General features: G+C 39.0%; 2 protein-coding genes across 5 annotated transcripts in view; both read left to right on the top strand.

Moving 5' to 3' along the window:
- Positions 1-976: 976 nt before the first annotated feature.
- rxfp2a (relaxin family peptide receptor 2a) lies at positions 977-39,466 on the top strand. Of its 3 annotated transcripts, XM_061055054.1 has the most exons (20): positions 980-1,345; positions 9,323-9,466; positions 12,975-13,058; positions 13,637-13,742; positions 16,847-16,918; positions 18,487-18,558; positions 19,026-19,097; positions 21,772-21,843; positions 24,248-24,322; positions 24,906-24,977; positions 27,895-27,966; positions 28,701-28,775; positions 31,403-31,474; positions 31,551-31,622; positions 31,725-31,954; positions 33,686-33,831; positions 34,652-34,747; positions 35,736-35,904; positions 36,368-36,586; positions 37,908-39,466. In XM_061055054.1, the coding sequence occupies exons 1-20, from the start codon at positions 1,291-1,293 to the stop codon at positions 38,171-38,173; spliced, it is 2,241 nt and encodes a 746-aa protein (XP_060911037.1). In that variant the 5' UTR covers positions 980-1,290; the 3' UTR covers positions 38,174-39,466. The 3 variants fall into 3 exon arrangements, 2 of the variants coding, with proteins under 2 accessions (XP_060911037.1, XP_060911036.1); XR_009675771.1 differs by having other exon boundaries at positions 977-1,345; positions 31,551-31,954; positions 36,414-36,586; positions 37,908-38,048; XM_061055053.1 differs by having other exon boundaries at positions 31,551-31,954.
- A 9,532-nt stretch (positions 39,467-48,998) lies between these two features.
- The window catches only part of fryb (furry homolog b (Drosophila)), a 47,120-nt gene continuing 35,170 nt past the window's right edge, over positions 48,999-60,948 (top strand). For both annotated transcript variants that reach the window (XM_061055051.1, XM_061055050.1), the window contains exon 1: positions 48,999-49,845. In XM_061055051.1, coding sequence (XP_060911034.1) covers positions 49,599-49,845 — 247 coding nt within the window. In that variant the 5' untranslated portion in view covers positions 48,999-49,598. The remainder of the gene's footprint in view (positions 49,846-60,948) is intronic.

Genomic DNA, 60,948 nt, shown 5'->3' with positions numbered 1-60,948 from the left:
AGTCTTGCCTCCTGAGACCCCTCCTCACAGTCTCTTGGACAGGAAAATTCTTCTGCTGTGAGGGACCTGTGTGAAAGAGCAACTAAGGAGGATTTCAGGGACAGATTGTCCTGCGTTTTTGGAAGTGTATATGGGGAAAAGGACGTTTTTTTCTTGCTTTCCTTTGGACCAGAGGAGTGGACCTATTTTTCAATTAGCCTCATCCCATCTTGTTTCTCATTCCATCAATTGCAATAACAATTTAACCGTATTATATGAACCTCCTGTTTTATTCGTGCCTTTCTTGTGTTGTTACACCCTAGCCCTCTGTTTTATTTGTATCTTGCCTGTTCTCTATTGTTGTCTATTGGCACCATTGCAAATGAGGGTTCTCCCTCACTGTGTTTTTCCAGGATTTAAATGAATGAATAATTCATAAACTACACTAAATATCCACCAAACACAAACAGCTCAACGTTTTGAAAGGTGAGGTCCAAAAGTGAGTCCAACGCTATGATCCAACTTCTACAAATTGAAATGTTTAAGTTATTAACATCAGAAATAATTGATTGTATTCATTTCAATCTCGAATAGGCAAAGCGAACTAACAGTTTCCCATAATTTATAACACAAATAAATAAAGAAAAATCAGCCTAAAAGAACAAAAGAACATCATCGTAAATAACTTTTTATTTTTACTATTTTTATATCCTGCTTTGGTGTACAGGTGAGAGGGTGGAGGATTTTCTATTATCAGTATGTCACGCTTTGCTCTACAATGTCTGGGACAAATCTGCAATCTGTGTCACAGCGGAAATCATGTGCGAAAACTACGAAAGGAGGCATCAGGATTGAAGAGACTTTCCAGAGAGCGGAGGGATGAACGCGTTTACGCACCCTGAGACAGTGCGCGTGGTAGCCTACGTCTGTGTGTGTGTGTGTGTGCGTGTGCGTGTGCACGCGCGCGCGCGTGAGATGGGGTGTTTAGGGTTGGGGAGAGTTGGGGAGTGAGGAAGAGGAAAGAGAGGATGCAGATGCATTCTTTCTGCCGACTCTTCAGATAGAGCTCCGATGAGGACAGAGGGGAAGAGCATGTCTCTATTTTTACGCACCGGCTTTGGTTCCACTTCCCACGCGCCTATTCCGCTGATTAAACCAAATCGGTTAGTTTACAGCTAGTAGTAAGCTACGGAACTTCTTCTGAGTTGTCTTTCGACTAACCTGTTCTTCACGAGAAAAAAAAACCTAGGGATTACTCCGAGGCATTACACGCGAATTGATTTGAGCCCAGGAAACTGTCCGAGCCTGAGGATGGATTTACCTGTCATCATTCTGCTCCTCCACCTGGCACTGACCGAGATCAAAGGTAAAGAAAAATGCAGAGATGAGAGGGCTGCACATTTATAAACTACAGAAAAAATATACAACGGTTATTCCTTCAGGAAATTTAATATTTTAGAGTCCTTCCGTCATATTTGACAGTAGTATAATATTCCCAGCTGGTTTTTCTTTTTATTCTCACTTTCTTTGCTTGGCTGTGGCTCAGTGGTATAGTGGGTCATCTCTCAATTGCAAGGTTCATTCTCCTACTTCTGCGATCTTCATGTCATGTCAAATGTCCTTGAGCAATCACTGGGGGAATGTGCGTGTGTGTGTGAAAGAAGTGTAAAAGTGACATGTAGATTAAAAGTGCTTAAAGGGGTCAAATCAGTAGAAACGCTTTATATAAGTTTTATTTCTATTGGGAATTGTCTGCACTGCACTGCTCTCAGATGGAGGTGAAAATGCATGATATAGGCTGCAAAATTGTTAAACTCTGTATAACCACAGCCGTCACACAAGAATAAAAAAACATCCTTCAATAATTCAGAGATGATTTTTAAGATCCCAAATTAGGTGTTGTGTAAGGATTTTAAGGAGGTTGGTCCATTTGATCAATTCATGAAGGTTTACATGACATAATACTGAGTTTTCTTTATTCACTGGTGAACTTTAAAATCTTTACCCACAAACTGCTCATGTGTTAAGGGGGAGTAAGGGACTTTAGACACAGTGGGGGGGGGGGGGGGGGGGGGGGGGGGGTGAGCTTGTAAATATCACAACATTCGATATCCAGTTATTTTCTTATGCCCACTCACACTTCCTCAAATGCCCACTCACACTTCCTCTAACTCCTAGTCGGTGACTCATCCTCACATGTCCTTTTGTGCCAAACGTTTTGGTGAGTGTATGAGGTGAACAATAAGATACTCACAAAGTGGTGAGGCTAACAGGAGAGATGTGCTTATTCATTAAGAGATGACTCGTGATCTAAAACAGATTAGGATTCTTCGAAAATTAACACTCCTCCTGTAACAAACACAGGAATCCAGGATTTTTTTTTTGTTGCTTCGTTTGGAGATGACACAATTTCTGTGTGTCTCTGTTTATAACTTTAATGTATTGCGTACTATTTAACAGTTGTTATGATCCTCTAGCAAAAATAATAAAACAACATTTTAAAGATTCTAACTGAAAAAGAAAAACTTCAAATGACAACTCTTAAGAAACATGAAGACCCGAAGCAAAATAATCAAATGTTAAAAGGCAAACATTGAAGAAAAACAAAACACAAAACTACACGTCAACATTTTGAAGAGCTCTAACAATGAATAAGATCTTTTACCTCAAGGTTGACCGAGGGCGTCTGAGATACTGCAGAGTTCATATTAGTCTGAATAAGAGACAAAGCTATCAGTCACTAATGCTGCGACATTTGCTGAGACAGAAGAATGACAATGAGGTACAGGGGCCTGAGTTGAATCCTTCCCACAGATATGGATCATGTATTCTGGCAGATTAATCCTTGTCAGATTATACGAGACAGCACAAGGCGAGCAAATGATCCCTGAAGTCTCTCAGATAAAGTCCTTTACATGATACAAAGAGGGAGTAAACTTTCAGTGTTGAGAGGTTCCAGTGCAGCAGAGACCAGTGCAGCACAGATCAGGATCCACTCAACCATCGAACATTCATAGGTTTTTATATTTTTGGTTGAACTGGAGACTGCTTGTGTGCAAAAAGATTTTTTTTGGCGGCATAAATATTAATGCATGCTAAAAGACACTCACGTTGATATCACAACTGTCCGTTTAGTACATTTTTGGGGTTTCAAGAGTCCTTATGAGAAGGTTCTCTGCCTCAGAGAGAAGTATTTTGTCACACTGAATCTGCTCCTTATGGGTGGGAAGACTCTATAAAGGCTGGCTCACTGAAATTCTGTTTTTTCTTTATTATTGACCCACAGTGTAGGTGGAAGTTTAATAAGCAGATAGTCTTACTTAGTTTACTTTCGCAAGTGAAAAAGTCCTTTAAAGATGCACCACTTAACTTTCGGGGACATGTAATAATTGATTGAAGGGGACCAGTCAGTTTCTACTTGGTATTATGTATCACCGCATAAAGCACAACTGCATTATGCAACTTTCACCCGATTACACAGGAAGATTCTGATTTTAGAGCTGCCATGCAAGGTGGCCACTAAAATACACATTCACAGACTCATTTCAAAACATGCTGAATGGAGGAGCCGGTAATCAAGCTGTGATTTTCTGATTAGTGTGGGACCTGCTCTTACTAAGTTACCGCTGCCTCATGGTCAAACAATATGTCGTCAATGAGTAGGTTCAGGTTTTATTCTGTTCATTGGCTGATTAAGAGTTAGTGAGGAAAGTCTGATGTCAGGTAATCACAACATAAATTCACAGACAATCATGAAATAATCACGGCCGTTCTCCATTTAGAAGTTCTCAAAAGACACATTTATCGATTAGGAATGATTAGCTTCTTATTTATTTTCTAAACTTGGACTAATAAAACTTTATAGAGAAGCTAATTATTAGATGTAATTCAAGTGATAGTTCACTTGCAGTAAGACATCTTATTCTCATTTGTTCCCTTGTAGTTATACTAAAAAATGTGTGTCCCTGAAAAAAAGACCACTTTGTATTACTTAGTGTGAAGGAAATTAATATAGTAATTTTGCTTGTATCTCTCAAATCCTTGTGTTTATTTTACTTGTGTGCATTTATTTTTGATCAGGCTGCAGAGCTTCAGCTGTCCTTCCAGTGTTAAACTAGATTGTATAAAGAAGTTGACATACCCATCACACTTTTTCCTGATCAAGTGGTGACTATAATTTGACAAGAAAGTTGTTACACATTCCTGCACCTTGCCTACCTGTCTACCTGTTTAAGAGGTTGTGTTAGTGGGACTTATAAAATACAAAAAAATATCCTGCCTTAAACATGCAACAGACAAGCGATGCGATTCAGAGTCAGCAATAAAATGCACTTAGGAAAATAAAACAATCATAGTAATTGTAGAAACACTACAATAAAATAGAGCTCTATAGTAGAGAACTGGAGAACTCCAGCAGATAAAGGTCTGCAGTACCTGGAGCATTACCTGAACACCTTGAAATACATGACTGGAACATCAGGGGAAACCTTCAAAGTGACATGCAATACAAGGAAGAAGGGATATTATAGAGGTGCCTCTATCATCTGTAAGTGGTGAAAGGACATGAAAGAACATCACAGTGGTGTTAACATGCTTAGACTTGCTGTGTTATTTTTTCTACTGCAGGCCTTTACCTGCTTTTTGGAGAACTATGGAGCTCTACTTTATTGATGTGTTTGTAGAATTACTATGATTGTTTTATATTTCTATTGTATATTATTTCCGACTCCTGGCATGACCTGTCAGGTGACCCCAGGGGTTGTAGGAGGTGTGTCCACTCACTGCTTCATGTTTGATTAAGGGCTTTCATTAAATGCAACTTATCAGCTTCTGGTGGGCAGACTCAGTCTTTTAATTTTCAAGCCCAAAGATCACATCTGCTGCTTTTATATGGCCTATATGTCACAGAGACTCTGAGCATCACTTCTAATAGAAAAGAAAGTCAAAGCAGCAATAGTGTAGACCACTGACCCACTAACTTAAAGATGAACGTTAGTCTACATGTCCTCCTCCCACTGAACAACTCCCCAACGGGCACAGAAACATTGTGCTGGTGACGTCATTTGGAGCAAGAGACGGTGCAGAAGAGATTGACTGGTGGAGCCACAGTATTAACATCATGCCCTATACTGCGAATCATTACTGATAAGACATCAAAGATGTGTCAGGTCGGCACAGTCAACGGCAGAACTCTCTCCTGTGTTAGTTTGAAGTGGACAGACACGGTTCTATGATTCTTGTGCGTGCTTTGATACGCTTCCTTTCAGTCCCATGAGCTCTAACCACTAGAGATCCTTAGTCAGATTCAGAGTCAAAAGATTTAGATGTTCAGACATGCCGCCTGCTTGGCTATTGATAAAAAAAATAGGGCACGTTTGAAGGGAGATTTAAAAAAAAAAAAAAAAAAAGAGAGGTGAATGTGCACTGCTTGAAACAGGAGGTTGCCATGTATGTGCAACATAACAAAAGAGAGCATTGTTGCAAAACAGAGTGTGGCACAATAACAGGTTTATCTTAATTATCTTATTTCCAGAAGCCAAAGTGGTCATGAAAATTTTCATTAATCCCACCGCCCCTTTGGCCTCTGTCAGATCACTTGATAGCCCCACAAGACAACGAGGACAAAATACATGGCCTTCTAATAATCCAGATATCTGTGGTTAAAAAATAAATAAATCATGACATGATGCGGACCTGTTCTTACTTTGCTTCAGTCAATTATTTCTTGCGTCAACAGTGAGTCACTTTTGTTCCTTTTGTTTATGTTTGCTCTTTACCTCCAGCCTTGAGTAATTGGCAATTTGTCTTCAGATCAAGTTTTTATTAAAGGCATGCTTTTCTTTGTGTGGTTCGTTTGTTGACTCTTGCAGACAACTGTCATTATAAGTCATTACAACAGAAGTCTAACAAATGTTGTCATCAGCTAGCCCTGTCGTTCAGCATATTGGATGGATGAAATTAATGACTAAAGGCATAAAGCTCTAATAACTTTGGAGTGTTTTAATATCCATATTGGGGGGACGGTGTTAAAATTTCAAGTACCTCATGATGAAAGAAAGCTCTCATTGTCAGTTGTAGTTTCAAAGCCCGTGTTATTGCGGAAAATAAAAAATGAATAACTGTCCAAACACTCCAGATCACATTTTACTTTCAGTAACACCTACACTGCAAGAAAGATGGAGAAAAGCAAACTATTTTAAAGTTACATTAAACTGCAAATTAATTCAAAATGCCTTGATGTCATGTGGTATTTTGTGGTGCAGCAAAGCATTTATTTTTCAGTGTGCTTGTTTCCTAAACAGTTCAATGTAATTTCAACTGGACTCCCTTTTATCTAGCCACTTTGGTTTGGTAATTTGTTGTCACTGCAATGCAATAACATTTCCAGTGTTTGGGAAGTTTTGCAAGATTGAAAATAAAAAACAGGATGAAGCTGGTGTAAGAACATGTATTATACTGCAGCCAGAATTGAGAAAGGAATACGGACACCTTATGGGATGAGTTTGTTACTGAACACAAAAAGTAATTTAAAACTTAAGGCATTTTCATTTTGAAGCCGACACCTGTGTAATTGGAGGAACAGGATATGTTTCAGGTGCTTGCTCCAAAATTTTATGTCTCCATGAATACTAAATTAGCTCATAAACTATCAAGCACTGCTAACAATCGTTAAAAAAAAAGGATGCATGACAACTGAAAAACAGAAGAAAGAAACATTTTGTATTCACCTAACATGACATCATGTGGTGCCTTTGTTTTGTAGTGCATCAGTGCTTGCTTGGTGTACTTTTCGTTCTTTCCTGCAGCCTCATCACAGGTTAGTTGTTCTGTGGTCACATGGATTTAAAGTTCACACTGTGCTTGCAATATGACTGTGATCACTGGGCAATGAAAAATATAGCGACACTAATTTCTGTTAACCTGTTGCTTTGCTTTAGCTTCGGATAAGGAGGAAATGTTCCTGACCTGTTTGCATAATGCAGCTCTATTTCTTATCCGTCTTTTTCCTCTCCCTCACAACACAATATAAAAAGCCAGTTGAGTTCCATTCATTTGCTGCATGAACTATAGGCCTATTTTCTGATAAAATCTCTCTTATCTAGCGTGTATCTATTGGACTGTATTGATATCAAATGTGTTTTCCCCTCTAAATTAATCTAGTTTTTGCAACAAACAACTTTAATCTGCTCAGTTTATGCTCGTGCACAGACATAAACAACAGCAGGAGTACGCCTCGCGTTCTGAAAAGTTCCACTCGATATTTTGTTATAGTTCAGTACTGAAACAACAGCAGTACAGGCCTATATTAACAGATATTCTGTTAATGTAAAATTAAATGAGAACAGGTCGGAAATATACTTGGGCCCAGGTATCGTGTTTGTGTGGGAAACACTGGAGACTAAATATTTCCAAACAGGTTGTTGGTAAAAAGTTGTCATTTTTATTGTTCTGCATGTTTGTGTGGGAAAGTTCTAGCGCTAGCCCTTAGTAGTCCTACAGTGTGGCTGTCAGCAGTCAATAATAAATAATATTCTTTTTATGAAGTAATTTGCCTCTTGCATGAAATGTGTGTTGAAATAGGCCTCCAGTGTATTTTAACGTCTACCATAATGGTGATACTTGGAGAGCCAAATATGTTCGGCGGTGGTACACAGTCTAAGAAGTTTGAGTATATAGTCTTAGAGTATAATGTTGAAATCAGTGAAACAGCTTTTTCCTCCTGACCCAGTAAGCCAAGGCTGTTTGACAATGAGTCAGCATGCACAATACAATGACCCTGAAACTGAAGCAGCTAAATGGAGTTCATCTCTCTAACTATCATTAACTTGATAGTCTACACCTGGACTTTTCTACTGCTGTGACACATCAAGAGTTATCCTGTAAAAAGGCAAATTTTTAGGTTAGATATTTCATAAAACAACCATCTCTCACATTGTAATTCTTTAAATCATGGAGCTGTTGGTATTTAGTTCACAGAAGACTGAATTTGATGTAAATATAGAACAACTCACTTCACACCATTTTTATTTCTTGTTGTATTAAAACACTTTGTAAGTTAATGTTATTGCTAACTTTGACCGATAGATGGCGCCTAATGCTATGCAAGGGCTTTTGGTATGAAGAATACAATTTAATGGTCATTATTATACTGTAGACTTGAAATGAAAATATTGATAGAAACATATGTTGTAAATTAGCTAGCTAGCTAATTTAACTAGCTAATTTAACTGAGTAGCTTACTTAGCTAGCTAGCTATTGAACTTAGGGTGTTATGCTAAACAGATAATATTCTTAATGTTATTTACCTATAGAGTACCTTTGCATTGGAAAAAGAGGAATATAAATGTGATGTTGTATTCTTGAATTTTGCTTTAACTGTGGGGTTAAATACAACCGCTAAATCCACTTTAGTGCAATATCACAGGGATCAAAAGAAAACCTTGTGAGGCTTTAATTGATTTGATGTATGTTCTTTTTAAATGTGCAAAGTCTGGATTAATATTAGACAATATCACCTCACTGTCAATGATATTACAGGTTATGAATTAAACACCTGACAAAATGTAGTCTAGATACAAATGTCAATACAATTTGGACTTCTCTGGAAGTATTGAATATTGTTGAACATTGTGTTGCTCGCAGCATGTTCATATATATATATATATATATATATATATATATATATAATGTTCAAAAATAAAAAACAGTAATATCTGTTGAAATTAGCATTTTAAAAAGAGAAATCTGACATTCTCAAGAAAGAGAGAAAAACATTCTCACTCCACCTGGTAGTTAAAGGCTGATAACCCTGTCATTTTGACTGTCTGTGAGTTTTCCCCCCGATAAAGGCAATTCAAATTGATCAATAGGATTTACATAACACATAGCCTACTTTTGTTTTTACTTAGACAAACCTTCACCTGTATTTCAAAAGGATTGAGCATTTAAAGTAAACTAGAGAAACAATGGCCAACAGCAGCACAACTATGACTTTATATAAATTCACCTCTAACTCAATAACTCCAGGTTTTCAGCTCAGCTATACTAAATTATAGTCGAAAGCTCATTAACAAAAAACACAGCACTGTGTTCTCCACTATAGCGCAGATAACAAAGTCATTACATGTATCACCAGCTGCCCCTGTTTTTGGCTGGAATCAGCCAGGATTCATTGGTGGGCTAACCCCTCTGGCATTAACCAAAATGATCACATTACCAGTCAGGGCCTTGACCTGTTACATGATCACACGACATGTTTCCCTAATATTCTGAACTGTAGACAACTTGAATAATGAATTTGGTCAAACGTAATCTGACTCTCTTTTCTGCATTTCTTCCTCAGCGCTGCTGACCAGTAGGGTGGCATTAACATCTGGATGCCCCCTTGGCCACTTCCCATGTGGAAACATGAGTGAGTGCCTCCCTCAGGCTTTGCAGTGTAACGGACACAAAGACTGTCCCAATGGAGCTGACGAGCGACGCTGTGGTAAGTGAATTACAGATCGCAATTTTTCAGCTCAATTGCTCAACTTGTTCCTTCCCTCTGGTACACAAATAATTTAATACCAGCTCTCTACTTCCAGCTTTACAAACAACTTAATTTTCTCTTTTTTAAAACTATACGATTTGCAGCGTTGCAAATTTTCCCCTGATGTGTATTTATATAATATACAGTATTGGCAAGTGTGATTCTTTTCTATCACACAAGGAAAAGTCAGAAAGATCACCAGGCAACAGTTCTTCGCCAAAAAGTGCAAATGCTTTGTATCTCAAAAGCAGGACTGGCAACAAAGGTAGAAATCCTCATTCAACACTGCCAGACACAAGATAAAAATTATAAATAAAATTGCTACCTAAAACATTATTTCAAAGCTTTTCCTCAAAGCAGAGCCTCCATTCAACCACATTGTGGCTAATGTGCATTCCAGAGAACGTATCAGACTCTCCTTCTTTGATCAGTGGGAAGAGAAAAAGCTAAGAAAAGCTCTGAACTGGCAACAGAGTTAACTTAACCGTGTTATTGAGCTGGTGAGAGGGGGTGAAATCATCATATAATTATTTTTAAGTTCTTAATTTACGTTACATTGCCAAAATATGTTGGCGAATATGAAAAAATAAAATAATAGAAGACTTATAACTATCTGTAGTGACCTGGCATCTTTACAGATAGGTTACTTCTGCTGTTTGATCACAACTGAATAAAGTTTTGAATACAGCCAGGGATAAAGTGAATTTGTCTGTTTGTGAAGTGAAGTGAAGTGTGAGCCTCAAACTCAACATTATTTCAGCCTGAAGTCAATGAAGGAAGAATGCAGCACTGCAAAAAAAATAGAATAAATGCACTTTTGTGAAATTGTAGAATGAACATTTTTTTGCAAACAAAGTACTGGCAATTTGACATTGTTGAAAGAAGATTTCCTCGCATAAAAATTCTGCTCACGTGTCTGTATAAATCATACAGGCAAAAGCACACTTATCAAAGAAACAGAGATCTGACGGCTGCTGTGCTTCCCTCCATTCATAGAAGAACAGGCTGCTCTCAGTAGATTAGAGAGCCCTTCACTGACATCATAGCTGAGCTCTTTGCCAATAATTAAATCAACATCCTGAAAGAGCTCATAGATTTGTAACATTTCTGACTGTTTACTGTACAGACATACCACTAGAGTAAAAAGTCCTCAATGAATGCTGAAATGCATCAGTGAAGGATTGTATTTTAAGAAACGCATATTAACATGCTGCTTGCTTTTGAATCATGACAGCCCAGCAACTTAAACATTTGACAACACCAACACATGAAGATGACATGCTCCTGTATCATAGAAGCAACACCAGACCAAAGCTTCAGAATCCCCTGACTGCTTGCTCTCCTTTAACTCTCAAGATGCTTGACAGTCTGTATAATGAGGTGCTGAAAAGCCTCCTCACCACATCATTACATCCTGTCAAGTCAGTGAACTGACTGAACTGAAGAAGCGGTGTGTAAGGACAGTGTAGCACTGACAGCCTGGTAAGCTTCTCAAAAAAAGAGAGGACAAGAGGCAAGTTAGATATGTAATTTATCTTAATCACAAGTGCCAAGTTTAGGAGAACTGCTCTGATTCACATTATCACTCAAAACCAAGCTCCTAATCGTTCTAATATTAACCATTGTGTCAACGGTTCTCGTGTCAATTTAAGCATTCATTCATCGACTAATCATAGTTCATATGATAGACCTATACCTGTCTTGAAAAACTTTGTAAGTCATACAGGGCAAAGCCAATTGTTTTCATATCAGCTAGATGAAGAAAAATCACAGATTAGTTTTGGTATGGTTGAGCCTTCCTGCCTATAACCAGAAACACATTCTCTGCTGTATTAAGATTCATTTTCCCATCCTCATCATTAGACATCTCCTCCTTACAGCCATGTTATGCAACGGGACCAAAACAGACAAGAATTAAAGTGTAGCTAACAATGGCCGTCCGGCCCTTCCGCAGTGTGCAACGCATCTTCTAAACAGCCGCCCTGTTTAAATATTGGCCTACTGAACATCTTCAGAAGCATTCAGCATGAAGGTGAATACACAGCAGCACATCCTTCTGTGGGATTTTAAACATTTATTCCCTATTTCACTCTGGTGCAGTCTGAGTACGACACAGGTAATTTCATGTTTAAACATAGAGCAATTGACCCAGCGCGCTGATTTCCCCCTACTTTGTAAAACTGCAGGCCTTTTGCAAGTACACCTTGCTGTAGTATTTGCACATGATAATACAAATAATTATTATAATAAAATCGTTTTTTGTATTGCAACTTTTGAAACAGATGTTCACAAAATGCTGTGACAGACAAAGAAAAGGCAGGAACTAGAACATCAAATCACCTAACTATAACAGAGTAAGCATCAATCTCACCTGTACAGTGTGTGCCCATGAGGACAATAATTTATCAGATTAAAATCGTTTTTGGTACCACGCTGTAAACATTGAATGGGGCATGTTATGTATGTGACATATGTGTCTTTTGTAGCCAGCCTCAAGGGGACACTGCGCCCCCCACTGCTTAAGAGCCTTATGACCCTGTATCGTAAAGGCTTCGTTGTTTGTGTGCTGAAGACGTTATAAATGGCATATCCATAAATGATATTTATTATATGTGTAGCTGTAACTTAAAAATCTACACAGAAAGGACAGTAATAAAAACAATGTCAATTTCCTTTTTGTAAATATTGATGATTTATGTGTCCTATATGTGTGAAGAATAATGTCCCTTCATCACTTCAGCTCATTATCACCAGTGACTCTTAAAGCTTCTGATCTGTGTTCACTTACAGCTTCCAGTGCAGCCACGTTCTGAAATAAACACTGTAAGACTCTACTTGAGCTCAGAATTGCTTTAAAAAATACTATTCATTCATTCTAGTTAACCTTTCTACATCGATGGGAGGTGACCTGAATTTTCTGCCTGCCACAGTCAACATTGGCTCTGTATTTGGCAGGAGGAGATGTAATTTAATTCCCTGGCTTTGGCTGGTAGCTGATGGTAAGCTGTGCTTGGTGTGCCCACAGAATGGGCTTCGTTTCAGAGACAACGTGTGTGACAACATGTTTGACAGCCTGGTTTGGCTTTGCTTCATGCCACTGGTGCAAAATCTGTCTTTCACTTATAAAAACATCTACAGCCAATAAAAAACCCATTCAGATATTTCAGAGTTGTTATATCTGAGTGTGTGGCCTGGTCAATTGTTGTTAAAGGTTGCTAGGGCATAAAAAGCTGCATTTTGGATCTTTTTTTTCCTGCTTTGTTTAAGTGTTAGGAAGTTAAAACAACAGCTACTTTCAACTCCACTCCTGCAATCTCTTGTGAAGCACATTTGACTCTGTCATTAAAGTTCATGATATTCAGCAAAGAGACAGTGCATGATGTTCTGTCTACATGGACCAACAGAATGAGCTCAAAATAAAAGTACCTCTTTGTTGGTTTTAATTGTTTTTGTTTTTGCGTTACAGGGGACAACATTGGATGGGCGGACTTATTTGGTCAAACACTACAGAATGCCAATCCTACGGAGCAGTATTTCCTAAATGAGTGTTGTAAGTTTGTTTATATGTACAGTATTTGTATTTGCTTGAATGTGTTAAGGTATTAATGTTGACATGTTTGTTAGTGTTTGGGTGTTAACACATTTATTTATATAGAGAATCATTTGTATACATATGCATATGCAAAACAATTCCCTTTTTGAAGGATTAATATCCCTGAAGTTGAACTGACTTGGTGTTATAAAGTGACGATAAAGAGTTCCCTTAAGTTCTTGAGCAGTGTAAGGGATGTGTATATACAGTATAAAGTATCCTGACACCAGAAATTCCGTGAGTTGTTGGCTTGTTTGATGACATAATAAATAATACAAAAAGCAGGAACAAATTAAAATGTAACAGAATTTTATACCGACACTGACAAACAAGCTGTGTTTATTATTGATTGTTCCGGATACCTGAGGTTGGTTCAGTTCTAAAAATAATCAAAATGACTTGATGTGTGATCCCTAATTTAACTCATTCAACATTTCAAGTTGGTTCAATAATAAAAAAAAAAAAATTATTGTTCCTTTTATAACAAAAACAGATTTCCTGTGATAAACTATGTGTGAATGAATGTGTTTGTGTAGTACTTCAGGAGTATCCAGAGAGTTGTGATTGCATACACACAGACGTGGCGTGTGTGGAGGTCAACCTGCAGGATGTTCCCTCCCTCTCTCCAAATGTCACCTGGCTGTAAGTTTGCTCTGACAACAGCAATGACTGTGGATGTGTGTGTGCGTGCGTGTGTGTGTGTGTTTAGCATGAGTGTGCACTTGTCTGTGACCACCAATTTGTGTTCAAAGTAAAGAATCTTCAGTGTCCTCATTTGATCCAGATGCTTTTTGTACCTGGAGCCTGGCTTCAGCTAAAAGTTAAAATACACGTCCTGTTTTTCAGGTTTTTGTTTCCGTTCTTGGTGATGTACTTCTCAGCAAAGAAATGGATCATTAAAACATTTATTTGTTGTTAGATAAACTGATCATTTACCCACTAATCAACTCAAATTGTGACAAATAAGATCATATCTAAAATGTGCTTATTATTCATAACTCATAAATGAATCTCATGCAGTTACTTACAACAGTATTTCTGAATAATGGTTGTATTATACTTTGTATTGTTTTGCATTCTGAGCTTTTTTATAATCATCCTCCTGCTATTTTGACCTTTTGGTAACCTGCTTTAGCAGGACTATTTGCCTCTTCAGGTCTAAGCCTGACATTAAACAACCCTTAGTCTTTTTTATTATATTTGATGAAATTTGAATGTTGTTGTCACTCAGAGATTCAGAAACTCTGCTGTTGTTTGTGAGTTGTGGTTTCTCTATCTGCTGAAATAGTCTTTTGGTCTTAAATCCAGGCTTCTTCCATCCATCAAAACCTGAAAGCATAGAGTCACACTTTTTAGCGTCTCCATGGAAACCTATTCATACTGCTAAAAAATGAAGTTTTAACTTTGTAGGAACTTTATTTGTCTCCCCAAAGTCTGTGTACATAAAAAGATTGACACTTTTCAAACGTGTCTTTCTTCTGGCTGTCTCATCTTTCTGTCATAGGACTATAGGGACAACTTGTTTTCCTACTTCCAGTCTTCATGCTTTGCCATTTTTATGCTAACCTATTTAATGCTGAAAATTCCAAACTATTGATGATGCTCTTCATGCCACTTTTTCAGCATTACTTTTTTAATTGTTTTTTTTTTATAATAATCTGTAATATACCTTATTTGTTTCACCATCACTTCAGTTCATTTAATCCTTTCGTTCTGTATTTGATTTATTTGATTTAGTGGAGTAGTGGAGACGTGCTGCACTGTGGTGTTGTTTTCAGCTTCTCTCTGATTAAGTTCCTTAATAAAGTTCATTGTCGTCCCTTTTGAAAATAAATAACACAGATTACAATAGCAATTAAAAAATAATCTCTGTTTTGTTTTCCAAATTGACTATCAGTCTAAACCCATTTGTTCAGTCACACAGCAGAGGATGATCATTTGCGTCTTTTATATTCAGCCTGTCAGTGTTTCCTTTCTAAAGGAGATGTTTGTTGAGCCATTTTGTTAATTGTGGTTTTGTTAGTCTCCTCCAATTAACTGAAAATCACATAAACCCGGATCATCCTGCCTGAATGTTTCTGTTGAATGACTCTACTACACTATAGTGTGATAGAGTACAGCTATACAAAACACGACCCTCAGCTGTTTAGTCCTTATCCTCTGAATCATTGATGTTTACAAGCCAACAATAGAAGGTTTTTGGACTTCACGCGAGGCTCTTTATTTCATACCTCCTCCCAGATCTCATGTATGTGTCATCCACACTATGATTACTGTGTTTTTATTTGGCAATCAGATTAGCATATTCTCATTAATTAATAACTGAATTTGCTCGTAAAAATGTTATATATACATATATACCAATGATCAATTCTAAATAAACCACATTTTTTTAAAAGGATTGCCATTAAAGAAGAATTAAAGAATTAAGTAAACTTATAAGTTAATATATCCAAAACAATGAAGAAAAAAAGAAGAAGAAAAGAATAGAGAAATCTTTCATCTGCATTTTGCGGCTGACGTGTCATGCACTTAGATATAACAGCTGACTTGGTCCTCATGGAAAACAAAAAAAAACATGATATAAAGATACCGCATGATCGCAGACTGACTTTGGTTTTGAGTCCTTTTTGTTGGACGACCTTTTAATGGCAGGGGATTGCGTCAGATGCTTGAACTCGGTGGGTACCCTCAGTCTGTTTGAATATCTTGTTTTATGGAAACACACCAGGAGCACATTGCTCTCCCCCGAGGACTTTACACCTCATTAACTCCTCTTTGAAACTTTGTGTTTACCCGGGCTTCATTATCACTCGCGTTCAAAAAAAAAAATCCCTCCATTGTTAAACATTTTAGGTAATTATAGCTGCTGTCATATTCCAGCATCTTCAAATGAATATAATTAAGAGTGACATTTAAAATGTTGATTCTGTGGTTAAGGTGATGTAGTAACCTTTGATCTACCAGAAGCAGGGGCGTGTCCAAAGTGGTGGCATTCTTCCCCCCCTTTAAATCGGATTGGCCACCCCAGGTGTCCCCCCCCAAACACCCCAAGCTATGATTAGCTATTTGCCTTATCGGAGGCGGGACTTAAGTTACAATCAACTATTTAGGCTGTTTGCGATAGCCAATATCTTTCTTTATGTGCAAGTTTATTATATTTTCTTTTTTTGTACACTAAGTTTTAAATAAATACTTTGCATTTTTATTTCCTAAGACAGGTTCTTAGGAAAGACCATACATGTTTGCAAACTTCTGCACATTTGCCTTGGACTAACTAGCAATGTTTTGAAAACGAAACATTGCAAATAAATGTATTTTTACTTTAGATTGTGACTTTGAACATACGTCTTCTTTTTGACTCCTCAAAGAATGAGGCTATGAAGACTTATATGTTGCCATTCTCTTGTGTTACTTTAAGGTAGATGTGCTTAGTGGACTTAAGAGGTGTGTATAAGGTGTGTATAAGCGCTTGGCTATTTCTGTTCCTGTCCTTAACCTTTTTAGATAACCCTAGGCCTTTAAAGGTTGAATAGTTTAAACGTAGACTCTGACAGATGGTGCCTCTGTTTATGCGAAAATTTGATTCCATGAACGCTTTAAAATCCATTTCAGAAACAAAGGCAAGTAGTTCAGATTGGTATGTGAGTGTGCATTATGACTTAGACCTTTAGTCCTTTCTCTCTCTCAATGCAAAATGTGTGTGCTGATTGTCTAACTGTGGCATTTCATGTCCTCTGTTACAGCTCGCTGAGGAGCAATGAGATCAGAGTGTTATCAGATTCGGTTTTCTCTGAATACTCTGCCCTGGAGAGACTGTGAGTATTTTTCTCTTTGAATTGTCACTTTGGATTGGGTTGCTCCTCATCCGTGTGTTTCTGCATTCAGTCTGTAAAAATGTAGCTCGGACTTCAGGTTCTGTTTGAGAAGATTTTACTGAAGGTGATTCAACAAAAAAAGGGGTCATGTTGAAGTGAATGAATAAAAAGTGGAAAGGCAAGCACATACATTTATAATGAGGAGATCAAAATCAAAAAGCACTCAAAATTAAAACTATACTTTGCAAACAATAGTACTTAAGTCATTACTGATAATGGTCCTTACTTGTGACTCTTAATACTCCACAATAATTATCATCTGAAGTATTATGATAGTAATATATACATATTCATAGATGCTTGGTAAATTACAATTTAGAGGGCCATGAATGGGATGCACTGTTATACAGATTCTAAGGTAAAGGCTGCCTTTTTAAAAAAAGGAGATACAAAAGGGACTTTAATGTTTTAAGTCTTAAGTCTTGTTGATAAAGCCGTGCTGTTTACTGATAGTGAAACAACCTGAAGGACAGTCTACCCTGGCATCTCTTATTTTAATTATCTGTCTGTGCAATACTCACATGGTAATTTAAAGATTATATTCCATAATTGTAAGTTTTTTTCCTTGGGATGACAGCAGTATAATGTTCACAGAACTCCTCTGCTAATGCAGTTTTTATCAGGGTTTTTCAAATGACCTCCACTCAGTCATCTCTGGCGCCATTTTTCCTCTGTAAGCTGTTTTCCTTTTTAACGCACATGGAGAAAATTCTCATAAATCGGCATGACAAATACTCCCACACGACCGGGATAATCTCCCGCTGTAAGCAGGGACAGTTTCAGTTCGGTGTGCTGAATTGAAATTGTGCACACTCACAAGTTGTTCTGGCATTATTATGAGAAAAGCAGATCTAAATAAATCTGTCCACTTTATAGTTTTTATAGCGTTAGCAAAATGTGCATCATACAGTGCATATTCAATTACTCATTACATGTGATAGTTGAAGACACATGGTACACTATACTTTCACATTACTAATGAAGACTCGAACTACTGTAATTAATTAAGTATGCTCTTTGCATCAGTCAGGTTTCATAAAAACTCTTAACAAGAGTTAACCATCTCAGTTCAATGTAGAGTAATGATTATATCTTTGAAATGATAGAGACAACACAACCACTGTTTCTGTCTTTAAAGTTCATGGAACGTTACGTTTTCCAAACTTTTAGTAGGTATTGAGGTCAGAAGCTGGATTGTGATTAGTGTGTTTTGAGTTTGTGATTTTTATGTTGGGTGAATTATCCAATCAGCGTTACTGAAGTTTAGAAAAGTAGATAAATGATGAAGAAATGTGCAGGGAATGATAACTGATATTAATATCTCTTAAGGGTATTAATAACTTTATAAGTGTGTGTGTGTGTGTGTGTGTGTGTGTGTGTGTGTGTGTGTGTGTGTGTGTGTGTGTGTGTGTGTGTGTGTGTGTGTGTGTGTTTAAATGGGAAAGGTGTGAATGACAGAGATCAGCAAATTGCAGAGTTCCTTTAAAGTGTTTTGCCTCTGCACACAGGTTTCTGCAGAACAACAGTTTGCAGCATATATCCAACAATGCCTTCAGCGGTCTGCACAACTTAAAGCGGTTGTAAGTACCCTGCTCACCTTGACATTGTCAGCTCTTGCTGGAACCATCGCTTACTATGTTTAAGTTTTAACATTTTAGTTGAGTCACTGTCTGAGAAGTTCTCTCTCATTTTGTGTACGTAGGAAGGAAATTGGAGCTTTTCCAAACACTCTCCACTGTTCTTCATCACATCTGCAATTCGTCACAGAGATTATGTTAATTTGATATAAGCACATGCAAGTATCACACATCTGCCGTTTATTTCCAAAGTTGAATCGTTAAGTGGTTTGACGAAATGACAACAACAAAAAAAGGCCTAATCAAAGTAGTTCTTACTTTCATCTCACCATTTGAAACACGTGTTAAATATAACAAAAGGACTGCAGATACATGTTGTGGACTGAATGATATCTGGGAGTTAGAGAGACTACACTGGAATTTGTATTTTCAGCCACTCTTTCTCTGTTTCTCACTGTTTTTTCTCACAGGTTCCTCAGTGAGAACTTGATATCCTCACTTAGTCCCGGTGTGTTCAGGGATCTCTATCAGCTAGAATGGCTGTGAGTAACACACACACCTGCACACGAGTATGTGGGAAAAGTTATTGTGTTGTGTACTAAAGTTATAAATGGGTATAGCATGCTTTAGTCAAACAAAAGCGCAGATTCAAAAAGACACATCCAGGTTGCCATAGTCTTCTTTTAGTCCATGGGCCAGAGCCCAAAATTTCACATGTCGGTACCACTCAAGGTGGCAAAGGTTAGTGATGATTTTTGAAAATGTCCATGTCTGTAGATTATATTTTGGTATGATAGACTTTCCTGAGTGGTAGCTGAGTCACAGTAATCAGCTCATGAAGAGACCCCCCCCCCCCACAAACTGAAATGTATTTTAGATGCTGGTGGATAGTCTGGTTGAAGCTATTGTTCAACCAGGCTATGCCTAATGTATCTTTATTATACATTTCCTGAATCCTTAGAGGCTTGTGAGTATTCCAGTTTCTGTGTTTTGTGTCCCTGGTGTTCCTAGATATCACAGGGCTAAATGAGAAAGTATATTTTAGGCGGAAATTGGGGGAAATGTGTGTTTTTTACAATTTCAAGAGCTACAGTTACCTCAATGTATGACATAAAGATTCACAATTGGTCTTTAATGGAAGCCAGGAATGTCCCCTTTAAAATTATACCAAACACAATAGTATTTAACATTGACAAATGTCCTGAACAATAGCTTCAACCAGGCTATGCACCAGCGTCTAAAATACATTTCAGTTTGGGGAGGGGGGGGGGGGTCTCTTCATGAGCTGATTACTGTGACTCAGCTACCACTCAGGAAAGTCTATCATACCAAAATATAATCTACAGACATGGACATTTTCAAAAATCATCACTAACCTTTGCCACCTTGAGTGGTACCGGAATCTGGTCTGGCCCATGGACTATTTGTGTTATCTTGTGTTATCTCTAAAGTTTAATGTGTGTTTTATATTTGTATGGGTTTCCTTTTAGGCATCTGGAACTGCCATTCTCAGAACTTTATTAGTGGTTTGGGGTCCCTACTGAAAAAACAAAATTCCCTTGTGTTGGAGAAAGGACAGAGAGCCGGAAGAGTTGCATTTATTCATGACCGTAACCGATCATAAACTCCACAGGCTGGAGCTGTTTGGATTTAATTTTCTTATTTTCAGCATGAAATCAGTTTAGAGTCGAGCGTACCACTGAACAAAAGTGTATCTGTTCATCCACTGATGTTGACAGCTTTAAGGCCTGGGATAGTTTGTTATCGGTTAAGAATTTAATTTGAGCCGTTTAGCCACTATGTTCGGAATACATCGCCAATGTGAACAAAAAAAAGACATTTTGATGCTACCAACATCTAAGACGCTGCAGGGAAAATTTCAATATGTCACCCTGCTGCCAACCAGTAAAGCTAATGAAAATGTCGAAGACTCATAGTGCTGGAAGAATTACTTTTCTATCTTACTTAAAGGCAGGGTTGGTCATTTTAAACGAGCAAGATTTTGAAAGTAGCGTTCCTTCACTGCTTCATCCACACCCACGCCCTCCCCTCTGTGCTCCCTCAAAAGCCACACCCCTCATTTACATGCACTAGCGCGAGAAGCAGACCTCAGCTCATCGATTGCATTGTGTAGAAAATACGTCGTCTCATGTCTCATTCAGCAGTAAGTAAACACTAAACTTGTAAAACATGTAAAAAAACAAAAACGTGACTATTTTACTTCTCACAACGGCCAACGACAAACTCACAGTATAAACTCCGCCATCGGTGATACGCTTTGAGCGTGGGCTAGTGCACTCAAGGAGTAGAGAACGAGCAGGGAGACAAGGAGGCATAATTGGTTCATCACATTGGTATCTCTTGGCAGACATTGGTCAAAGTTTTTACAGGCTTACAACTGCTACAGATGATGGATTTTCTTTGTTCCAACATGAGTTATTAATTTCTGTCAGGACCTAAAGACAATTTCAACCAAAATCTTAAAAAGTATATCTGCAGAAAATGACCAACCCTGCCTTTAAGTAAAAGTACTTATAAATAGCTTTGACCAGTTAAAGTCATGAATTTCTATTCCTAATTAATTAAGTGTAAGAATATGCGTATGTATATGCAGGGTCCGAAAATTTACTTTTTGACTCACCGGCCAAGGTGGCAGGTAGATGAAAAAATTTGCCGGCCAAACATATTTTTTTACCGGCCAAAATAACAAATTTTGTTTTTGTGTCCTATACATATCTGTTACAGTACATTTAATTGAGAAGGCATTATGTTTTGTTTAATCAATAATACATTTAAGTCACAGATTCAATCGATTCGATGTCATCTGATCAGGAAATTGAGAAATTGAAAAAATATATATTTGCTGGCCTTTATTTTTTTCTTAATGTATTATTTGTAGGCAGTAGTTCCCCCCCCCCAAAAAAGCCCTTTCTTACTCTGTTTTATGTAAAGTTTTCAAGCTAACATTAACAACTCATTCAAACATTCTCACAACTTCCTGGTTTTCTCCTGAGAGGGGGCGGGGCAAAAGTGTGAGAGTGGCCTAAGCACCTGCTTAATACTCTTGGGTACAAGAGAGTGGTCTTGATCATCTCATCTAATTCTAGCTAGGAAAGTGAAGCCCCCCCCCCCAAGAGGTTGAATATTATGCAAAACGAAGATGAAACAAGTTTGGTCAAGGGATTGCTTAATATAAAAGTACTTGTTTTTTTCCAGGATGTTGGATCACAACCCAATGAGCATCTTGTCCCAGGATTCCTTCATTGGGCTCCAGTCTCTCATGTATCTGTGAGTTTCATCATTTTAACTCTGTTTTCAGGTTATCTGATTTCTGACATCTGAAAGTTTCACTTGTGTAAATATATCAAATTTATATAAAATATATAAAATATTAGAAATCAGCACCCACTGTTCAAGATTTTATTTAAAAAAAAAAACAAGTTACCCAATATAAATAAATAACCAGAGCGGTTAAAGAGATTCTATGAGTCATCTTATATTTGTGCACATTTAAAGTACACCCTCACAGTACAGTTTCAAGGTGTAAACCATGCTGCAGCTTTTGCATCATTTTCTTCTTTTATTTTTCCTCTAAACACTCTGAGAACATCAAGAGCTTTCATGCTTGTCAAATATCTGATTAGATTCACTCTGTGGGTTGATGTTGCTGAATTACACACCTCATTTCATGCACAGTCACGTCTTGGTGTTCTGACGGCCGTCATCAAGTTGAGTTTTGAGGGACTCGGTGGAAAAGTCTCTGAATGGATGTCAAAAGGTCTCCCCTGGCAATTTTTTGTTTTGTTCCTACACCAAAATGTAAAGTGTTTATAATCAGGCAGAGTATACGCAGGTGGAGCTTAACAGAGAAAAAGAAGAACTATTAAACTATAAAATAAAAAGTTCAAATGAGCAATAGGCAGTCTGTCTATGTCTCTACTTGTTATTCTCTCTTTATCCTTAGCTGTCATCTCTTTCCACCTCCTCATCCATTCCTTCAGTTAACTAAAGTTCTCTCTGTCTTTTCTGGAAGCTGTCCACAACAGATATCCATTTCAGTAAATTACCTTCTAATGTGCATGTAATGGGGCTATAGCCTTTTAAATCAGCTCTCGCTCTTATTGTCTCTGTTGCACCTCCCATGATTGATTTTGAGAGAGAAACGTCTCCTTTGGTTTCTCCCTTCATCCTTGGAATCTGAGGAGGGCTCCCTGTCTCCACTCTCTGCTTCTTTCCCCTCACATCTGTCCGAAGTGTGGCCACCCAGAATATCAGAGACTCTTTCGAATGCGACAAAAACTGCAGGAGATCCAAATGTGTTGACTATTCTGTAACGTCTCTGTGGCTCAGGAGATTAAACTCAATATATCAGAATGGTTTCATGTTCTACAACTAGATCATGTACTTCGTTTTAATGACCACCATTTTTTGGAAAGCAGGGCTTGCCCCAGGCTGTTATCAGCAGGGGTGGAGGGCTGCTGACGCGGACTGGGGACATCGTTGGGCGGTGGAAGGAATACTTTGAGGAACTCCTGAACCCAGACAACACGTCCTTCTGAAGAGGAGGCAGAGTCTGAAGATCTGGGGGAAGCCTTACCACTTACCTTGGCAGAGGTCACTGAGGCAGTTAGAAAGCTCCTCAGTGGCGCCAGGTGTGGATGAGATTCGCCCTGAGATGCTAAAGGCTCTGGACATTGTTGGGCTGTCTTGGCTGACACGCCTCTTCAGTGTCGCGTGGAAATCTGGGACAGTGCCTGTGGAGTGGCAGACCGGTGTGGTGGTTCCCATTTACAAAAAGGGGGACCGGAGGGTGTGCTCCAATTATCGGGGTGTCACATTTTTTTCAGCCTTCCCGGGAAAAGTTTACTCTAGGGTGCTGGAAAGGAGGCTCTGGCCGATTGTCGAACCTCGGATGCTGGAGGAACGATGTGGATTCCACACGTGGGACAGTGGACCAGCTCTTTACCCTCGCAGGGCTTCTTGGGGGGGCATGGGAATTTACCCATCCAGTCTACATGTGTTTTGTGGATTTGGAGAAGGCTTTTGACCGTGTCCCTCGGGGGATCATGTGGGGGGGGTACTGCAGAAATATGGGGTCCAGGGGCTGTTGGTACGAGCCATCCGGTCCCTGTATGACCAAAGTGGGAGCAGTGTCCGCATCCTCGGCACAAAGTCAGACACGTTCCCAGTGCGTGTTGGCCTCCGCCAGGGTTGCCCCTTGTCACCGGTCCTGTTTGTGATCTTCATCAGCTCCTACATTCTAGGGGGAGCTCGGGGTAGAGCCGCTGCTCCTTCGCATCGAAAGGAGCCAGTTGAGGTGGTTTGGGCATCTGTTAAGGATGCCTCCTGGACGTCTCCCTTTAGAGGTTTTCCAGGCATGCCCAACTGGGAGGAGACCTCGGGGGGCAGACCCAGAATACGCTGGAGGGATGATATATCCCGTCTAGCCTGGGAACGCCTCGGAATCCCACAGGAGGAGCTGGAAAACTTTGCTGGGGAGAGGGAAGTCTGGGCTGACTTATTGCGACTGCTGCCGACCTCGGCTAAGCGGAAGAAAATGGATGGATGAATGGATCAATTGTGTTTGTCTTTCCCTTAAATTGCTTCATCGCTGTATCTGTACATTTCTTTTTTTAGGTAATTGTTTATGTGTCTGTTTTTTTAATGACATTTAGTTTCTTTCTCTCATCAGGTCCATGGTCGACACCTTATTGCAACAGCTTCCTCACCCGAGCTTCTGTCAACACATGCCTGCTTTGGACTGGCTGTGAGTCTGCTCTGACAGTGTACTTGTGTGTGTGCAGGTGTGTAGTGAATAAGTGTGATTAAGCAGACAGATGTGCGTGTGATTTTGCTTGTGCGTGTGCGTGTGGGGAAAACAAGGAGGCAGGTCAACTGAGGTGACAGAGGACTTAGTAGCGGACAATATGAGATTCAGACGAGTGGTCCTCATGTTCTACTTCAACCTGATGTGAAGTGTCAGTCTCAGTTTATGTCACTGCTGGCAGTCGCGTCAATAAACTATTTTTAGCCAGCAAGTGCATACTGGAGAGGTCGTGCCGGATCATTCTAACAATGACCTCTTGCTATCTGTTATGACTTTAAGCTGCGTTCTTGTTGTGAGCACTAACATCCACTCCTTTAAATTCCAAAACAAACTTTAGCTGTCACTATATTTTTGTTATTTTCTCACAGTTTTCATTCAAGTCAAATGACATATATTTAGTTCTTTTGTATTCTCATGAAACTCGTAGATAAGTAACCACCATGTGACCACAACATTTGCTTCTATGTCTTGTTAAAGTCGTTGCACGCTCAGTTCTTTCTTTCTTTTTTTTTTTTGCTCTCAGGGATCTTGAGGGAAACCAGATTCAAAACCTCAACTTCTCCATTCTAAAGACCTGCAGCAAGCTCGAGGTTCTGTGAGTATCCCGCTCTGAAATGTAATAAAAGCCAGATGTTTCTTGAGACCCATTCCTTTTTCTTTTTTTTTAAGTTAACAAAAGTCACAATCTTTTCATTATTTCATGCATTGCTGGCAGTTGGACTCAGTTTAACTGTAAAGGACAGAAAGTTAACCTCAGACTTTGTTGAAAGTTAGTTTTCAGTTCAGATTTTCTACCCCCCCCCCTCTCTCTCTCTCTCTCTCGCTCTCTCTCTCTCTCTCTCTCTATCTCTCTTCCACTAAAGCAGACACCAGACACACTTGTCCACTTTTATTCATTTTCATCTAAAAGTAAGTATTTTAAAAGAAAATTAGGACTGAAAGAATTTCAATAAGTACAATTACTTAAAAAGTCACGATTCATTCTATATCATGAATTATTTCAAAGCAGTGACCTAACAAGTGATGAGAGACGGTCCAGTCAGCAGGGACTTGGTCAGAGCAGCTAACAGAGATGGAGCTCAGGGGAGGTAAGGCTGAGCTGTAAAAAGGAACACAATCACTTTAAAGTGCAGAGAGAGAACAATAGTACGAGTTGGTGTTAATGCAGCAGCTTCTGAACTTTTGAAGGTGGAGATGTTTTCCCCAGAGGTCCAGAGTGAGGGAAATCTTGGTCATCAAAGTGTTCATAATGAATGCATTAGTCAAGTTTTTTTTAGTTCCTCAAATGAAAAAGGAAGCTCATTTTTAATACTACTCCTCAACATGACACATTAAATATCAAAGGTGAAGTCAGATTTTTTAAATTCAACCAAAATTATAGTCTTTAAACCAAATGTGACTAGAATAGAGAAGAAGAATCAACCAGAGACTGTTAACAGTGACACAAGGAACAAGTAAGAAGTTCATTTGGAACCATGCAGCGAAGAGAAAGTACAAAGCTGATCTTCTTTATGTCTAAAAAGCAGATTTCTCAAAACTTGTGATAAAGGCTGAATCCCCAAAAATCTGACCTTTACTTCTCAGTAGAAGTGTAAGAATGCAGAAAAGTCTGCAAAGCTCGAGGACGATCCATCCACACTAACAATTCATTCAGTCCACAAAAATAATCTGCAGACTTTCTTCAGACTTCCATAGGCTGCTTGTATTGTGAGCCTTACCCGACTCCACAAGATTTAATAACCCACATATTCACTTTCAAACGTTGGATTTTCACATTTTCTCTAGAAATATAAATGAAGCGCTTTTAAAGAGTATGTAAAACATTTACTTTATAGCTTAACTTTAATCCTGTAAGCTCCATTAATCACAGTTTTTTCTGTCCAGTCTGTTACTTCTACAAGTCATAGTGAAGAATTAAACAGACATGAATACAGTCTACCAGTGATTAATGGAGCCCTGCAGTCCTGCTCAGCCTGACGTGATGAAACAGAACACATCACAGTGCTGTCTGTAAAGACTCTACAAGATCATCATTAGAAGGACCGGTGTCCACCGTCCGCCATTGTGTGTTGGAGTGTTTGATTCAGCTAAGGAGAGCCCTACTCAACTTACTTCTCAGTCAATTGAATTCTGTTTTTTTTTTTTTGGGGGGGGGGGGTTTAAGAAAAGCGTGACTGTATGGTTTTGATCCTTTTGTAAAGCTGTCTTATAGGAATAGCTTACCGGAATCGTCCCATTTTTAGGGTGCAGGGGTCAAGTTTTTTAGTTTTTTAGTTTTTTTTTTTAATCTTGAACATTTTTTGTCCGGTTGTCATTGTCTGCAAACACAAACTAGGAGGGTAGGAATTTTCTCTGTCTTCTTCTATTTTCTAATTACGGTGGATAAGCAATCCAAAAGACAATTTCCTAAGAGCAGCTTGAGTTGAGCAAACAAGGGGAGGGGTAAAAAGGCAGACAGTGAAATCTTGGCACAGGGTTTGTTGGCAAGTTTTGCCCAAATAGTCAATCAAAAGAAATGAAATGTTATTAAAGTAACGTCACTTATTAAATAAAAACACAGTTCACTTTCTAAAATAAGGCAGGGCATCAAGTGGCCATACATTTTTTTTTTACTCCTTTCTTCAACTTAACCAGTAAATTCTGTTTGTTGTCTCAAGACCTCGACCTATTTTTCTTGTTATCTCAAAATAACATAATTTTGTTTTTTCACAGGAAATCCAACGTTTTAATCTTGAGTTAACAAGATAAAGAAGTCGAGGTATCAGGAACATAAACATAAATTACTTGTTATCATGGGAAAACCAAGTAAATAAGTCGTACGATGCATGTCCACGCAGGGCTTCTGTCGGAAGAAGACCCAAATCTGGTTGTATTTTTCCTTTCATACTGCTGTTAGTTGTTTTTATAAATCTACTGTAACAGGTCTGTGGGTACTCGCCTCACTGTACCTCTTTAATTATGTTTGATTACGTTTTAAGGTAAACCTTTTGACTCTACATTTCTAATTATTTGTGTCGTGTATTTGCACTATGTTCCGTTGAACAAGAATTTGTGATCATTATTGAAATGACAGAAAAGGAAAGTAAGCAACAACAAAAAACACTCATTTCACACACCTAACTCGTTCAGAATGAGAGTAAATATGTGCAGCGTGTCAATCTAGCTTCACTTTTCTGTCAGGTGTCACGTTAAATCTTTTTGGTTTATGAGTGAAAGCGTATAGGATAGACTTTGCTTCACCAGCATCCACTCTGTGTTAATTTGTATTCCTTACCAGCATGGGTATGAATCGTATGAATTAGTAAATGTATACGAGCAAGAGAAGTTTCCAAAGATTTTTAAACCGCACAGAAACTTTGCTGCAGCATAGAAGGAGCATTGTGGGAATCTACAGGGAAATGTACAGATTCTAAAAGAGATGAGATTGAATCAGGGTCCCAGCTGGAGTCGACCACAGGAGACTGAAGACCATAAGGCACATCGGTGTCTGACAGCAGCTCTGTTGTGTTCAGGTTACTGATGGACAACAGGATCAGAAGAGTTCCTGAAAACACCTTCCAGTCTCTGTGGAAACTGGCTGAACTGTGAGTCTTGATCATTCTGTTTGCTTCAATCAGTTCTCTTTCGTGGAATAATTCTGAGAGTAGATAGGTGGAATCCATCACTGGGCTTCAGTGGAGACTTTAAAAAAAATCTGTTTTTCGGTTCTTTCCTGTTCAGGTGGTGATGGGGTTTCTTGAACTTTTCTAGAACTACAAAAGCAGATCAAAACTTACCAGAGTTCATTACAGGTTTCAAAGATACAATAAATTGTTGAGATTAAAATGAAAGCAATCAAATTACTAATTGAATTCAATATTAAATGATAAACATGATACATCAGGAAGCATGAAAGAATTCCCTCAAGTTCGTAAAAAAAATACATGTGAAAGGTTTTTCTGAAATGCATGTCATGGATGATGAGAAAAGCAACGTTTTGTTTATTAAAAAAAAGAAAACACAGGAAAGAAAATCAACAGCTTTAGAAAGATTGACAGTGGGGAAATTAGTTTCAGTTTTTATACAATAAGATCTTCTAGACACGAAGAACAAGATGAAATAGGTTGGTCATTTGAAGTTCAGTATCTGTCTGTTGATTTGATTAGTAGTTCTTCATACTTTCTGTCTTCAGGAATGAACTGAAAATACGTACATGCATGTTAGATTTCAAAAAGAATTTGCATGTTAGACAAAGGGATTTATTTTGTCTAGGATTATCACCGTCATTTCTCTCATTCTGAATTCTCTCTCTTTCGAATTCTCTCTCTTTCGTGTTTAGGAATCTGTCCAGCAACAGGATTAAGGAGCTTCCCAAAAACACCTTCAAGAGCCTCTCTAAGTCGCTCCTTAAACTGTGAGTAACTGATAGTCTGGCAGTGAGCGCTGTGCGTCCTCATGTGAGGATTAGAGCAGGAGATCATGGTGAAGTGGAGTATATTCACTTTAAAGGATGGCTGAGGGGATTGTTTTTTAGGTTGGAATCAGAGAAGACAACTTTATCTCACTAATAATGCCTCTCAGTAGAAAGACACTAAAAATGTACGGGAGTATTTTGCTGAACAATGAAGTATTTTTGTGGAGAAGTTAGTGTAGACTTCTGGCGGTGGCATATTTACAGTTTTTTAAAGCTGTCATTATACAGATGTTGCATGTAATAGGCTTATGTAGCTGGTATTGACTTTACTTTTTTCCTTCTATGCTACCAAAGGACAACTTTGCACTCTTTACTCACTAAATTTGTCCGACAGGTAGACACGTTATACCTCACAATATCGGCCAATAAAATCTGATTAGCTCCATTGCACTCAGCAAAATTCTGTGCACAAACATTTGCACGACTATTAAAATGTAAATAATATACATATTGTTTCATCAGTAAGAAAGGGGGATTTTCAGCAATGATTACAAGAGTGCTTAAACTCTAGAAAACTTTCAGCACATTTAATTTTGTGTAATCTTTAAAGCAACAGACCAAGACATGCCCAAGACATTTAGAGATCGAGACAAGACCAATACCATGAATATCAAAGAATAAACATCACAATTATTTACCTGACAAGTCCAGTTAAACTGTTGCTCTGTCCTCAAAGCATGTTAGGAACCAAATATCATATTCTTTGTTTTTACATGTTTAACCAAAGCATGTTTTTCCCAAAAACCCATTCAGAAACCAGCATCAATTCTTCCTGAAGCATTTCGTTTTGCTCTTTTCTGCAGAGACATATAATGTCCAATCACCCTGCTGTCTCCTTTAATGACTTTGCCTCTTGTGAGACCCATTTGAATACAGACCATTCGATTTTTCATCTGCAGGAGATGGCAAAGTGTAACTAACAACACAATGATAGCTCGTTTCCTTTTGCGCTCACTGATGTGCAATAATTTGGGCCAGTGCAAAAGTTAAAAATGCAGCCAAGAACACATTTCAAAGGTCCACTACCATTCCAGTGGAAACCGCTGTAGGACACTGAATAGTAGTTACAAAGCACTGCACACATTAAAACATTATATGGTTTCAGATTATGAGCTACCAGTGAGAAACAAAATTACATTTGAAATCACCATAACTATACAATTCATGTGAGCGAATGGTAATTTGTCTCAGTCAGAATAGACCTCTGATGTCACTCTCTCTTTTGCTTTTATGCTATGACTTGTTTAAATGTCTGTGTACATCCAGAGGGAACACAAAGGGGCACACATTTAGATATTTGATGCCTCCATGTTTAAGCCTTTTTTTATTTAATTGTCCCTCATTTTGACTATTCAAGTTTTCCTGCAAAGTTGACTCACACCAAGTTTTCTTTCGTGTTACTTTACAGTTTGAGAGAAACACAAAGCTGCTTGTTAAAAGCTGTTTACATGAAATGAGGGGGCGGGACTGTCACACCTCCAGTCAGAGTGCTGCTCCATAAACAATGTAAACATAAAGTTAATTAGCTCCAAACTGTCTGCTCATTAGTGGAGAGCCTCAAGCTATGGAAAACAATTATACTCAGTGAACTACATGTCAGGGATGTATTTTTTTCTCTTTTCTAGTTAAAATCGACTCAGACATCCGTTTTTCACCCCAACATTGACCAAGCTTTACAGACAAATCACTTAAACCGTTTGCCATTTTGTGTTTTTCTTTGTTTGTCCAGCTTGTATATTAGGCTTAAGAGTAATTAGTGTGTTGGTTTGTGGTTTGCGAGGTAACAACTGTGCTGCTGTCTGTTCCAGTTTGCTCTGGAATTTCAGAGGAGGAGTAAAGTACCTTATCAATCTGCCAAACTCATCAAAGGACTAAATTAAATGATTAATTTCACCATCACATTAACACCTCTGCTGACATCTCTGAGACAGAATGCATGGTACAAACTTTGTCTCAAGGTCAATAAAAACTTTGATTATTCATTATTTTTTTAAATATCTCTCTTTGTGATAAAAGAGCTGCACAGAAAACACATGCAGTCCAAGTTTTCTTTATTGATCAATAAATCCTTTTACAGTTTTAATGGCAGCAGGAGTTAAATCGTTCTAGTCTCACTTTGAGATTCTTCTGAAATAATGTTTTACCTGTTTTATAGATTTGTTGAATTCCAAAATTTGATGTGATACAGTACATTAGTTCGGTTGTAACAGAGTAACTCAGCATGCACATTTCTTCACACATGAAAAGAAACTGCAGGGATAACACTTAACAGCTAGTCAAAGTATACCTCTTAAGAAATACACAGCAATGCCAAAACATGCATAAAATACAGCATGCTATAGGTTCAGTAGGTAGTACTCTATTTAAAGTGGGACATAGAGCTATAAGATAGTTACATTTGTGAAGAATAAAATATATACAGAATTCTGATCCGCTGCAAAGTACAATTGAACAAATGTTGATAGCTGTGGGAACAAAATGAATCTGGATTCTACTCTCATTTAGCTGCATGTTCCATTTCACCAGAGCGCACCTAATTGACTTTGTCATCTGTTTCTTTTTTGTAGAAATATTTCCCACAACTCTCTTCTCCGCATTGACCCCAGCCTCTTCAGCCATCTGACACATCTTCAGTCTCTGTGAGTTCAAACACACTCAGTAAATCTGCTCTCTGCAGACTGTGCGGTTGTGAAATGAGCGCTGTGTTTTCTCCAGGGCGCTGGAGGGGATAGAGATCCCAGCTATCCAGACCAAAATGTTCCTGCCCATGAAGAACCTCTCCCACATGTACGTACAGTCCCCTTTGTGTTATTGTTTGTCAAACACTGTCGACCTTCTTCCCTCTGCTAGCACCCCTCTTTTGTATTTGTACCTTCCTGTCTCCACCAGCTACTTTGAGAAGTTCCAGTACTGCTCCTACGCTCCTCATGTCAGGTCATGTAAGCCCAACACAGATGGCATCTCATCCTTTGAAGACTTGCTGGCTAACATGGTGCTGCGGGTGTCTGTCTGGGTCATGGCATTCATTACCTGCTTCGGTAACCTCTTAGTCATCGGCATGAGGTCACTGATACGAGCCGAGAACAACCTGCATGCTGTCTGCATCAAAGTCCTCTGTTGTGAGTGCTCACACACTATACTCTGTAATGTTATATGCAATATGATCAAGGTATCATTTAAGGATAGAAAGATAAACATCAACTTAACAAAAACTATATCAAAATGTCCTTACCTTGTGATTGGACCTCTTAAGAAAACAGGAAGCTGATTTTTGTTTGGTTTTTTTCAGATTATTTTAGGAGGCTTTTTTCTATGCTTTTATTTTAGTGGATGGTAGAAAGTGTTGGAAACAAGGATAAAAAAAAAAAAAAAAAGAGGGGAATGACATGCAGTGCAGAGGGCCAGAGGCGAACCCCGGCCACTCGCTTTGAGGACGATAGCTTCTGTACATGGGGTGTGTGACCGCTGGGCTATCTGGCTTCTTATCTAATGGGTTTTAAGGGCAATCAAATGGCTGTTGTTAGAACATATTTGAATCAATTTGGAATCAGGCTCTAGCTAAAGAAAAAGCCTTTTTGGAGCTGTTAATGGTATAATCTGTTACATTATAGTCAAGCCTGGGAATAACAAATGGACATACTGTATTAGGATATCTAAGTCAAACTATTAAAACTGCTTGATTAACCAAAACTTTGTGGCGTCTGGTAAGAATGCGTGTATAATATGCAGTTGCTCATAATATGCAGTGAATAGAGGCAGTTGCTGGGATTTGCTAACACAAGATTTCAATTTTGATACTAAAAAGAAAATTGCACAAACACAGCGGGCTAAATTCAAGACGTGAGAAAAACCTCCAATACCAGAAGTCCTGTAAAATATTAATAAAAACTTGAAATGTCCTACATAACAAAAGAAAAAGGATGATCAAAGATCTGACATGTGAGCTGAAGCAGCGCCTATCACTGGAATAAATACTTCTCTTTGGTCATTTGAATGACTAGCTCATGGAGATGAAGGTTCATCTTTAGCTTCCTACTACTCATTTATATGCTTTGTGATTTTTATACAGTATGGGGACATGTGTTAGTAAAGTAAATCACCTTGTTTTAATAGAGTAGTTTGAAATCATTGGTCATGTGGACAATGTGGATAATATAAACACTGAACAGCAGGTCAACAGCTGTGTTCTGGAGAGAGCTTTAGTGGCATTAGCGGTTCATATTATTTTGCATAAATTGAAAAAGCATCCAGATCAGATCAATAACATTTTGTAGCGGCGCCATTATTCTTACAATGAATGTAATTCCTACATTTTTCATCAGTCTGAACACATTGTTGTCAGCTGTGTAAACAGTTTATATATTTGAAAAAAGTATAAAGTGGAACACATCTGATAATAAAGATGTAACATCAAACAGAACACGCAAATGATCCAGCAGTGAAGCAAATGCATGGTAATTATATGCATGTAAAATCCCCAAAACCTGAGTGAGATGCATCGTTTCATTTTATAATATGTGTGAGATTGATCTCCATATTTAAAAATTCGGCTTCAAAGAGAAGATGTTGAACCTCAAAGCAACCACATCGATTTACATTTTGGCTTATCTAGGCCGTTGTTCACAATTTGTTTCTTTTCTACTTTTTTATCTTCTTCATTTGTATTGCCAGTCAGAACCTCTGTCTCTAGTTCTCTGGGCTCAGCTTATTGAAATGATTTAACCAGACTTCACTGCCTTTTAAATAAGGTTTACTAAAAGAGAAAAATGTTGGGGTACCAGCAGGTGATGAGTGAACTCCTCACTGATCACCTCTCTCTGTTGATGTCACTGTCATCTCTTATCGTTCAGGTGCAGACTGCCTCATGGGTGTGTATCTCTTTTTCGTGGGAGTGTTTGATGTGAAGTTCCGGGGGCAGTACAATCGTAACGCTCTGCTGTGGATGGAGAGCGTGGAGTGTCGGACCATTGGATTCCTGGCCATGCTATCATCAGAGGTAATTACTATCGATTAACATCCACACATACACACCAGTATTTAGACAGACAGATAAGCTGTTGGTGTTTGGTGAAAACTGAGGACACAATGAAGTGTGCGCTTCATTTCACATCCGAGATGTCTCTTTTTGTTTTTAAGCTTCCACACTCGGATTCTGCTAAAGCTGCTTCTTCACTGATCCCCTCTCAGCTGCTGCTTTCAGCCCTTTTCCAGCCTGTTATCCACTTGCTTCGTAATCTCTAATACGAGTTTTCCCTTGGGAGAATTTAATAATCTATTTCTCTTATCGTCAACTGCTTTTGATAGCCTGCATGATATGCTCTTGTGTGCCTGCAGAAAGTGAACCTTTAGCGGTCAGTGCATTCTAAATTTAACACCGTATGCTTCACTTTTCTGTCTGAATGAATCTGTTTACTGGCGTTGTTGCTCTCTGACTGACACAAAAGACTGTAGGACTTAATACGAGTTCTATCTTTCTCCCAGATTTAAAGTGTGTGAGCTCACTGGGAATATTTTTCTGTATTGTGGCATGAGGTTCTATTAAATAAAATAGCAGACTGCAGTGTCTACATGAATGTGACTGATAGTAGACTCACAGAATCTTGTGCAACATTGATGAAGAAAACTGTTTCTAAAACTCCCACAAGTTCCTGGAACAAGTGACAAAAGTGAAACAGACTAATGTTACTGGATTCTTTTTTTCAGCCTCAAATGTCAAGCCTGCTAGTTCCAACCCTTTACCAGCTTATAGTTACAACAATGTCTGTTAATGATAGAGTAGAAAATGTTTGTTTAAATTGGTTTTTTTTTTCATTAAGGTGTCCGTCCTTCTTCTGACCTACCTGACTCTGGAGAAGTTTCTGGTCATTGTTTTTCCCTTCAGCAATCTGCGCCCAGGCAAACTTCAGACTGGGGTGAGCTACACTGTTAGGAGAGCAAAGAAAGATTCTGCTGAATCATCTATTTTTGTCATTCATTAGATTAATTTGAATTTGCTATTTTATTCAGGGAATCTCTTGAACAATCTCTGATTTTTCTTACTTCCTTTTCAGTTGTTAATAATCATAAGACGACATAGTATGAACACATTGGACATCATTGTGTTTTTTCTTTACAAAGCAGCTGCATAATGCATTTAATGTTTTGCACAACACTCAGTCATTGTATAAAGTAGGAAGACTCTTTGTCCTTTGCTTTAGCCATATTTAAAAAAAGACACAATAAATTAAATTACAGCAAGGTAGAGCCATGAATGTGTTCAATGTTTGAAGGTGAAACATTTTAGCTTTGCAAACGAAACCACAGAAACCCGCTTCCTCTCCAGTAACCTTGTGTACAAAAACATCTAATTAGGGATTCTCAATATAGATCGAGATCAAAGATCAGAAAAGACTCATCAAACAAGTGATTATATTTTGACATTTGCACCTTTTAGTAAACAACACATCTCAGAGTATTTCTTCCCTTCACTAGAGTTCAGCTCAACTTCTTAAAAGTGCTGTGTTGAAGAACTTGACTAACAGCAGCACCATACAATAATACATACAGTAATACAGTAATACATTTGGCAGAACTTCCCAATCTCTGCCCAGAAACATCCAATCAGATACATGGAGCTGTGAACTCTGCACTTCTGACCTTCTCACTATTATTCTGCTGATAAACTCTTGCCAAGGCCTCTTGCTGACACAGGACCCTCTACAACATTGACCTTTTCTTTAACGTCTAATTGTTGTGTTTTTATTTTTTTTGAAGGATTCATTAGTACTAAATAAACACTTAGTGTAAGCTGTGTTGAAGTAAATGACACTGAACGTGTGAAAATCGAATGACTTTCACTTTGGGCTAGGGAAAATGCTTTTCCAGAAATCCTAAGCTTCATGTTTGTTGTCCTGCTGTCAGGTGGTCCTGGCCTCTATCTGGCTGCTCGGGTTCATTATTGCTGCTGTGCCCCTCATGAACGAAGACTTGTTTGGAAACTACTACGGCCGAAATGGAGTGTGCTTTCCTCTGCACTCTGACAGGCAGGAAAAAGCTACCGCCAGAGGATATTCAACAGGGATTTTTCTGGGTAAATTAAATCTAAAAAAATCTTGCAAAGGCATTTTTCCGTGAAAACTGCTTTAAGCAATAAACTAAAAAATATGTCATCTAAATGCAAACTCAGATGAGCGTCTCTGATACATCAAAAGATATAACCTTGTATAAATGAACACAGATTGCAAGATAGTGCTTCTGTTCTTTTCATTTAAAAGGGTATTGAGGATGAGCTTAACTTTCCTTATTGGGGGAAATATACTCATTACAGCAGCTCAGGAGAAACGTTTGCACTTTGCAGAGTTTGCAGAGTACAGTTGTTACAAACAACAGGTACAACATAATAAACAATAAATGTGCTACTATTAATGATAATAATCAAATAGCCATATACACAATACACACCTTTTACTTAAATACACAGACATAAGTTCAAAGGACTTGTGCTTCTTCCACCACTGCCTCTAAGTGTGTGAATAGCATGTTCATTTCTTTAGGGCTAAACCTGGTGGCATTCCTGGTGATCGTCTTCTCCTACTCCAGCATGTTCTACTCCATCTATAAAACCGGCATCAACGCCACAGACCTGAGGAGCAGACTGCACAGAGACGTGGCCGTGGCCAACAGGTTTTTCTTCATCGTGTTCTCTGACGCCCTCTGCTGGATTCCCATATTTTTGGTGAAAGTCCTCTCATTATTGGAGGTGGAGATACCTGGTGAGGAGAAAATTAAGTTTTAGTATGTTCGAACCCTTACTACCGCAAAACTTGAATTAATAGTCTGGGCTTTGTGAGAGAAATGTCTTCCAAAAATAAGAGAATTGCTAGTTCTCAAAAGAAATACGAACATGATGCGATATGATTCAGGAAACCTTTAAGACGTGATCGCGGAGAGAAAACATTGGCCATGTTTTCCCTCCTGACAGTCAGCTTACACTGCTTCTTAAATACAGAAAACCCTATTAAAGTCCAAATCAAAAAATATTAACAACAATAGAACAATAGCAAAACATCATCCTAAAAGGCAATCACACCTCTCTTAAAGACGGTAATCAGCAGTTAGTAGGTGATAAAGAGGATAATTCAGGAAAGCATCATCTGCTCTTAATTACTCCTGTTCTAAAAATGTATTTGCCAAAATTCCCTTACTCTCTCTTTTGACACAAAGTGTGATCACAGTAATTTTGGAAAACTTACAGAGGTTACTTAATGAATTTCTACAAAGTTTTATAAAACTACAATCAAAACACAACACGAGTTAAGATATTACATTGGTGATATTCAAGTTGTCAGGGATGAAGGTAACACATGTTCGCCTTTTAAGTTAAATAAAATCATCAGACAACACATCAGCATTAAGTCCCCAAGGTTTTCAATCATTATGCTAACAATTGTCTTTTCTACATGGTCAGCTGCTCTATTTTAATGTCATCTTTTTCTGGGGTCTCCTGACCCTGCGGGGTTGGCATTCCAATGCGACTTCTGCCCTCTGAATCGCCTTGCGCCCTTGATGATAACAGTTTTTCACCACGATGTTATAGTGATATTCCTCCTTCACAACCCTTTGATTAAACCGTCTTCTTTCTGGTTAAAGAGGCACCAGATACGTAGACCTACAGTATCAAATGACCCTGCCTTGATTTGGGACAGGCGTCAAGACGAGGCGGGCCTTTAGTTATTTTAAAACAAAACTTGTGTGTAGCAAAGATAGGAAAGACTATAAAATTGTATATTTACAACAGAAAGAATATCTAACTGTGGAAACAATAAGGATATAGATGAACAAATTAAATTACAAATCACTTATTTGATCTTGCTTTGTAAGACAGCCCATCCATACCAACCTGCTTCACTTGTTTATGTGTTTTTAAATTGCAAACTAATCATCACTTAAAACATAGGGGCCTCTCAATGAGGCCTGCCTGTATTTGTGAAAACGTAAAGCAACACCAGTTTTAATGTATATGGAAAAGCAGAATAAAAACAACCATACATCTCTTCACATCCAAATATCGACTTTTCTCCTTCTCTCTTTCAGGCACCATCTCCAGCTGGGTTGTCATTTTCATCCTTCCCATTAACAGCGCCTTGAACCCCATCCTGTACACGTTGACGACCAGCTTCTTCAGAGAGCAGGTGGAACTCTTACTCTGTCGTTGGCAGAGGAGACACAACTTGAAAAAAGACCGTAAAAGCCTCACCTCCTCCACCATCTTCATGGAGACACCGAGGGCTCCTTCATACCAGCCGTCAGCCTACATCCAGCAGGCATCACTGACCGGGCCAGACCCTCGTTACGCCTGAGGGAGGAAGGAACTTTACCTGGCAAACAAACGGGTCAGGCACCTACAGCTGGAGGCCTTTAACATGTTCAAATGAGACAGGACTGTGTGTTAAGAAGTTTACACTTTTATCATCCCACAAATAAAAACAGTGATCACCTTGGGGGTCTTGCTCAAAGTCAAATAAACTTGTGGACACAATGAGCACTGGATCGAAGCCCCAGCCTCATGATTGGTGGAAGACTCTTTGCACTACTTACAGTCTACCCTGATGTGATGCTAAACAGACTGCACTAAGGAATGCAAAAAAAAAAAGAAATAAGACTTGCACTTCATAAAATCCAGAACTCAAACATGATAAGAAAATAATAATACTGACATGATACAAAACAAGAAGTCAATTAAAGGAAGAATGTGCGTCATGAATAAAGCAGAAATCAAGTACATACTATGTAAATATCTCTCTGAGTCATGACTGTCTGCAATGAGTGAGAAGCGTGAGTCCTGCTGACTGTGTTGTTGACAGAGTCATGTTTACATCATGTTTACATGGACGAGGTGGCCAGCTTCTCCCCCTGCGTATAAAAGCTGTTTTAGTCAAGGACTAGAGAAATAACATACTCACTGGCTGCTCAAGGGCGACATCTACTGGATCAAAAAGTCGCTCATTCTTCCTTTAACAATTGTATTTGCTTTCATTGAATGCCCACAAAAACCAAATTAATATTTCAATTTAAGTGCCAAAATCCTCAAAAAATAGGACCTAATATTGCAGATAATACACCATTAAAGTTATGCATTTATTATGCTGACCAAATAATCCATAGCATTTATTATGCATCCCTCTGTACACCTGCTCTTTGTTGACTCATTTTGTCTTTTCAGTTCTTTCTTACTCCAGCCTTCATCAGGCTTTAAAACCTGACTCTTCCCTTCTTAAATACCCCTTTTAAATGGAAATGACTTGCAAATTTAAGGGAAGCATTAACATTTTTGCACAATGCGGATGTTATTGTTATATGTTTAAGAAACATAAACCTGCTGACAATGGGTGAAAAATGTAGAGAAACAGACCTAACCATCGACAATCACTGAATGTTTTTCATGAGTTATGTGTGGAAACTGATGCCATGCCATATTTTTTAGGTTTTTCATATCATCATTAAAATTGTACTCAATTGTCTGGTAGAAGACATCAATTCTTCTGCATGTACAAGTGCTCCTACTATTTTTTATCTGAACCTGTATGATAAATCATCTTCTTACTGAAAAGGTGCTCTATATAAAGCATTGATTGTATTGTTGTCACTGACGACATATGGACTGTCCTTGCTATTTTTTATTTATACTTTTTGATACTGATGTATTATATTCTTCTTTTGCTGCCTTTGACCCAAAGTGAAAGACAATCATCAATACTTGCATAGTGATGGAAAAAGAGAAGGTTGGACAGTTAAACGTTTGTACAAAAAAGTATTCCAAGCAGTGAAGCCCCCTGGGGATGAACAAAGAACCACGAGTTCCTATTATGCCTTAAAGATGTCCTTTAGTTTTTTCAAAATAATATTTGGTACAGAGGACTGGTGTGTTTATTTGTTTCTCCCGAGATTACTGCTAAATTGAAAAAAAAAAAAAAAAAGTACCTTTAAATGTACAAAACTGGCTATTCAAAGGCAGCATTTGTCTCAGCACACACATAAACACACAGTAAACAGTTATTTTCTCCAAATAAAAACAGCACCAAAGTCCGTCCCGCCACTCCCCCCGCTCCGGTCTCCCCCTTTTTTTTCACCATTAAGAAAATAAAGAAAAAATAATCTGACTTGGTCTCTGAGTTTTCTATTTATACTCTTGTCTTAATTGACTTCTATCACTGTGCAGGGCTGCAACATCTATTTGATTCCAGATAAAGCTTAACATTTTAGCATTCAACCCTTTATTTCCAAAGAGCTATCATAACCTTATCAGTGTACTTAGTTTAGGCTACTTAACACTGCCATATGATCATTTGAACATGGTGAATACAAATATTTTCATGCAGTATACTCTCAATGGATTATAATTTACTATGCGATTTTACAAGGTTCCTGATCAGAATCGTTTTTCATTGCCAAGTACATTTACACATACAAGGAATTTGTCATGTTGTTTTGGTTAACAAGGGAAATAAAGCAAAAAAGCAAATTATAAGTAAATACAAATATATATATAATAGAGTATAAGAAATATAAAGAGTTGCCTTTCAGGGGATTTAGGGGTTTAAAAATGCAAGCAAGGTCACTGCTTGGGACAGAAACGTTGACGTTGCGGTTAAAAGGCATGCGCAATAGCATCCTCCAGCTTTTTAATGAGATATTTTTTAATAAATGAATGCTGATGACTGTTTGTGCAGCTGCTTGGGGGTAAACATGCATAATTGTAATGCTGCAACGTGTCTTTCATTTTCTTCCACAGCTCTTTCAACACTTGATTTGACCGCACCTGCGGCGCTCAGCATCCTTCCCATAGCAGGTGTCCTGCCCTTGGACCGAGGTGCGCCCCTAGCAACCACGATGATAGACACGGCCACTGACCAATAGGAAACGTGCTTTGCCTCAGTTTCCCAGAACGTCGTCATTTGATTGGTTGCTAAGGGCGGGGCGCTGTCATCCCGAGGAGTAGGGCTGTCAGCCGGGGCGGCACGACTCCTGGAGGAGAGAGACGAGACGGATTGATGAAAACAAGTCATTAAATCACATAAAACAAAGGACCCGAGCCTGGAAATGATCCTGTAGTCGCCGAGGTCGACGCGGAAAAGGTACCGTTGAGATTGTAGTCGTATCACATCTGTTTTTGGTGGGGTTTAACGGTTCTGTGTGGACTACAAAGGCAGCCGTGCAATGTCTTGATGTACCATCGATATTACTACCACAGGGGCTCGTACTAGCTGGTTGGCTACCGAGTTAGCCACAGACATAGCTGGTTATAGTGGACGATACCCGTTAAATGAAAGAAAATGTGACTAGCATGCACACGAGTCCACGTTTCCCCCCGGTTGCTCTCAGACGACGAACAATGCCGCTTCGCTTTGTGAGGCACGTCGGCAACAGCAACAGTCTTTATGTTGGATGTAAATACTCAACTCGTGATGGCGGTGAACGATAATTTGCTACACTGCTTGTTAGCCACCAGCTAGGTAGCTTTTACATTTAATGACACACCAGCTAAGTCACCAATGCTAAGCTGCTAACGATGGGAGCATAAATAAAAACATGTGATATCCTGTTTGAACCTTTGGAGCCTCACTGATATGACGTATTTCTTTAGGATGATTACACTGTTATTTTTTTTTTTTTTTTGGGGGGGGGTTGTGGGTAAAAATAAGAGCCCTCAAATTGTGAAACTTAAATTGGTTTTCGGTCCAGTGGCTGTGCACTTTATTATTCTACAGCAGAGATGAACATTTTGTGAGAGAAAGCCAGTATTGCTGCATGTATTATTTACACACTCATACACATACAGCCAGATAGCAGACACCCATTGGTGGTCCTTCATTTCTATTCATCATGCAAAGTGGATCTATATTTATTGATATATATATATGTTTTTATTGTGTTGACAAGGTTAACATACATTGTCATTTTGCTTGATAAGTAGTTTGTCTCCCTTAGACTGGTCTGGCATCTCCCTCTTTATTCCTCCTCCCCCCTCCTTCCTAATGACTCAATCACAGTCCCTCTCCATCTCTCCAGCTGTTTGGCACAGCCAGTCGGCAACGGCGACCCAGTTAACTGCATTGTTCTGTGTCTGGACTTATACGCTACAAGTAACACGCACAGTCAGCCTATCATGTGTGTCACAGCACTTTGCTTCTATGCATCCCCCCCCCACACAGTCTTTCATATTTGTACACACTTTAAAAAACATTTCTTGGGGTGATATCCCCTTATTTTCCCCTTTTTCAGTCTAAATAAAGATACTGCCAAATATACAGACAGGTTAATTCTATGACGTAGTCACAGGATAATTTGAAGAGAAGTAATCACAACAAGAATTCAACAGAGCCATGCATGGTAATTTTAAAGCACTTCAAAGGAATTAGGATTTTCTATTAAATTAAATGTAGTAATCTTTCCCAATCAGATGAATGTATGCATGTGGAGGTGGGTTGCACTGAATCGACAAATATCACACTGCAATTATTTCATTAGACATAACACTAATGATAAGATAAGTGGGACAAACATTTTTTTTTGCATCACCATTCTTATTTCACAAAAAAACCCCGACATTTTTGGGGACCTTCACTCAACATGCATTCAGACATTTGGAGACCCAGAATAGTAGGCAAGATCATCTAAGCAGCACTTTGCCTTTCATCAAACATATTTTCAGACTTTTTCAGACTATTTTTAAGGATTTCAGAAATCCCTGTTGTAACCTTGTGACCTGTTTAATCCCCCAGCGTTTATGTTTTAGAAATTGACTTGAGACATCTGATTTGAAGAGGTCTTCTGGATGGATTACGAAAAGTGTCTCCAGCTGTACAGTTACAGGTCTCAGCTGTATAGTTACAGGTTTAGTGCAATGTTCAAGACCGCTCTTGACATAATCTAATCTGTAACATAGATTAATCTACACATCATCTCCTTCTGTTGTATTCAATTATATCTTTTGATATCAAGATCATTTATTTGACTACATTTGCACAATAGATTTGCATATCTACACCTTTGATGCTACAGTGCACCATTTAAACTTTTGTGCATGAAAACAATTTCCAACCATTAATCATGGATTATTATAATACGGGAGCTTATTTATACCTTTTTTGTGGCATTTTCTACTGTGGTTAGCAGTGGTGGTTAATGACAGGAAACAGAGGGACAGAGGGAGGAAGTATAATGTGACAAACATGTTTAGGTCAAGCCAGGGGAACTGTGGTTTCATATGTGGTGTTGTTAGTGTGTGTCACAGTGCAAGTTCACGGTCTGTTATTTTTTTACCCAGTGACACAGTGCTCTATTTTTGCTCTATTTTTGCTCTCTTGCTCAGTGACATGCGCACAAGGCCACTGATTACTTAGTCCACTGTGAAGATGTTATTGAGCCTCATCCACATGTTGGAGAGCAGCAGAAACCGTGTAACCTCCCACACTCCCTATTCAACCTCAGTCAGCTGGAGAGTTATCAATCCTTCCTGTCTGTCATCATCTCCACCTGGGCTGGAACCTAAAACTTCCACTGGCTTGCATAACCTGGTGTTTCTGCCAGGCACACACAAGTCCATGCATACACAAAAACATTGGCACACACACACACACACACACACACACACACACACACACACACACATTCCTTAGCATCACACTCCCTATTTCACTTTGCCTCAGGTGCTGTTGGAGACGATTTCATGGGCGAGTTCTTCTGCATGGAGCAGAAGAATACTCTTTTATTAAACTGATAAGCCTGTTTGAGCCTTGTGTTGGCATAACTAAAGATTAATGAATTATTTTGACTTATTTGTTCAGTGTGTTTAAGTAAGGACTTGAGATAATTATCTCAGGGAATGTTGTTTTTCTGATATATTTGATGGAGCTCATTGCTGATGCATTAGTCTATGTATTAGTCTATGCATTAGTCTATGTATTAGTCTATGTATTAGTCTATGCATAAGTCTATGTATTAGTCTATGCATAAGTCTATGCATTAGTCTATGTATTAGTCTATGTATTAGTCTATGCATTAGTCTATGCATTAGTCTATGCATTAGTCTATGTATTAGTCTATGCATTAGTCTATGTATTAGTCTATGCATAAGTCTATGTATTAGTCTATGCATTAGTCTATGCATTAGTCTATGCATTAGTCTATGCATTAGTCTATGTATTAGTCTATGCATAAGTCTATGTATTAGTCTATGCATTAGAGACACCCGAGAGACAGTGTTGTATAACACCGTTCCATATATAGTTTGTATGGAAAGGCCTATGAGCATGCAGTGCTGCGTGTTTGTATGTTTGTGTACATCCATGGCTAATATCTGCAAGTATGAATATGGTTACACTTGCACATTTGCCTCCTTCTTCATTAGATAATTAATTTGAGGTTTCAAAGAGTTTTAAGTCCAGACAAACTAACAAAAATTATCAGAATTTAATCTAACATTACATGTTTTTACATGTCTATATTGTCTATCAAGTTCCAGATACATTTTCCTGTATTTCAGTGAAAATAGAGTCTGACCTGTCTCTGCTAAACTGGCGGCTTAACAATAAAATACCTTTTTCTTACAGAGGAACAGTAGAGCTCTAAAATAAAATAATCAAAAAGAAAATGCATGGGGTGCCACTACCAGGTTTTTGGGCAGTTCTTGTAGAGCAGGTGCGCCGATAAAACGATCGCCTCAAACAGTACTGTGATCTGTCTATGGTATGCAAAAATGATTATTTCTGTAATGGACTCAAGGTGGCACTATTGTAGAGCCAACTCGTAGGCCTGATGATGACAGGAGAAAATAAACAAAGGTGAAGGACATCTGAATGTTACAATTGATTCTCAACCAACACTTATCTGTCTTGTCAGCAGTGATTCTTTTAAAGTCTAAACATTTCTCATGAGATATCATGGAAATATCAAGAGTATATTCTGTTCATTTCAGCATAACAGATTTTTTTTTTGTATTAGTTGATCCCGCTGCCTTAGCCCTGTCCAGACTTCTGAATTTCAGCCCATAACCATCTCTTGATGTAAAAAGAAAATGGCTATTCAGTTGCTTAATCAGGCTGCTGCTGCTGCTTGGGCACCTGCTCACATGATTATGAGGATGATATGACTTTGAATGGCTTCTCTGTGCTCCTGATCATTTTAAGGAGATGTAAAGAAAAGGAAGTTTCATAAGAAAGAAAGGAAATCACTTAAAGGCCTAGTGCTACGTCATTCTGCATTCTTCCACAACAACTACAGTTACCATTACATCAGTTACTGTGCCTGTGAAAACCTGCAAAGTAATTACAGGATGTCAAATCAAAGTCTGCTTCGGAATTATTATTTGCTTCTGTAACCATAAAAGCCAACAATTAATCCAACCAAAAGGAAACTCCATGTTTTTATATGTGCTGTTGCTGATAAGGGTTTACAATATATTCTTGATCATCTACATAAATCTACGTATCAAAGCTGCATTGTTCGTCACAAAGAGGTTGATCTGTGTGGTGAGTCACTCCTATCATTAATTCTATCCTTCATCCCGCTGAACCCCTGAACCGCAGTCCTTGTTGACGTGCATAATCCAAAAGTAAACTTGTTTATGTCCTCATTTCTCCTGTTAGACCGGGTTGCCGAGCATCCGGGGCAATCTGGGCGACTGTTAACATGACAACATATTTGAGTGACAGGAGAAATAAAAGGGTCTGTTTCTGCTGTGGCAGAGGTCTCAGAGGGTGCAATTTAAATGATAAGTGAAGGGTTTATAATCAAAGAAGAAGTGGTTCATGGGGTGACGTTGCTTCCGAGGTGATTTTTTTTGGAATTAAAAAAAGGTGTCTAATATTAGCAACCCTGTCAGCGTGTTTAAAGGCACACTTCATCTCTCAATGTAAACCATCACCTGAAAAAATCTATCACTAGACTACTGCTATTGAAAAAGTAATTACCTGGCAAGTGAATGCAACAACTAGTGCTTCACAATAACTCTATCAATGGGATCAGATGAAAAGTTCAGACTAGGAAGTAAAGTAGTAAAAAGATTGTTGATGATAATAATACGCCTCAAAAAGTCATCATGGCACATTCCTTGTGGTTTTCTTTGGCTCACAGTCATGTGTTTGGGAGAGAAAATAGTTTTATATTTCAAACAGTATGTGAAGCTGGCTGGCATTCCTTTTGTCTGTTGTTAAGGATCATTTCTCCTTTCAGCTATATGTCCCTATTAGCACTGGCAGAGATGTACTTCATGTTTATTTCACATCAGGGAAAACAAGACATAAAAGAATAGTGACCAATGTGATAAAAGCAAATGTTTGGAGTGAGATAAAGAACTGAATCACATAGGATAGACAAACAAAGATGTGCATGACCCAAACAGCACAGACAGTCAGAAAACATAGCTTTGTGTTACTGTTTGCCCAGTTTTAAAGGCTAACAGGCCATGAACTTGTGGGTTTTATCTCTTTGGGTGCATTTGGTTGTCTAACGGTGCTTTATCATAGAAGTTTGGTGCACTTGGTGCTATACAGGGATGAAGTTGCAGCAAAACATTTTTTTTATTTGGTTCAGTTTGCTTTCACACTGCACACTAGCTCCTGTCAGTGACAACTGCCATCAGTCCTAATGATGACCCCAAAGTTAACAGCAGGATTGTGCCACAGAAGAATGGCATCCCGTAGCATGGTTCAGTTTGGCAGTATCTTTAATCGATAAAATGGAGATAAAGTTATATGTTGTCTGTGCCAGCATAAACTGGCAAATTGACCGCAAGCAGTAACCACATATAGCACAGGCAAGTGGACATTCACCTGCAAGGAGGACTGAAGGCTGGTGTTGTTAGCAATGCAACCCCTAACTGCTTTTTGGTTCTCTTCCCTTGTTTGGTTCGGGTCACGTTCTCACTTAAAGCGAACCAAACTCTGGTTCACTTGGAAGCCAACTGAGAGCCTGGTTTTCAAGCAGACCACAGTTTGGTTCTTTGATCAGCACCAGAGTTCGTTTGAGCGTACAAACCACCTTAAACCAAAAAACCTATACGACAAATTGAACCAGAGTTTGTTTCAAAGGGACCAAACAGCTCAGGTGTGAATGCACAAATGTGCAAAGTCTGCTTTCGCACCACAGAAGAAATGGAAGTTCAAATAAATAGTGAATATTTTTGTCAGTGATTTATGTGGCATGTTAATTGTTCTCCATGTTTTTTTTGTTTTTTTTTGCATATTTGAATACAACAGTGCTTCCTGCTCTATCCTGTTGGGAATACACCGTCTGCATTTTATATCAATGTAGTCAACTCTCTTTTACACCTTTACACAAAGTAAAACAATACAGGGGCTTATTTTCATCAAGGAGTTTATACGTGCATTGAAGGAAGACTAGATGGGATAATTTACTGTGTTTGAGCCACTCAGTATTAACAGAACTGACTAATCAGGTCAAGCAAACAACAGAGCGAACAAACCTGAGTAGCTTGTCAGAGAACCCCAGTGGAGCCCATTATCATCAATCAACAACTGCATCCAGGGCCAAAAATATTTTCCATCCACCTACCGTAGATAATCTTCTGTAGATCTGTATATTTCGCATTATTACAATCTAGTGTTCCTTCCTCTATCACCCAAACCCATGCACCCATATTTCCTTGTTAACACAGTTCTGAAGTTGATTGGTTAACCTAAGTGTTTCCCTTCATTGGTTGACCAGATTTGTTGATGGACAGGAAAAAAAACAATCTCCTGTGTGTGTGTGTGTGTGTGTGTGTGTGTGTGTGTGTGTGTGTGTGTGTGTGTGTGTGTGTGTGTGTGTGTGTGTGTGTGTGTGTGTGTGTGTGTGTGTGTGTGTGTGTGTGTGTGAGACGTGATATTTGGATGTTGTGCTTCCCTAAGGGATGGCACGCCTCTCTAACTGACTTTGGCACAGTGCCTCCCTGCGCTTGTTTGCCACCTTTAACTCTTTCCTCCCCAGATGGTAAATGATAAAAACACATTTTTAGAAATTGTGGCAAACTGTTAAATACCATTGAAAATAAGTCATACCGTATAAAATTGAGCTGGGTTTTTAAAAGAGGGAAATGAAAGTTGTGTTGTTTTTGCAACTTTGAGCTCTCAGGTGAAGCACTCAATGGAGCTGATGTCATGACAATAGTGACATAAACAGCAGGAAGTCACCTCAGGGTAGGAATCTCCCGAGAGACACTATACCTGTCGAAAACAGAAAATGGCTGATCAGGGTGCAAACCTAGAAGAAGTTACACCATTTGATTCTTTCGTCTGGTGTAAAAGGGCTTCGGTTCGGGCTGTGTTTTGTCCATTAAGATAGCTTTACATTGTTTAGGTAGTGGGTGGGATTGGGGTCTAATTTTAGCAGCTAGAATGAAAATGACTTTGCCAAGGAAATTACAGCACCACATGTAATTATGGTTAGACAAAACAGTAAACTGAATTTCCTGTGAGATTAGTGTTTTGTAGATAAGGGACAGGGAGGACCTTTGAGATTTTACTGAGGTCTGGGTTCATTCTTGGTCTCTTATCAGGATGCACATTAGGCCTGTACAACATGAGAAAAAATGCAATGTGCACAAAAAAAAATTAAAGTGTACATAAAAGCTTTAACTCCCAGTTTCTCAATATGCTATACTTCATGTTTACACTTAAATTTAAAAATCATTTTTTAACCACTGATGTAAAGAAAACTGCCCAATAGTAGGTTTTATAAGATTATAAATATGATTTTGGCTAGCTGCAGGGCAAATTTTTTTAAGTACATCTGCCAAAACAAGACCGTGTGTGTCTGTTCCCGTGTTCTTCCTGTTTGTGTTTGGCTTTGTTTTCCCCTTTTGTAAAGGGGTGTGTCTGCCTTCAGTAATCCTACACCGTTAACACATTCAGGTTACTGTAACTGGCTAAACAGCCTCGACCAGTGAGTGCTGGGACTCACACCCACATGCCATGTGTTGGCTGTCTGATCAGGCAGATGCATGCCATTCTGTTGTGATGTTGCTACTATTTGAGCAGGAAAACATTTTTTTTTTTAAGAAAGAAGAAAAACAGGTGTGTGCAGGACAGAGGTAATGTAATAGCAAAAAAAAAAGTCTGGAGGGGGTAGTTGAAAAAATCCAAAGAGACAAATGAAGACAGCAAGAGGGAGAGGCCACTTCCCAAACCACCCAATCAAGCTGCGTTCTTGGAATTGGATCCCTCCCTTGTTCTCCACCTGAGAGCGGAGAGACGGATCCGTGCCTCAGAGGCTCAGAGGAGCGAGAAACACACAGAGAGAGAAACACAGCAAAAGTGAGAGCAAAAACAAGGCACACAAGAAGACAGTTGAACTTTTACAGAAAACAAAAAGTGCCTCTCAAACAGAAGAAGATAGAGCGATTTTTGTTTTTTATTCTTGTGAAAGAGACTCGAGAGGAAAACCTGAATTCCCAGGAGAGCGGTGTATCTGTATCAACAAAGCAATGAGCTCACTCTCTTTGGATTGAATGAACATAAAGGAAAGAAACACTCCTGAGAAGAAATTGGATCCCAAAAATGTGGACAAAAGGGTGATGAAGAGAAACTAACATGGATTTAAGGACTGCCCGATCAGTCTTTTTGAAACTTTCTGGAACACGTTTTTTTCTTTTTCAGCAATGTTTTCTTCATTTCTTTTCCTGCTCAGTCTACAGTCAAATCAAAATGTAGTCTTTTTGCTAGTTCCCAAAAGGTCCAGGTTTGGACATTAGAATACCAGTAGCGTGTTGGACCAGATATTTGAGACATGTCTCAAGAAGATGTAAGAAGCACCAAAAGCATTGGGGCTGAAAGTGGCACTTCAGACCACTGCAATGGCCACTCTCAGAGCCAAGTACTGGACCAGGATCTGCAGGGAGAGTGCCAAAGCCAGGATGGGATAGTTCTAGAGCGTATCGCCTCTCTTTCTCTGGACATGTTTGACCCCAGTGACTTCACAGGGAGGTTTACTAAGATCCAGTCTAGGTCCAGGAAGAGGATGGGGATCATCAGAGGTAGGAACATACATGCCAAATATCTTTTGTTTTTAGTTTCATGAGGAAATGCAAGAGGTTGGATATGGGGAACAGGTTGGTTGACCAATGACCATCCAGCTGAAATGTAGCTCCTGTTCTCCCCGGCTGGAATGTAGGCTGTGTAAAAAAAAAAAAATTCAACCTGGGATAACAGGATGTAACATTGTAAATGTCTCACCTGTTCAGACCAGGTCTGCTCTCTGTTTACCAAAACAACAATGTCCTTTTATTTCTGAGACTTAAAGACAAGTGTTTTTGTTTTGGCTTTTGTAGACGGTGTGAAAGGGGAACATCCTGTGTTTTGAGTAAAATATGAGGCCCTATCTCTAATTGCGATCTACTGAATGGGAACAGTTCTGGCCTCAGATGTGGGCACATTTTTATTTGTGTGCCAATCTGGAATTTTATTGAAAACAATAGAAATCACGGGAGAACGCCAAGATATTTAGAATCAGAGTGTTATGGGACGTATTGGTAAATTGAATAGTTAGTGATATATCTGACTTTAGATTAAAATGTCTTAATCTGTGCACAACTATAGGGTCTGCCAGTACTAAACTAAGCATTAAATGGCTTTAGCAGGCTGGTTTGTTAGTGTGTTTAAGAGAGTGTAACCTCAGTTTCACTCTTCACTCTTTTTGTAGCTGAAAGCAATGTTCTATCTTGGCCCGAACTTTACGCCATTTATTGGCAGGAGGATGTGTTTATCTGTGACACTTGCCCTCTGTCCTTGTCATTTTTGTGAAGATTTACATCAGTATCAGTTGATCTCCCAATGGACAAACAGATCCTGTGTTTCTGCCTGTTGGAAACACAAGATCTTTCCTGGAAATCCTCCACCAGGAAAAAAGGCTTTCAGTACCATTAGTACCGTGGTTGACACTATTATCCATATAGCAACCTAAAGTTACAGATACAGAGTTTTACGTCAACTTTGATCTAAGTTGGAGGCAAAGTCAGGAGATATACATTTCAAGAAATCAAGCAGAAAAGTTGGCTTTTGCTGAACTTCACAAGGAGAGAGAAAAGTGGGTGTACACCCACTGAGAGTTAGTGTGAGGTAGGTGTAACAGAGTACCACCTGCACAAACACGTCTTTCAGGAGAAATTAACAGAGACGTCTCCATTGAATGAGCACATAGAGATCACAAAGGTTGAACTGTAGAGGAATGAAATGCCACGAAACTGAATATTCTGCGACTCGTGCTGTGATAATGTGCAGGACTGAAGCTTTGATGTTGAGGACACAGGTATGCATGGAATGAAAACTACTGACACACATGCACATTCTTCACTAAAGTTATCTATTTGATCAACCCAGCTGTGTCAAGGAGACAGCACTGTGTGAACCGTGAGTCTCAAACAGTACCTCTGAGCGTCTGAGTGCTGTGTGCATCTGCATTGTGATGGAACAGTTAACACCCACAACAATGAACATACAGTATGTGTGACACATGTTTAGCGGTGTTTAACAGATACACTGGGACTTATGGGACTTTTCTTTTTTTTGTTTGTCATTAATGAGTACTCTCTTCTGCCTCTGTATCGGGGGAAACGGTTTTGGCCTCTTGCTGTCTACTGTTTTAAGACCTGAAATGATTAACTGATTAATGAATCAAAGATAAATTGAATATGCAAATATATTTTGACATTAAATGATTCTTTTTGGTGGATTCTTAAGATAAGATTAGCTTGTTTCAGTTTTTTGAATGTGCAGATTTGTTTTTTCATAAACACTAAATACTAAATAATCAATTTGAAGGTGCTATTTTGGGCACATTCTGACAATTTTCTGACATAGAAGTAAGTATTATTATTTTTTTAAATAACTGGCTTATAAATGGATTTTGAAAAATATTCTGTTGCAGCCTTTTGCATTGTCATCATGTCAGGAGTAAGACTTCCAATTTCAGACTGCCAATGAAAATAGCCTGCTTTAGCGTATACGCACTACCACAGGGTCATACCTGTTAAATTCAACATACATAGTGCAAGTACAGACTTTTCATGCACTGAATGGGAATGAAAGAGGCACCAATCTCTCTGGATTACCAAATTGATTTGGTCTTTTTTTGGTTAGAGAATAAGCAAAATGGTGAATTAATAACTTCTGTATTGGTGAAATTCTTGAGTCACATGTTTCTATGATTCAGAGCTGAATTGATCAGTCAATTAATAGATAAGAAAAACGATATGTAATGCAATTAGTGACTCTTGCAATTGTGTGTGTGTGAGTGTGTGTGTGTGTGTGTGTGTGTGTTTGTGTGGGGAGGGGTCACATTCCAACAGCTGAGGCCCTGCTCAGGCTCTGAGGAATCTTACATCTCCAAATGCATGTGATGAAGTGGGTGTCCATGGATTTTGTTTGTAAGCTAAGCTATACAAATATGTGTCCCTGTATCAAAAATGTCCCTACTCTATTGAGGTAATACATTTGAATATCATTTCCATATCCTGTTTTACACCACACAGCTAACACTCGCTCTAGAAAAAAAACATCTCGTTTACATCTAAAAAAAGATGATGATCTTATGAGACAAACTGCAGCTTAATCTTTTTTTTTTTTTTTGCTATTTAATCCCTCAAGAATTGTCGGTGCCCTCCTCCCCTGCAACTTTCCCTTCCGAAATTGTCTCGTGTTTTTTTAGTTTGCCAAATGCATATACATGAAGTGCAAGACCTGATGTAGTCCCACAACTGGCACTTGTGAATCTGATGGTTAGTGTAAGAAACAGGGTCAACAAAGAGTCAACCTTAACATGTTCATACTTTATCTGTAAGAAGAGTGTTCCACTCAGAGAAGAAGTGGATGCTGGGTTAAGATAAAGAAGAACAGACCTCGGTCAAATAATACTTTTCAGCAAGTTGAGGAAATGCAAAGAAAACTTACGCTTGACGTTTTGAACAGTTGCAGGAGAACATAATAATCATTTGTCCTTATTCAGAACGCAGTTTAACGCAAAGGCAGAAAATGTCATTTGTTAGTGCTATTTGGCCGAAGACCATCTTAAAATAAAGTTGCAGACAGGAATAGGCCTGCAGAGGTTTTTGGCTATATTTCTCCTCCTTTGAGATTAGACTGTAATTGTCTGTTAATGTGAACCAGGCCATCCTGTGCTTGGCAGCTCTCCTGTGAGCTGCAACTTTTGCTTGATACTGTATCTTATGCAGTTTCTCCTCTCCCCTCCCCTCCCCAGCTTCAGCTCTCTCTCCCTCACCCGGTTGCATGTCCTGTGGCACTTCCGCGGTTCATCCAGGGAATTACAGGATGACCCTAATTATTCACTTGTACTTCCACTCTAACTCATCAAACCGTAGCATCATTGCCGTGATAGCCATCATATCTCTCAGCGTGGACAGCCAGGGGAAAAAGTGAGGGTTTAAAGTAGAGGGAGAGAAGTTGTTTTCACTCATTGGTGTATAATTTTCATGATCCCTTCTACAATTCTTTAAAGGAATGGTGTAGATTTTAACCATAGCAGCAGTGATTAAAAATAAAGTCAGTTGCCATAGCAAAATATTTTGTTACTTAAGAGTTTGGTAACACATTGTAATCCAGTTGGAGTAAATCATCTGTGGAAATTCAAATGAGGGATATTTAATTAAGCAAGCCTTCTAACCAACTTGTTTTACACACTGAAATCTCTAAAAATGGTTAATGGTAGTCCAGCATCAGCTGACTGTGATTCCCACACTTAAAGGCATTAATCACTGAATGTTTGAAAACTATAATTGCAGGACAGCCAGTATCATGCATCAATACAAATAAATATAGAACACTTCTTTTAATAGCCGGATGAGCGTGCCAAATCTACTGTATAGAAATCAATGTAATTGATCAAACAAACCGTAATGAATGTTCATCACCGCCCTGTGAATGATGTCGTTTCATCACGTGACTCAGCAGCATCAATGTAAGTATGGGCTAAAGCTGAACTGATCAATCCAAAGTTTTAGCTTATTGCAGAAAGGTATTACATGGTCATGCACATGGTCTATAAATAACATCAATTACAGACCACAAATGCTTAGGCCTAATGTATCAATGTTGCCAAATGTTGTCTACCACTATGAAAATTGATTGATCATCTGTCGAGTTTTTATATTATTCAAAATTTACTAAATGGAAAAAAATAAAACTTGCTTGAAAATATCAAGTTTCTTTGTTCTGTTCTAGTGTTAGGTCAAACATCTTTTTAAAAAGTTATATGAGAGTCTAAAACAGCAGTTCCTTAAAAAGAGTTAGAGATTTAGAAAAGTGTTACATTCCCTTTTACTGTTTAGTTTTTCCTTCTACTTATTGAACATTTTTTTTTTAAGTGTTTTTCCTTTTCCTTATGATTCTCTCTTGAGCTTTCAATATGTACGTAACTGAGATCACTCCCTCAGTCGCTTAACTGCTGCCTTTGTTATCGATGCTGCTAAGGATCAGTACATTTCTAATCAAAGTCATTTGCGTCAGAATGGACAGGTGTGGTCCATAAACCATGGCCCATTGCATCATGGGAATGTGAGCTAAAATAGCACACATCCATTTTCATATGAACCTTTGTTCAAGGAGAATGTTGTTGTTGTTGTTGTTTTTCTGAAAGTGTAATATTGACAAAGGATATAAATATTTATTTATTGAGGTACTTCTTTTTCAAAAGCAAAAATGCTCAACAACGATTTAATGCAATAAATAAAATAGTTTGTAAAGAAAAAGGCTGCGTGATTTTTCCTAATGTACCTCAGAGGGTAATATTTTATTAGTAGTTTAACCAGTATTTATTTTATGATTTATCTTTAATTTATCAGTTTTAGCAACCTTTTAAGAATATATATTTAATTTTGCATAAAACCATCTTACTTTTTATATAAATAAATGACCTCTGCAGAAGTGTTGCACGGCTTTGATTTAACCCTTAGTAATGTCTGCCGGTCGTCCTCCCAAGCAGCTTATGGCCTCAATAATCTGCATCAAGTAGGGACACTTTGTGTTTTAAAGTAGCGGCAAAATAAAGAGGGGGGAAAACAATGACTCACTATTGCTAGTAAAGCTTTATTGCTGTGATCTGTTGTGATAATAATTGAAGTCCACTTGTATATTTCTGCAGTTTAATACAGTCAGTGCTTCTTCGGTTTAGATTTTGGAAGCTGCACGCTTAGAAGAAAACTGTGAAAGTGACAATGTCAAAAATCGTATTAAAAAAAAAGTTTCCTCTATGCCCCAGTGAAAATAACACCATAGACTATACTGCTTAAACTTCAAAACCTGAATCTGAACACTTATTATCGTTCATTCTATATCAAATAATGTAATTTCGTACAGAGGTCATTGCTTATTGCCTGGTTGCACAACCATCACACACTCATCTAGAAATAGTACACATGCAGCCCACACTTTGTACTCACATCTCTGTTGGAATGCATGTGCAGTATTGACTCAGACACGCGATGCCATTGACCAGTTATTCTCGGCAATTCATTAGTGCTGACTGCCTATCAATGCATCTCTTCGCTCTCATTGGCTGAGGCGGGCTTACAACATGCTCGCTCATCACTTATTGTGAGACAGAAGGACAACATTATTCCACTTTGCCTTTGTCATCTTCATTTCACCGGTCTTCTTCCTTCCACTCTATCTTCATTGAGCAAATCTGCCCTCCCTCTATTTTCTGCAATCCACCCTGTGCGGTGCGATCTACTGTATGTTTTTCTCTCCCTCCCTCTCTCCCCTCTCTCTCCTCCCCCCTCTCTCTCTCTCTGTCTTTCCTCTAAGAGGATTGGCTGCTTGCATCTACCAACATCTGTGTATCACTGTCCTGAGAGAGCAAAACAGAGAAGGGATGGGGGGTGTTAGCCAGCAAGATAGCAACACAGAGCGCAGGCAAGGCTGACTGCCACTCTCTTTTTCCTTTCCCTCTGACACATACACATTCTTTCTTGGACATACGCACACACACAAACAAACACACACTCAGCAGCATACAGCAGCAGAGCCGCAACATCCGCATCGCTGGCTGCCCACCCGCATCCCTCTCTCCTGCTCCCGCACTCTCTCTCTCTCTCTTGGATTGCTCGCACGGCTCTCCTCTCACTTGTTCTGTCCGCAACGCCTCATCCTGCCGTCCTGTCCCCCCTCTGCTGTCTGTCACCGTGGCGACATAGCCTCCGCAGCCATGGCGACCAGCCAGCAGGATTCAGGCTTCTTTGACATCAGCATCAAGTCTCTGCTCAAGTCGTTGGGAGGGAGTGAGTACAGCTTACACATCCCAGTTGTTGTAGCTGGTATACAAACACAAATGTGTGATACTGTGTGCCTTTCATAACAGACCAAGTAGTTGTCAGTACATGTGCTGTGGTGTGCAGACGTTGCTTATTTTCTTTTCTGTGTGTGTGTGTGTGTGTGTGAGGTTGAGGGGACTGAAAACCAGGCAGCATGCAGCATGATCCACACTGTCAATATTTGGCAATCTTACATAATGGAGTAATGGAAGACCAGTGGTTGAGAAGGAGGGAGAGAAACCTGCTTCAGGGGTTAGTTCAGGGTAAATCTGGTTCCTCAGCAGATTCCTATCTGAGACAGTCTTGGATTTTGTTATTATCTTCGTGCCCAGCATTAAAGCTAAACGCGGAATGTGCCATTCATTGTAAAAGAAATCTGAAGGTTAAGATTAGTTGTCGTTCTCTCAACTCTCGCTCGTGTGCTGTTTTTTTTCACTCCGAAAGACTCGAATGTCTTCATCAGTTCCTCTGTTATTGAATCAGTGTTTACCAAACACAAGGTGACGCTACTGTAAGTCACTCGGAAGCATTGTAGGATAAACCTCAAGCAGCATTTTCCCCCCACTGTCGCCACCTGGACATACTGTACTTTTGCCCACATTCAGCAAAGGGGCTCATAAACACGAGACATCAAGTAAGAGGGCTTTATTTATTTCATCACTGGGGACTGTAATAAAGCCATCAACATGCTGCATCGTGTTTACTGTAACATCAATGTGTTCTTACTGATGCAGAGATGAGCCAGCAAAAATCTCCTGTTGTGAACCTCTGTAATCCTCAGTTATTGACTGAACAGTGCCTGTGTTAGCTCTCATTTTGCCCAGGTATACACTTCCAGTACGTGTTGGTACTTTAAGTATAAGTGTTAAACAAAAGCCTTGTTATGCACTCTAATGCTAAACAGTCTGCATGTTATGTCTGTGCTTTTTTATTCCGTATCAATTCAAGTGTTTAGTGTACGTGCAGGGCAGCAGCGAGGAGCGAGGAGCTCATACGTGTGGTATGAGCTGAAGGTTAGCAGGGGTTATGATGGTATAAGCGCTGCTTAGAGCTACACGGAAAGAGATGTGTTGATGATTGCGCCATTTGTGATCAAGTAATATAAAAGCAATCACAGGTCACATGATATAGAGTTGTTTTCACTACATGGATTAAGTTTAGCTGTGTGTGTTTTTCTGCTTCAAGGTCACGATTAATGAAGGCAGTAAGGAGGCTAGAAAGCCAACAAACGGGCCCAATAACTCCACTTAGGTTAGATAAACAGACAAATAGCTGACCTCATCAGGTTGAACTTGTTCCGCGTCATGCCAACGTGACCAAATCAGTCATGTTCAGGCTTGTGTCAACGACAACAACACGCTCCAAATGTAAATAAAGGGATTACCTTTCTATGAAAATGTTCGCACAGTAATGTAACCTGCCATTTAAAACCATGTTATTGTAATTCCACAGACACTCTTTTTTCCCCTGTCGATAATGTTTTCTAAACATGTGTAAAGGAGGCCTAGATGTAGGCTAAATCATCAGTGATAATAGTCAAGAAACAGACTTACATTTTACGTCAAGCTTTAGTATTGTCTGTGTGAATTCAAGCGTGAAGCGTTGCCTTTGTTGCACTTAAAGCTCATATAAGTAACTTACAAAAGGCCAATGAGGTAAAAACTAAACAAGCAGCTGTTACACAGAGAAAAATGCTAGAACACATTAATCACAGCTGCCTTCTCTTAAAAACATACAGGTTTAGGTTCTGCTAGGTCTTGTCCAAAGCAGTTGGTTTCGTAACTATCTGTGTTCCTTAAAGTGACTCATCCCAGTCCACTTAACTTTACTGGCAACATAAACATACAAGCAGATCTGGAGTTATCCTATTACAACCTGAGAAAACGTTGTTTTAATATGTTGGCCTTTATTTCAACATCTACTAGTACATGAAGACTTACGTTTAATATCCATGAGTTAGATGTTTCAGGATGTGTTTGTGTTTGTTAATTCACTCTGCCTCACCTCACGTAGTTCACCCCTCAAGAATGTTTATTTGTTTTAGGACACCCTGGTAATATCTAAAGTTGTATCCTTACAAGTCCTGCAAATAATGGTGACTTTCATTTTCAATCGATTGTTCTGTCTGTGAAAATATCGCCCCAATTTCCCTCAGAGTTTATTCCATTTCACCAACCATCCAATCTCAACCATAGTTTAGCATCAGGAATAAAAAATAAGCTGTCTATTAAATATTCAATTCAAGAAATTTGTCAACTTGTGGTTTCCAATCTGCAAATCTGGTGTTTCCTATGATAATACGTTTTATGTCTTTGCCTTGCTCAAATTATACCTAAAACAAACCTACATTATTAGGATAAATGTAATTAAACCAGGGTATTGACCTCTGACTAGACGTGTCAGCTTTTTGCTGACTCATCACTTATACTGCTGACTCATTCAAACGTCTATGAGGATCTCAGGAAGCACTCTGGTGCGCTATCGACATCTCTATTTCACATCGTAAAGGGTTCCTCCTCTTCTCTCCCCCACAGGCATGCATAAAACTCACACACCCACACACATCCAGACACACACACACACACACACACACACATGCACATGCTCATTCTGACACAAACACACACACAGACACTCACACACACACACACACACACACACACATGCACATGCACATGCTCATTCTGACACAAACACACACACAGACACTCACACACACAAACACACACACACATTAATCACACACAACTTTAATTTATATCACAGAGAAACTGTAGCAGATTATATCAGTTTAGATCAGTGCTGTTTGCTTTGTAGTTCACATTAGTAAACTTTCCAGATTTGTTACCCTCCTCCCCAGAAAAGACTATTTCCTATTTGTGTACATGTGTATTTCTGTGGTTGTGTTTGTGTCTTAGTTTGCATGTGTGTGCACTTGAGTGTGAGTAGGGGTCAGTGGGAGTGGTGGGTATGTAAGAGAGTGACCTCCAGTGGTCTATATATAGCGCCTCCCTCCTCCCCTCGTCTCTCTCGGGGCAGTGTTGAAATTCCAACCCAACTCTTCTGGTCAGATCTCCACAAGGAGCAGACTTTACTTAACTGCTTCTGACAACTGAAGGACAGCCGCAAAACCACCACTGAAAGAAGCACTGTGTCTCCATACAACTTTCCAATGCATGGATTCAAAGGAGCTGCTGTACACAGGCGTGATGGCAGGCCGAAGGCGGAGCAGAAGCTGAAGTAGAAAACTGATAGTTGGTCTGAGGGCTCATATAGCTCTCAAACATGGGGCCCTACGATGTGTCTGAGCCACATAAAACTCTGCTTGAGCTATACAGTGGAATATTTCTCGATCCCTGTTGGTAGACTTAACTCTTCCATGTTCTGATACTTTTAGGAGACACTTTGACAGCATCTCTCCCTCTGTGACTGCAGCACTCAACCGCTCTGAGGAGTCATGTCGACTTTACTCGAGCAGTTTTACCCCTGCTATGGCTCCTCCGGTCTGTGGATACAGCATATCTTCCTCTTTCATTTGGATTAAATGTTGGATTCAGCTGTCATGAGATCTCTTCTTCTTGCCCGAGGCAAACATCTTTCACTTTTCCTGCCTATCATTTTTTGAAAAATGGAGCTTTACACTTTCAGTTTTGGTTAAAACCTGCTATATGCCAAGAAGCAGACATTACTCACATGTCTGTTGTTACTGTCTTTGTGCGGTGGTTGGATACTAAAGACCAACTTCTATGCTGCTAATCTCTGCAAAGGATTGCATTTATTTGTCAATTATGGGAGCCATACTTCACACTTTGTAGACTTCTCAGCTTCCCCTCCTATCCTCTTCCAGTGCTCCATCCAACTGTTTCTGCCCATTTTACCCCTCTCCACCCACTGTATCTCTGTCCTGTTGTGTGACTGTCTGCACCATGGAAGTGCCAACTAAATGGAGCAGGGCTAGTGTCATCAGCTTCATCAAGGGCCTTGGTAAGCGTTTAGGGCTGTGTGTGTTTATGTGCAAGTCCATGTTTGCATCTTTTCAGTGCTCGGGTTACACACAAACAGGTTGCTGTCTGTTAGGCCTGGGGGGGCCTGTCCCTGTTTGGGAATTAGTATTTACATCGCGACTCTCCGGTGAGGTCGGGTCACATGGTCAGAAAAGGTCAGATGGACCTGACAGAGTTGTTAACTCACACACACCAGACATTTCTGAGAAATGCTGGGGTGAATTATTGCTTTGTTTCGGCATGTAGGGAAAAGAGCTATGCACCTTGTGGTTCCCAGGATGTTCACAGATTTAACCTGCACATTTCCTTGTGTGTGTTATTGTTTTTATTGTCACCACATTTGTTGACCTATGATTCACTTTCTGTAGTGTTGCAATGTGTTTTTTTATGTTTGCTACAGCTGTTATATCGCCTTTCACTGACGCTGTGGAAATGTTCTGTTTCTTAGAACGACAAAATAGTTCCATTTTTACAGCATGTCTTTTCGTTGGTAATTTGGGGCTTTATCCCTCCTTATAGTCTAGACTTTCACTTCTCCCTGTTTATCTTCTTCTCTGTCTGTCGTTACAACTTGCTGATGGAATCAGAAGGGAAAAGAATGACAACATCGAAGGCCCACTGTGTGTGTGTGTGTGTGTGTGTGTGTGTGTGTGTGTGTGCGTGCGTGTGCGTGTGTGTGTATGCCTAGAAAGTCCCCCCTCAGACTTGGACTTGGGACCAACATAAATAAATCACATCTGAGGAAAACTATAGAAATAGCATCAGCCGCAACTTCCTGTTTCTACATCCATAGAAGTAGAAACACCACAGA

This window comes from Labrus mixtus, chromosome 14, assembly GCF_963584025.1.
Source record: "Labrus mixtus chromosome 14, fLabMix1.1, whole genome shotgun sequence".
NCBI classification, from domain to species: Eukaryota; Metazoa; Chordata; class Actinopteri; order Labriformes; family Labridae; genus Labrus; species Labrus mixtus.
Note: the sequence above shows the minus strand (reverse complement) of the source record. Positions and strands in the feature narration are given on the sequence as shown.

Bases quoted from the DNA above. Each gene is read 5' to 3' on its own strand.
- rxfp2a (XM_061055053.1), top strand. From the start codon at position 1,291: ATGGATTTACCTGTCATCATTCTGCTCCTCCACCTGGCACTGACCGAG. The intron at 1,346-9,322 runs GTAAAGAAAAAT...TTTCTTCCTCAG, and splicing joins GGCACTGACCGAGATCAAAG to CGCTGCTGACCAGTAGGGTG. The intron at 27,967-28,700 runs GTGAGTCTTGAT...TTTCGTGTTTAG, and splicing joins CTGTGGAAACTGGCTGAACT to GAATCTGTCCAGCAACAGGA.